This window comes from Ipomoea nil, unplaced genomic scaffold (assembly GCF_001879475.1).
Source record: "Ipomoea nil cultivar Tokyo-kokei standard unplaced genomic scaffold, Asagao_1.1 scaffold2360, whole genome shotgun sequence".
Taxonomy (NCBI): domain Eukaryota; kingdom Viridiplantae; phylum Streptophyta; class Magnoliopsida; order Solanales; family Convolvulaceae; genus Ipomoea; species Ipomoea nil.
In genome coordinates this window covers 1222801-1294186 of record NW_017618788.1, presented here as the reverse complement: position 1 = coordinate 1294186, position 71386 = coordinate 1222801, and the positions used below count along the sequence as shown (strand labels likewise).

The window sequence follows — 71386 nt, the reverse complement described above, 5'->3', positions numbered from 1 at the left end:
ATGGACGTCAACGGCATCGTCGTTCGGCGGATCCCGGTGGACACCGGGAGCAGCGTCAACGTGCTATATCTAGAAACCTTCACCAAAATGGGGCTGACTCGAGAACAGCTGAACCCCGTCAAAACTCCCCTCGCCGGCTTCACAGGGGACTCAGTGGAGGCGGAAGGGTCGATCACACTCCCAGTGGAGATTGGCACGTACCCGGACGTACAGAAACTCAGCATGAAATTTATTGTGGTAGACCTGGCCTGCTCGCATAACGCGATCCTTGGCCGACCGGGTCTTGAGGATTTAGGAGCCTTGATCTCAATTGAGCATCTCTGCCTGAAATTCCGCACACCGAATGGAGTAGGCACGATACGCTGTGACCGAAAGGTCGCCTGCGACTGCTATCTGCAGGCATGCAGAGGGATGGGCAAACGCGAGATGCAGATCCATGAGATCACTGAGAGGCCCCCGAAGAAGACGATACTACCTCGCCCAGAGCCTGCTGTCGAGTTGGAGGAAGTCGAGATCGACTCTGCATGGCCGGACCGACGGGTCCGAATTGGAGTCGGCCTCTCCGAGACATTGAAAAAAGAAATTGTAAAGGTGCTCCGGGAGCACCGGACGGTTTTCGCCTGGGGCCCAGAGGACATGCCTGGCGTCGACCGATCAATCATATCGCACAAACTCGCCGTAGATCCGGAGCACCGACCGGTCGTACAGAAGAAACGATACCTAGCCAACGACCTGAGGGAATTTGTGAAGAAGGAAGTTGGCATGCTACTAGCGGCCGGGCACGTCCGCGAGGTTAAGTACCCAGAATGGTTGGCCAATGTGGTCCTCGTACCCAAGCCCCCGGCGTGGCGAATGTGCGTGGACTACACCGACCTTAATAAGGCTTGTCCGAAAGACCCGTTTCCCCTACCTCGGATCGACCAGTTAGTCGATGAAACGGCCGGGTCGGCGCTACTGAGTTTCATGGACGCCTTCAGAGGGTACCATCAAATATTTATGCACCCGGCGGATGAGGAGAAGACCGCCTTCCTGACACCGGATGGAGTTTACTGTTACCGAGTCATGCCCTTCGGACTTAAAAATGCCGGGGCTACGTACACCCGAATGGTCGCCCGGTTGTTCCAACATCTGCTTGGGAAATCGATGGCTGCGTACGTCGACGATATGCTCGTCAAGAGCCGGGAGGAGGATAAGCATGCGGAGGAACTGGCCGACTGCTTCAAGGTAATGATGAAATACAACCTTCGGCTGAACCCCAAAAAGTGCGCGTTCGCCGTCCAAGGTGGCAAATTCTTGGGCTACATGGTCACCAAATGAGGCATCGAGCCTAATCCGGAAAAAGTACAGGCCATCATCGACATGCAGCCTCCTACAACCGTCAGGGACCTACAACGGCTGACTGGCCGATTGGCCGCCCTTAGCCGCTTCTTGAGCAAAGCGGCGGATAAGACCGTACCTTTCTTCGAAGCCATGAAGAAGAAGGAGGGATTCGCTTGGACTGCCGAATGCCAACAATCGTTCGAGGAGTTGAAACAGTACCTCTCAACACCCCCAGTGCTGTCTACCCCCCAGGTGGGCGAGCCTTTATTCTTGTACCTCGCCGCCTCAGCCAAAGCAGTGAGTTCGGTGTTGGTCCGAGAGGAGGACCGAGTCCAGCACCCGGTTTATTACGTAAGTCGCTCGCTGAAGGCCGCTGAGACGCGGTACACCGTTTTGGAAAAGATTGTGTATGCATTGGTAGTCACCGTGCGCAAGCTGGCACCCTATTTCCAAGCCCATACCGTTCGAGTTTTGACAGACCAGCCGCTCGGAAGCGTGCTAAGAAACCCCTTGTCCTCCGGCCGACTTGTAAAGTGGGCCGTAGAGTTGACTCAGTATGGGATTGAGTACCAACCCCGGCCTTCCATTAAGGGTCAAGCCTTGGCCGACTTCCTGGTCGAGTGCACAGCAAGTGAGGAAGAAAAAGAACACGCCTCGGAGAGCTGCCCAGGCGAGTGGTGGGAAATGCACGCGGACGGAGCGTCGAGTCGACAACACTGTGGAGGCGGTGTCATGCTCATCACTCCGGAAGGGTTCCGGCTATATTACGCTCTGAGATACCGGTTCTCGACATCAAATAATGAGGCCGAGTACGAAGCGGTATTAAACGGCCTCCGACTCGCCAAGGCCCTGGGAGTCGAGCGGCTGCGAATCAAGACTGACTCCAGACTGGTAGTCGGACAGATCTCGGGTACGTGTGAAACTAAGAATGCAAGGATGGTACTATACAAAGAGCGTGCCGTCGAGATGTTAAAAGGGTTCGGGGCTTACGAGATAGAGTACATACCCCGAGCGGACAACATGGAAGCTGACTTATTGTCCAAAATTGCCCTGGAAGGGGTACCGGACCACCTGATAAAAATTTGCCAGAAGGAGGAGCTGAATCGGCCGAGTGTTGAAGAGGCACCACTGGAAGTCCAGCGAGTAGATATCGAGGAATGGGATCGAGGGAAAAATCCCGAAATGTTCTAGATAGAGGACATCCGGCGATTCATAGAAAAAGGCGAGTTACCGGAAGACCCGGGAGTCGCTGCGAGAGTTCGGCAGAAAGCCCCTTCCTTCCAGATCATCGACGGACAGCTATACAAACAGTCGTTCGGAGGACCCTTACTAAAGTGCCTGCTTAGACCCGAGGCCAAGAAAATAATGGACGAAGCTCATAGAGGCATTTGTGCCGCGCACCAGGGCGCCCACACGCTTGCCCGGAAGTTAGTCGTTCAAGGGTATTATTGGCCGACCATGATGCGAGACTGCATCGAATTGATGTCCAGGTGCGGCGTCTGTCAAGCATTCGCCAGGAAAAACACCCGGCCGGCCACCTTTTATACACCGGTCACCACTGCTATCCCCTTCGCCAAGTGGGGAATAGACTTGTTGGGGCCATTGCCCGTCGCCCCGGGAGGTCTGAAGTTTTGTGTCGTGGCTATCGACTATTTCACCAAATGGGTCGAGGCAGAACCATTGGCTACCATCACTGAGTATCAATGTCGACGTTTTCTGTGGAAAAGGGTGATATGTCGCTTCGGCCTGCCCGAGCACATCGTCAGTGACAACGGGCGACAGTTTGACTGCCAGGCCTTCGCTGATTTCTGCCGCCGACACGGTATCAAGCATACCAAGGTCTCGGTGGCGTACCCACAAGCCAATGGGCAGGTCGAGAATGTGAATCGAACGTTGGTCGATGGGATCCGGAAGAAGCTCGAAGACGTTCGAGGAAGTTGGGCGGACGAGCTTGACCGAGTCCTATGGGCTTATCGCACTACCCAGCGGCGAGCGACGGGGGAGAGCCCATTCTCGCTCGCATACGGCTTCGAGGCCAAGGTTCCAGTCGAAGTAGTCGAGCCCACCCACCGGGTTCGCACCTACTCGGATGCAGCGAACGAAGAGAATTTGCGGATCGAGAAAAATTTCCTAGAAGAAAGGAGGGAAGCTGCAAGCGCACGGATGGTCAAGTACCAGCAGGCGGTGAAAAGATATCGCGACCGGAGGACTCGCCCGCGAACCTTCCAGGTTGGCGACCTCGTGTTACGCGATCGACAGGCCAGTCAGCCCACCGAAGGGGGCAAGTTTGCGGTTAAGTGGGAGGGGCCATACCGTATCGCCGAAGTGGTCCAAGCCGGAACCTATAAGTTAGAGACTATCGAAGGCAAGCTCATAGATCGCATATGGAATGTCACCCATTTGAAAAGGTTCTATCAGTAGAAAAGGATAGGCCGTGTACGTGCTCAAGGATTCCAAAAATCTAAATAAAGCACATGGGTTACAGTTAATCGTCCCAGGGACTCGGCGAGAAAGAGTTAGGAAACAAGGGCCCAGACCCTTAGTCGTTTCCGTGAAAAAGCCTACAGGAGTCGCCTCGACTGAGGGACTCGGCGAGTATTGAGAGAAACGACGGGGCATTGACCCTAAACTGTTTCTGAGATAGAAAAAGCCTAATGGGTCGCCTCGACCGAGGGACTCGGCAAGAAAAGATAGGAAACAAGGGCTCAGACCCTTAGACGTTTCTGAGAAAAAGCCTACAGGAGTCGCCTCGACGGAGGGACTCGGCGAGTATATATAGAAACAACGGGGCACTGACCCTAAATTGTTTCTGAGATAGAAAAAGCCTAATGGGTCGCCTCGACCGAGGGACTCAGCAAGAAAAGATAGGAAACAAGGGCCCAGACCCTTAGACGTTTCCGAGAAAAAGCCTACAGGAGTCGCCTCGACTGAGGGACTCGGCGAGTATTGAGAGAAACGACTGGGCACTGACCCTAAACTGTTTCTGAGATAGAAAAAGCCTAATGGGTCGCCTCGACCGAGGGACTCGACAAGAAAAGATAGGAAACAAGGGCTCAGACCCTTAGACGTTTCCGAGAAAAAGCCTACAGGAGTCGCCTCGACGGAGGGACTCGGCGAGTATATATAGAAACAACGGGGCACTGACCCTAAACCGTTTCTGAGAAAAGAAAAAGCCTAATGGGTCACCTCGACCGAGGGACTCGGCGAGAAAGAGTTAGGAAACAAGGGCCCAGACCCTTAGTCGTTTCCGTGAAAAAGCCAAAAGGAGTAGCCTCGACTGAGGGACTCGGAGAGTATATATAGAAACAACGGGGCACTGACCCTAAACTGTTTCTGAGATAGAAAAAGCCTAATGGGTCGCCTTGACCGAGGGACTCGGCGAGAAAAAGTTAGGAAACAAGGGCCCAGACCCTTAGTCGTTTCCGTGAAAAAGCCAAAAGGAGTCGCCTCGACTGAGGGACTCGGCGAGTATATATAGAAACAACGGGGCACTGACCCTAAACCGTTTCTGAGAAAAGAAAAAGCCTAATGGGTCACCTCGACCGAGGGACTCGGCGAGAAAGAGTTAGGAAACAAGGGCCCAGACCCTTAGTCGTTTCCATGAAAAAGCCAAAAGGAGTCGCCTCGACTGAGGGACTCGGCGAGTATATATAGAAACAACGGGGCACTGACCCTAAACCTTTCTGAGAAAAGAAAAAGCCTAATGGGTCACCTCGACCGAGGGACTCGGCGAGAAAAGTTAGGAAACAAGGGCCCAGACCCTTAGTCGTTTCCGTGAAAAAGCCAAAAGGAGTCTCCTCGACTGAGGGACTCGGCGAGTATTGAGAGAAACGACGGGGCACTGACCCTAAACTGTTTCTGAGATAGAAAAAGCCTAATGGGTCGCCTTGACCGAGGGACTCGGCAAGAAAAGATAGGAAACAAGGGCCCAGACCCTTAGACGTTTCCGAGAAAAGGCCTACAGGAGTCGCCTCGACTGAGGGACTCGGCGAGTATTGAGAGAAACGACGGGGCACTGACCCTAAACTGTTTCTGAGATAGAAAAAGCCTAATGGGTCGCCTTGACCGAGGGACTCGGCAAGAAAAGATAGGAAACAAGGGCTCAGACCCTTAGACGTTTCCGAGAAAAGGCCTACAGGAGTCGCCTCGACTGAGGGACTCGGTGAGTATTGAGAGAAACGACGGGGCACTGACCCTAAACTGTTTTTGAGATAGAAAAAGCCTAATGGGTCGCCTTGACCGAGGGACTCGGCAAGAAAAGATAGGAAACAAGGGCCTGGACCCTTATTCGTGCCTGCGGAAAAGCCTTGAAGAGTCGCCTCGACAGAAGGACTCGGTGAGCAGTTAAAAGAGACTAGGTTAAAGGGCAAAACGCTGAGCTCAAGATAATACGAAAAGGAAGAGAAAAAGGAGAATTTCATTAAAAAAGGCCCGAAAAGGAGGCCAGCCTTTACAAAAGGGGGCTATCCCCAAACAGAACAGCCCTAAACTACGGGGGAGGGGGTGTCGACATCAATCCCTTCGACTTGGGCCCCTGCCGTTGGTCCAGTTAGGGGAACAGAAGAAGGGTCCTCGGCCTGAAGAGAGGACTCGGCGAGCTCAGGAGGTGTCGCTGAAGGAAGAGTCGCCGGATCAGAGGCTGCCGGAAGAGCTGCCGGATCCCCAGTCGCCGACTGTCCTTCAGTCGCCGGAAGAGCATCGATCACGGGCTTGAGGCCCCAGCTCTCGGGAGTGAAAGAGGAGTCGCGGACCAGCAAGGCAGAATGTATCTCTGTCTGCGCCTCGCGAAAGCCGAGGCGATAGTCGCGCTCGCCCAAGTCCAGGAGGAACTCGTCACCGTCCGGTGTCGACAGCCACTCCTTAGCAATCTCCTTTTGGCGAGCCTCTATCGCCGCCTTCACCTCCGCCTCGAAGGCTGCCGACTTCTTGTACTCCTCAACAGAGGTCGCAGCAATCGTCGCCACCTTGTCTCGCTCCTCCTCCCACTGACGAGTAACCCTCAGCATCTCAGAGTTGTGCACCTCCACCACCTTGAGGTGCTTCGCCTGCTCTTCCAAAAAGGCCTCCTCCTTCTGACGTAGCTTGTTGGACAGATACCGCATGTCGGTCAAATAGTTCTGTAGCCGCTTACTCATCTCCATTTGGAAGGTGAGGTTCTGCGAAACGGTCACGAGTCAGGTAATGAAAGGAAAGGACGAAGGGAAGGTCAAGTGGGAAACACTTACGCGGTACGATTGGCGCAGTGAGGCCTCGAGGATGTACCCGTCCCCCAGAGCATGAGTCGCCTCTACGTCCTTAGGTAGAAGGACGTCAGCACACCACTTACGGACAGAGGAGGTGTCCATCCAGATCTGGGCATCCTCCTCTACCTCATGGCACAGCCGGATCCTTTTGGGAGCCGACTCGTCAGTTTGGACAGCCGGGCGCTTAGAGCCGGAACTCTCTGTCTGAGGAGGAGGTGGCTGTCGAGTGGGCGACACCACTGGTGACGGAGTCAGATCCACCACGTTTTGAGGAGGAGGAGGAGTCGGCCTGGGAGCCGGAGATGGTAGGGAGGAAGAGGCAGCAGCAGTACCGAAAGAGCGTTGGATCAGCCGACGCCTCATCTTTTCGGCTCTGTCTGCCATCTCGGGAGTCGGTTCAACCGCCTCGTCGGAGCTGGAGGAGTCGGAGTCGTATGGACCTGTAAAAAGGAAAGAGAAAGCATGAGGTGTTCCGAGTCGGGATATGGCGAGATAAGAAAAGAATGAGGGGTAACGAAGACTACCTACGGTAGCCGCACCCTCCGGTAGCAAGCCACGCTTAGCCATGGCCCGGACTCGGGACCAGTACTTGACGGAGTACGGCCCGAAGCCCTTCAAGAACTCGCCGCCCAAGACCGCATCATCGGAGGGAACGGCACGTCGAGGACAAGGCTTGAACAGAGCGGTCGGCCACAGGGTCGGAAAAGTAAAAGAAGAAAGGGCAGGGCGGACGAAGAAATAAAGGAGCTTCCAATCCTTGATGGAATCGGACAGCCCCTCGAAAAGCTGTCGCCCCTGGCGAGCGGCGACTTGAACGAAGCCCGGCGAGTGCGAGCCGACCTTGTTTACGGTAAAAAGATACCGGAACAGGTCGAGGTCCGGCTCGCACAACCACCAGTGGCAGAGATTGATGAAACAAGTAAGGAGTCGGTGAGAATTGGGCACTAATTGGCCCGGAACCAAGTTATAATGGCGGTAAAAAAGAGAGAGAAAAGGACATGGAGGAACTCGGAAGCCAAAGGCAACCGAGTGTAGGTGAATACCAACACAACCCTCGGGTGGGTCGTAAATTTGCCGGCCCTCCGGGGCAAGGACTACGGCCGAGGGCCCAAGAAGATACTGGGCCATCTCGAGATCCGCCGCAGTAGCGACGGACGGCGGCCCGGAGGGGCGGACGATTGGATCGAACTTGCCCCGCGGCCGTATAACGCCACCTGGTAGAGCCGCCACCGTCGTCAGAGGAGCGGGGCTCAGCGGAGTAACCGCCCCCGAAGAAGAGGGGGTCGGAGGAAGAGAAGATGTCGATGGAACGTCCGAGGGAAGTTCCATATGACGGAGGGAAGACGTCAATGGAACGTCCGCCGGAAGTTCCATACGACGAGGAGGAGAAGAGGAAGACGAAGAAGGAGAAGAAGAAGAGGGAGAGGTCGCCTCGGTGTTGTCAACCGAGTAACGACGAGAAGAAGAAGAATGTGAGGAAGAAAACATTACCTAGGTCAGGAAGGAAATTGGAGGAGGAACAGAGTGGCCGGAGAAGCTCGAAGTTGAAACTGAAAAGGAAGACTGGAGAAGAGAGTGGAAAGAGAGACGAAGTGGCTATTTGAAGGGTAGGAATTTCAAAGGGCGGCCACGTGCCACCTTCTCGTTGGAGGGGCTGGAGGTGACGAGACGTGAAGGGACGCCGCATTTAATGCCTCAAAAGGCGGGGCGACGGTTCAGGTCTAGGGTTAGCCCACAGACGGCGCGTTTGCCCTAGGCTAGGGTCGAACGTCACGTGACCCGGCCTGCTAAGCCGGAAGCCCGTAGTGGGCCATGGCCTCTAAGCCCACAAGATACGAGCTGGAAGCTTCTAGAAGCAACCCGGTAGAACCCGGCTCATCAAATGAAATCGGCCGAGCTCACGAAGAAATTCCGGTCGCGGGGTCGGCGATCAGATTCGGCGACTCCCTCGGCAGGAGGATCTCGCCATAGCGAGACTAGGGGTCAGTCTCATAGATCCGAGGTCGGGCGACAAAATAGTAAGAAATTGTGAGGTCAGATAGAAAAGCACACTGTTTATTCAAATCAATACGAAGATTACAAGGCCCAGAAATCGGCCGGTGCAAACTACAAGAGAAAAACAGAGTCATGGCTTGGCTTCCTTCTCTGTCGACGAGCGGGCAGCCGGAGGACCCTCTAGAAAGTATTGGGGGCGGAATGGTAGAGGACTCGGCTCAGGCTCTGGCATCTCGTCCAGATACACGGCCGGCTTCCCATCGTCAATCATTTGTAAAGGCCTCTCCAGAGCGCTCGGCGACATGGCAACACCAAAAAGCGGAGGAGCCTCCCACACCTCTTCCTCATCGGGAGCAGGATTCCCAACCTCTGGCCCGGGATCCTCCACCACAGGCTCCATCTCCACATCGATAGACTCCCTACACATCAGGTCCAGCATGTCCGGAGGCACCACGATGGGGTCTGAAGCCGAGTCGCTCACCAGATGACCTCCGTTAGCCAGCCTTTTCTGCCTCAACTGCTCCTGTCGAGCATGCTCCTTGTTGCGAATGGACCAGCGGCGATCACCATCCCTGTGACTCATAGCGCCGTGCTTTCGCAAAATGAAGTGTGTTGCGATTTGCATCAACTGTGAAGGGCCTTTATATAGCCCAGGGAAGGCGAATATCTAGGCGATAATTACGGAGGAGACTGGCATAACTGAGCCGGATTGGACGGATGATGAGAATCTTTGTTAGAGATTAGTTCCATCAGATCCGCCCGGGAAGAGCAAGATTCGCACGCCAACATAGAAAAGATTGGATTTACCCGAGCTATGGGGAATCTTGCAGGTGTCAGACTGAAAAGAACCTGACGATGTGACCGACTCCTTGACCAGTCGTCCGGATGGGTACGCAACAAAACACGACAAAACATAAGGCAAGACGAAAATAGCGCTTTTATTATTATTATGGAAAAGGAGGGTACAAGCAGCAAGGAGCTTATTACAAATAGGGAATACGAAAATGCTCCTAAAAGAAGATTCCTCCGAGCTATGACCGACCCCGGTACATAAGGTCACTCGCCAGGCGAGGAAGAGTCGCCCCCAAAGAATCCCCCCGATGGTCCAGGGGGAGAGGGGCAGAACGAGTCCCAGAAAGCTGGCATGAGCGGCGGCGCAATGGGTTCCTCATCATCCGGATACGCCTCCTGGTAGCGGGCGTAATCCTCGTCATCCATAAGGCCCGTGACCGGCCCGTCCAGGTCGTCCAGCGGGATGGAGAAAGTCATTTTGAAAGTCAATTGTTCAGGGACGGCCACCTCCACGAAGGATCCATCTTGAGAAGTCACCCTGGCGGTTGCTGGAGTCGGCGGACGAAGCAAAGGCGGTACGACTTCTCGCTGAGGTGGGGTCGGCGGCTGAGAAGCTGAGGAGGTGGCACCAGCAGGAGATCTCCGAGGAGCCGGACGAGAAGCTTTTTTCTTGCTTTCCCTCTCAGGTCGAGTCCGCCTAGAAGGCAGCGGACGCCGAGGAGACCCGAAGTCAATTCGCTTCCCTTTCAAGGGAGAGCGACCCATGATGAACTTGTGAAGATAAGAGAGAAGGAAGGAGGCCATTTATAGGTGCCAAGCCTAAATGAAAGAATCCCAACGGCTCCGCGAGATCCGGAGAGGATGGCTGATGATCCGGACGTTACAAGGGGCTATTTAGGGCACGGATACGGTAATTAAAGGAGGCGAGCGGTTGCTACTTTTCCAAACCCAGGGTGGAGGACCGGGTATGGAAAAGTGAGGGACTAGTTGATGGGGTAAGGACCCCGGCCCAAGAGATAGGGGCCCAAAGAAAATAGAAGTGGGCTAGCATCGAGAGGAGCCCAAAGAGCAGTTAGGCCGAGTCCAGGAGTCGGCCGAGGCCCAAGCCCAGGAAAGAACCCGGCTCGAGGAGCCGTTGAGGGCATTAAAGGGGTTCCTTTAAAAGAGAGCCGTTGAAGCATTGAAGACAGGACCTGGTCGAGCTGTTACAAGCCTAGGAGAGCCGTTGGTCGACCGAGTAATAGCGTCCAACGGCTCCATATCTTGATTAGCCTTGAAGTCGGCCATTAAGGGCCTTCAAGTCGGCAGAGGAGGAGCCACTATATAAAGGCTCCTCCATTCTTGTAAAAGGGAGACATTTTCGGACACCCAGAGAGGGGAGAATAACAAAGAATTTCCGAGCAGTAACATTATCTCTGAGTTAGACATATATATTATTGAGAGGTGTATCCTCCGACCAAAGGTTGTGTTGGACCTCCTTGGGCCCGAAAACCCTAAAACCATCACTTTGCATACATGGTTTTATATATATATATATATATATATATATATATATATATATATATATATATATATATATATATATATATAAAATTAATTAATTAATTATAATTTTTATCTATCAATAAATATATATTCAAATACATTATATATACATACATATACATACATATATACATACATAATCATTATTATTATTATTATTATTGTTGTTGTTGTTGTTGTTGTTGTTGGTTTTCACAGCCTCGATGGCCGTTCTGTAGGTGTAACACCCCGTGTTACGGCCTTCAAATTTGGATTAATTATTGAATTAATCCCGTTAACAAATAGTTAAAAAGGGATTTAATTTGGTTAGAATTCCCCCTAATTAATTAGTACGGTCCACCATGGATCGTGGACCCTCGTCTGTATTAAAGACTTTAAGCTGGATAAGAACAAGGAGTGTACACCTTCTACCATTCAGATTCTAATTAGGATTTCCTAACTCTATAAATAGGGGATTAGAAAGCAATTAGAACCCTCTCACCTCTCATAACTCTAATACACGAATTGCCTAAGAAACCTATCAAAAAAAGGGATTCCCCACCACCGAGCCTAGGGAGATCAATCAAAGGAGAATCTTAGAGAAGGACCATTGTAGCCAAGGGAAAATTGATTAAGGCTAAGAGGTAACCCATGTCTTAAAAAACCTATTTTCCTTGTTATCTTTTATTGATTGACTCTGTTGAACGATTGAATGTATGATTTTTTTTATTCGTGCTTGGTTAGAGCTTGTCTTTAGAGATTTTTAGTATGAATTATTGTTATTCTTGATAATCTTGGTAGCCCTGTGTGTCTTGGTATGTTCTGGTATTTAATTATGTTTGGAGCTTGTCCCTCGAGTTTATATTGTAAATCTTATGGTTGTGATGTTCTTGGTGCTCTTGGGTGGGTTTATGCATGCTCGGGTGTTGAATCAAGGTTAGGGCTTGTTTTAGGGTTTTGCGTATAGATTTCTTGTTAATGTTGCGGTTCTTGATGCTCGTGGACCTTTATGTGTTTAATCTCGAGTCTTGGCATGTTTAGGGATTGTGTTTAGGGTATAATCGTGGTGTTTCTTGGTTTGATTCTTGTTGTTCGAGTCCATATTGTTGTTGATATGTTTTGGGATGTGTTTAATCCCGAAATGTAAAAATGCCGGATTACATTATCGTACCAGTGGGGGGTCGGTGGGGGGACGAACCCCCACCTGACCACCCGCCGGTACCGTCCACCGTACCAGCGAGTGGATGACCACCCGCCGTGTATCCACTGGTGGGCCGCCCGCCGGCAGGTGGTTGATCACTCGCCGTACCACCCGCTAGTACGGCGGGGCGGGGTGCTGTTTTACCCCGTTTGTGGTTTCTCCCGTGCCCCATTGTGTCCCGATTGGTGTTTACGAGTTGTGTGTCATGGTTATTGTTGAGGTTTGTTTGTTTGTTGTTGTTGAGAATTGATTACCGTTGCTGATTGAGTGTTGTTGGTTGTGGTTATCGCGGTGCACTGGTTGTTGTGATGGTTTTGTCCATGAAGAGAAATGTGATGTGATTGGTGGGAACGTTTTGTTGGCGGTTAGCATAGACCACCCTTGATTTTCTTGCTAAAGGCATGGATCAAGTTATAAGCGCTGCGGTGCCATGTCTGTAACACCCCGTGTTACGATCCCTAAAACCAATTAATCATTTAACCAATTACCCAAAAGAAAGAATTAAATCACAATAATTAATTAGGAAAGGCCCACCATAGTCCACGGGCCCTTATCCCTAAACCCAATCCTTAGTCCCAAAAGGAATAGAGTTAGCAAACCTATAATAATTAGGCCTAAGTAAGACTCTTAGATATATAAATAGGGAACATAAGGAGGCACCTAGAATCCCCACCACAATAATCCCTCACCACACAAGAAGTTCCAAGAATTCCCCTAGGAGAAATCAAGAAAGAAGAAAGCTTCAAGAAAGACCCTTCATAGCCAAGGAATTAATTAAGGCTAAGAGGTAACCCATGTCTCAACAAAACCTATTTTCATAGCTATGATTCCCCTCTTAGGATTTCCCCATATTATTGTGTATTGATGATTTGTGATATTATTATTGATGATTGGTGGGATGATTCCATGGGTGATCTTGATGATGAGAGGTTCTTGATAATTATGGTGTTCTTGACGATTATATAACGTTCTTGATAATTATATGGTGTTCTTGATGTTCTTAATGATTATATGAGGTTCTTGATAGTTATATGATATTCCTACCGAATCTTGATTTTGGAAGATGAATTGTGTTCTTGTTGATTTAAAAATAATTAGAACCCTAGGTATATCGTGGAATTCGTATGGTATTATTCTGGGTATATTGGGTGGGAATTCGCATGATTGGGTGTTGATTATGTTTAGAAAAGCATGATAGGTTATATGCCATATGTTTCTTGATCTTTGATCCGTTAATTGTCTACGTGTGTTATCAATTGCGTTTGAAAGTGTCTAAGCATGGTTTCGGGTTCCACAAAGGTTCCCGGGGCGTTTTTGGTGAAAAAGAGTCAGTGGGGGGTAGGTGGGGGTAGGGGACCCGCCACCTACCCGCTTCCCGGAACAGTGCCGCCGGCGGGCAGTCGGCGGGTGATCCCTCACCCACCGGCTACCCGCTGGTTTGTACCCAATTTGGAATTTTGGCTTCCCCGTTTGATGTTCCCCCGATCCCCGTGGTGTCCCAACGGACTCCGTCTATCGTGCCTATGTCTAGTTTGATATGTCGGGTACCGTTCGTAGGTTGTATGAGTCTTATATATTGCATGCTAGTTGAATTGGTATCCCATTGACCTAGGTGAAAGAAGTATGAACCCCTTAGAATTATTCTTAGTATGTGAAGGATCACGCATAGGTTTTGTTATACGTTTTCTCCCCCTTCCCAATGTGTTAATGTGGGTTGCATGTGCTTGCTATGTGTTATGTGTGCATGATACCCCAATTCGGTTGCGATCGTATTGGTCATTCCTGAGCTGCGGTTCAGAAGCTGGCTGCGGTCAGATTTACACTCTCGGGTTGCGGTCCACCGTTTGGTTGCGATCAAACGTTTCTACATGAGCTGCGGTTCATATTTCCTGGCTGCGGTCAGATGACATACTCTTGGGCTGCGGTCCACTGTTTGGTTGCTATCAAACTATGATGAGCTGCGGTTCATCGGTCGGTTGCGATCGACCCCTCCGTGTTGCGATACGGGGCAGGGTGTTGCGGGGCCATGTCAGAGCTATATGTGCTGACCCTCATGTATGGGCATGCGATTGGTCCTGTGGCGCCAACAAAGTGTGCTATGTGATGAGGTACAGATGAGTTGTTGTTATGAGTACCTTGGGGATGTGACTATGGGTTTTATACTGGGAATCGTATATGTTGGATTATGATTATTAATTGTGCTTATCTTACCTGTCTTGCCTGTTGTAAACTGTATATGCTTGGTATAACTGCTGTCTGTGCTTAGCCCTATCTGTTGAGTCGATCCCTGTTTTAAAAGCTAAAGTCTCGTAGGATATATCTTCATGCTTCAAATTGGTTTTCGTATATCTATATATATGTCAATATGTATTGTATTTCAACGCGTTGGAGTGGGTTACCAGCATCTCTCGCTGAACAGATATATTTGGCTTTTAGGCACAGACGAGTAGATCACTGGAGCGCGTTAGAAGCTTGAGGCGTAGCTTAGATAGTTTTCCCTTTTCGGCCTGCGTGCCATGATTTAGTATTGATACTGATTGAGGTTTTAGAATTTAGCCTGTGCACCCGAGTTCTCTAGCTCGGGTGTGGCATAGCACCCCGTACTCTTTGTATCGTAATTTGGGATTTAATGAGATTCTATCTTTATTATATAAGTTTTAAAAGTCTTGAAAATCGGGGGTGTTACAATGTCTTTGTGATATAGGCATAGCCCCTTGATTATTGTGCTATAGGCATAGCCCCTTGATTATTGTGCTATAGGCACAAATCATGTGGTAATGGTACTACGGTGCTATCAGATCGGTGGATTTGTTGGCTGTATGCCGGTGGGGGGCATGCGTGCTCCGGAGGGATAAGGGAGACTTTATAAGGGTGGCTTAGAGGTACATGTTGGAACTGAAATAAGGATGGAGAGGAGTAAATGTTGGAACTTGGTATAAGGTTGGATGATGGTTGTATTCTCTATTGACTACTTGATGTTGTTGTTCATCGTTGGACCCCTTTGTTACCGTTGGTTGTTATTATTGAGTGTTAGGAATATATTGTAATAGATTTTGATATGCCAAATTGTATTTTAGAATCCCCAAGTTTTATTTGTCAAGTCTAGGCGTGTCATAGACCATGAAAGGAAAATTAACAAATATAGAAAAAGGGAAAAATACGAAGAAGAAGAAGAAGGAGATGTATGCATATGATGTGTATACTTAAATAAACCCACACGCCCCAACTCAAGAAGAAGTCATACTGATGATCTCATACGAAAAAAAGAGAAGCAAACGAGATTGCATGAAGTTATCTTGAAGATCAAGCATCTATGAAAAGAAAGAAGTACATCAAGGAGAATGCTACAATGACTAATAATTCGTACAGGCGAGATGGATGAAAGCTTGATGTATAAACAAGACCTAAGGTTTGAGGTTTGAAACTCATTCTTTACAATTTTATAAGGCAAAATTAAAAAAGCCAAAATCAGCTCAAAAGTGGTTTCGAAACTAAAGAAGAGATGAAGTTGGAGCAGAGGACTATTAGAGATGCAGTTTGTTGAGCGATTTCGAAACTAAAGAAGAGATGAAGTTGGAGCAGAGGACTATTAGAGATGCAGTTTGCAAGTCAGACGAAAACGTGTGGTTGATGAAGTAAGAGATGCAGTTTGCAAGTCAGACGAAGAGAAAAGAGAAGTGGAAGTAAGAGATGCAGTTTGCAAGTCAAACGAAGAGAAAAGAGAAGAGGTGTGGTTGATGAAGTAAGAGATGCAGTTTGCAAGTCAGACAAAGAGATGCAGTTTGCAAGTCAGACGAAGAGAAAAGAGAAGAGGTGTGGTTGATGAAGTAAGAGATGCAGTTTGCAAGTCAGACAAAGAGAAAAGAGAGATGAAGTAAGAGATTAAGAGATGCAGTGTGGATGAAGTAAGAGATGCAGTGTGGTTGATGAAGTAAGAGATGCAGTTTGCAAGTCAGACGAAGAGAGATGCAGTTTGCAAGTGTGGTGAAGTAAGAGATGCAGTTTGCAAGTCAGACGAAGAGGTGTGGTTGATGAAGTAAGAGATGCAGTTTGCAAGTCAGACGAAGAGAGAAGAGAGATTAAGTAAGAGATGCAGTGTGGTTGATGAAGTAAGAGATGAAGTTTGCAAGTCAGACGAAGAGAGAAGAGAGATGAAGTTTCATCAAACTATATAATAGTAAGAGAGATGAAGTTTCATCAAACTATATATAGTAAGAGCTGAAGTTTCATCAAACTATATATAGTAAGAGCTGAAGTTATAGATGAAGTTTCACCAGTATGAGACACAGATCAAAAGATCTCATTGGCCGAACACAAACAACTTCATCAGTATCTACTTGATCTCATTGACCGAACATAAACAACTTCATCATCAGTAGCTACTTGATATCATTGGCCGAACACAAATAACTTCATCAGAAGCTATACTGAGAGATTAAAATAATCAGAAGATGAAAGTCCCAGAAGGCATGATCTACATAGAATTTTTTTAAGAGCCCTTCACGTGAAGACAAGATCTACATCAGAAATAGTTTAAGAGTCTCTTCACATGGACCAAAAGCTAAGCAATGGCGGAAATATCTCAAATGTCAGATATATTATTTTTTAATAAGATCTTTTGAAAAAGCTACAGATCCTCTGCAAAAGGCTACAAGAATTCAAATTTGAGATCTACAATTCAAATTTGATATTGTCTTTTTCCAACGGATAAATTCTCAAAATCAGCTATAAAGATTGAAGCAGATCAAAGCACTTCCAAAGAGCTAAAAACGTGAGATCATACGAATCAAATCTGCTTGAAAAAGCCTACAAGAAAAATATTCGAAGCAGCAGTGTTGGAGGCACTGAGCGTGATTAGTGTGGGCTTAGTGATCAAAGCACTAGATCACGGAAATTCATTGTATCTAGGAACCAAGAAGTGGTGGATATAGTGAATTTCTCTTGGACGATAAGAGCAAGTGGAGTAGGGGGATTACATCACCTCCGAACCACTATAAATTGCCTTGTGTCATTTACTGCTCTTTATTCTCTTATCACGTGATATACTTGACACAATCACACAACTCATATTTATTTATTTATTCCGATGCGTACAAGACTCTTAACAATCTAGTTAAGAGTTTTGGTTTCTCTATCGCCTCAACAATTGTTGTATTCGCGAAAATGGTTTAAAAGTCTATTCACCCCCCCCCCCCCTCTAGACTTTTACCACACCCCCTTTGGGACAATTGGTATCGGAGAAACTATCTATTTGGGTCAATTTGTTTCGAAGCAAGTTGCCTATTTGGGTCAACCTTGTTTCTGACTGCTAAACAGATCCATTTTACCAGTGTGTGATTGGATTATATTATTCTTTTCTCACGAGAAGATGAATAAAGATTTAGCACAAAATTTATTATTCTCACTTGATAAATTTGATGATTGGAAAGTTTGTATGCAGGTTCATTTATCGGCCTTACACGATGAAATGTGGGAAGTCATTTCTAATGGACCGATTGAAATATTGAAAGTCAACACAGCATTTCTTCTATCATCCGATGCTCAAGAATATGTACCAAAGCCAAAACCGGAATGGTCATCAGACGATAGAAAAAGAAATAATCTTGACAACATTGCCAAAGATATTCTATTCAAAACCGTTGATGATACAATATTCCCAAAAATTCGAAAATGCACAACCACGAAAAAAATTTGGGATACTCTCATCAAGATCGGTGAAGGCGATGAACAAGAGAAAGACAACAAGCTCACGATAGCCATGAAGAAGTTCGAAGACTTCAAGATGCTATCAAATGAAAGCATAGTTGACAGGGAAGCAAGAATGATCAAAATTCTTGGAGAGATTAATGATCTTGGCAAAGAGATTGGCCAAAAAGAAATTAATCTCAAGATCCTACGAGGCTTGCCATCCACATGGGATATGAAGGTTACGGCTATGCGAGATCACTGAGATCTAAGAACGTTGTCAACTGACAAATTCTTTAGTGATCTTAAAGCATATGAGTTCGAAATGAAGGCCAAAAATGATGAAGATTATGAAGTTCGAAATCCAGCTCTAATGTCAGAACAACCGTCTACCTCCAGGTCAGTAGATAATATTGATTTTATGACTGATGAACAGGAAATTCATGCGAAAAGGAGATAACAAATATTCATCATGAAGAAATCAAAAATTTTCTTGTGGAAATCAAAATGGCGCATGGAAGCCGAATGAAGAAAAAGTTGAAGAAATGAACGATCTATGCTACAACTGCCGCAAACCCGGACATTTTAAACTAAATTGTCCGCATCCGATCGTTAGCAAATATCAAGGCAAAAACGTTGAATCTACACCGAATAAATTCGACAACAAAGATCGAAGATTCAAACGTGACAAAAGAAAGGCTCTCAGGAGCAATGAGCCAAATGAAAATGATGAGTCCGACGAATCATCATCAAGCGATGAAAGTTCAAGTTCAGAAAATGATAGGGTGCTAGTATGCAAATCAAATGAGTTGAGTACAAGTGAAGATTGTCTTATGGCTCTTGGAGCAGAGGAAGAAGAGGTAACATCAAATTCTTTTACTTCAGTTAGTTCTTCCTTTTTTCGTGAATCTATTGGCAATATAATGCGAGATTGGCAAGAGATCTTGGCCACTCATTCTCAACTCTCGAGGAGCGCAATAATATTCTAATTCTTGAAAAAGAAGAGATGAATAAAAAATTGCAAGATGTTTTACTTGAAGTGAGTAACTTGAAGAGTAAAAATATTTGCCTTCAAGAAGAGTGTAAAGCTAGAGAGGTTAGAGAACATAATCTAAGAGCTACCATTGCTACGTTTACTAATTCGTCCAAGATCATGGATAAAATGGTAAACATGCAAAAGCCATCAGGAGATAAGACCGGACTTAGTTATGACTCCACATGTTCTCAAACCCCTCCAAAACTGACTAATCTTACTGCTACTTTAAATAATAAAGTGCAAGTGGTAAAATTTGTGAAAAGTCAGGATAGCACAATGAAACGAGGACTTGGCTATCAACCAAATGCAAAAATGAATACTGCTAGGCCGAACAACGTTAATTACATAGCTAAACATTCAAAATTCATTAAGTACAAAAGATATGCCAATGAGTTAAGTGCAAAAAGACCTCATAGGAAAGAGGGAAGTTTTCCAAGGATTGGGGCTGGGAGATTTTATCCCACTCAACAGGATTGGTTGTACAAACCTTGTTTTTATGCTTTTTATAGACCAAAGCAACAATCCTTTTCCCAGGTGCCAAAATACAAAAATGATTTTCAAAACCGGGCACCAAAAGTATTTTCTAGAGTCAATTTTGATTATCAAGTCTCAAATGGTTACAAACCACCTTATTTTAATTCAATAAGATCTAAGTGGGTTTGGCTACCAAAAATCACTAATAACAAAGGACCCAAGCAAGAATGGGTACCTAAAAATAATTAATCTTTTTTGTAGGATGTTTGGTACATCGATAGTGGCTGCTCCCGCTACATGACGAGAAATAAATCATATCTAGTGAATTTGAAGAAAATCGATGGACCAAAAGTGATCTTTGGAGAAAAGCAAAATTATGAAATTACCAACGGAGTTGGTACGATTGAAAGAAATGGAATAAAAATTGAAGATGTATCGTACGTGGAAGGATTGAAGTTCAACTTGCTGAGTACTAGTCAATTTTGTGATAAAGACTCTTGTGGAATTTTCCAAAGATAAGTGCCTAATAAAAAATGAGACAACAAAGGAAATAGTACTCATTGGAGCAAGGAAGAAAAATATGTACGTGGTTGATTGGAGCACAAGCAAAGAGTCTGTATGCTTAATGGCCAGAAATTCAAATGATGCAAATTGGGAATGGCATAGGAAGCTCAACCATCTAAACTTCAAGATAATCAATCAACTTGCAAAGAAAAATCTTGTTGAAGGTTAACCAAATATTGTCTTCAAGAAGGATCAAGTGTGCGAGGCATGCCAACAAGGAAAACAAATTAAATCGTCGTTCAAATCAAAGACGCACGAGTCAACGTCAAGACCGCTAAGCTTGCTACGTATGGACTTATTTGGACCGGTTGATCCAATAAGTGTAAGTGGTAAGAAATATATACTCGTTGTTGTTGATGATTTTTCCAGGTACACTTGGATCGTGTTTATCAAGAAGAAAAGCGAAGTTGAGCAAGTGCTACCAAAGCTATTGAAGCAACTCCAAAATGAGAAGGATATGAAAATATCAAAAATCTGAATCGATCGTGGAACCGAGTTCGTGAATAGCATGACTCAATCATTTTGCGATGCACAAGGAATTTCTCATCAATTATCTGCCGCAAGAACGCCACAACAAAATGGCGTAGCCGAAAGAAGAAACCAGACGCTTAAAGAAGGCGCATGAGTGATGATTAGTACATCCGGTCTCCCGAAAAGATATTGGGCGGAAGCTATCAGCACTGCTTGCTACACACAAAATAGAAGCATGATCCACAAGCAGTACAAGAAGATGCCATATGAATTATACAAAGGGAGAAAACCAAATATTAATTATTTTCATATTTTTAGATGCAAATGTTTTATTCATATTAATGATAAATTGCATCTAAAAGCTTTTGATGAGCGTGCAGATGAAGTAATTTTTTCTATGATATTTGACTACCAGCAAAGCATTCAGAATATTAAACAAAAGAACAATGGTTGTTGAAGAGTCCATACACATGGTGTTTGATGAAAAATCGCACGTCAAAAATGTTGCACTGGACGTGGAAGACATGTAAAATGGTAACAAGTGTCAAATTGATTTTAATGATACTGATGATAAGTGTGAAGATTATATTTTGCAGGGGTTAGATGAGCTGAAAACCAATTCTCTAGAAAATCTCATCTCTCATCCAGAAAGTGCATGTGGCACAATTAATTATAATATTAATAGAGATGAGGTTGGAGATCCAATTAGAGATGAGGTTGGAGATCTAGTTGGAGATCAAGTTGGAGACCAAGGAATTAATGCTGAAATTCGAACCAACACCTCCAGTTCTTAACCAGCGAACCCATCCAGTATCATGCACCCATTTGAACCATATTTAAGATGTCTCAAAAATCACCCTCCAGATTTAGTCATTGGAAATGTACGCGACGGTGTAAAGACAAGATCCTCAACCATGGAAGCATTGTTCACGTGCTATTTATCTCAAATCGAACCAAAGGAAGTAGACGAAGCATTAAACGATCCAAGTTAGATTGACGTCATGCAAGAGGAGCTTGATCAATTCAAAAGGAATGACGTTTTGGAACTTGTTCCAAGACCAAGTGTTCATAATGTTGTAGGAACAAAATGGGTTTTTCGGAACAAAGCAAACGAAGACGGCGTAATTGTTAGGAATAAAGCAAGGTTCGTTGCAAAGGGATATTCGCAAGAGGAAGGAATAGATTTTGATGAAACCTTTGCACCCGTAGCAAGACTTGAAACAATAAGAATTTTTCTAGCTTATGCCGTGCACAAGGACTTCACCGTCTACCAAATGGACGTCAAGAGTGCATTCTTGAACGGATTACTTGAAGAAGAAGTTTATGTCGAACAACCCCCAGGTTTTGAGGTAAAAGGCGAAGGTGACAAAGTCTACAAACTTAAAAAAGAATTGTATGGGTTAAAACAAGCACCAAGAGCTTGGTATGATACCTTGTCAATGTTCTTGATAAGCTGTGGATTCACCAAAGGCCAAGTTGACAAAATCTCTTTAGAATTCAAGATGGTGAACATATTTTATTAGTGCAAATATATGTTGATGATATTATATTTTGAAGCACTAACAATTCTTTGTGTGAGAAGTTTTCAAAGCTTATGCAGAAAAGATTTGAAATGAGCATTATGGGTGAACTAAATTACTTCTTGGGCTTACAAGTTAAACAAATTAAAGAAGGAATTTTCATCAATCAAGCCAAGTACACCCGCGACTTGATCAAGAAGTTTGTCCTTGATCGAAAATCATCAATCAAGATTCAAATGAGTACATCATTAAGGCTAGACAAAGACGAAGATGGAAAAGATGTCGATCAAACGAAATATAGAGGAATGATTGGTTCACTTCTATATCTCACTACAAGTTGGCCAGACATATCTTATGCCGTGGGAGTGTGTGCGAGATTCCAAGCAAATCCTAAAGAAAGCCACCTCACCGCAACAAAGAAGATCATAAGATACCTAAAGGGAACGGTCAATGTAGGATTATGGTATCCTAAAGGTATAGATCTTACTCTAACAGGTTTTTTAGATGCGGATTTTGCAGGTTGTAAAATGGACAGAAAAAGCACTTCCGGGACATGCCAATTCTTGGGGGGAAGGTTTGTTTCTTGGTTTAGCAAAAAGCAAAATTCCATCGCAACTAGTACCGCCGAGGCCGAATACATTGCTGTAGGGAGTTGTTGTGCGCAAATATTGTGGATGAAGCAACAATTGAAGGATTATGGAGTAAATTGTGACGACGTTAGTATTTATTGTGATAATACTAGTGCAATCGCAATCACTAACAATCCGGTGCTTCACTCAAGAACCAAACATATCGACATTCGACATCACTTCATAAGGGATCATGTTGAAAAGAAAGATCTAAAAATTGATTATATCCCTACGGAGAATCAAGTTGCAGACATTCTCACAAAGCCTTTATGCGAAACGAGATATGCTACATTAAGTATCACTAGACTTAATTTCCTTATTTTAATTGATACATTTTCTCAATTTAATTTATTTAGCACTTTTTGTTCATGTTTTTAGTTGAAAATTACGTGAATAATTTTGCAATATATGTTATCTATTTGTTTATATAGTTGCATGTGTTATTTTACGTATAATTATGTGCCATGCAAAATTAATTTGATAAATGTTCAATTTTTCAGAAATATTGAGTTTTATCGCATGATAGTTTAATTTGTTACTTGCGATGCGAGTAAATTTTCATATATGTGTATTAATATTCATGAATGATTTATTTACGTGCCTAATTGCTCTTAAACTGATTTAAATTATTTGTGGCATGATAAATATTTGTTACGTGAATTGCGTTTGCTATATGTGTTTAATTATTATTTGTTTTAGAAATTGCCATACGAAAAATATTTTCAAAATTGGTATCATGTTATTTTTGGTTTCTAAAATTTGTTTTTGGGAAGAAGTTACGAAATTTATTTATTTACCAAAATTTTTGTGATTTATATATATATTACCGTGTGTGCGTGTATATATATAAATATATATAAATGTGATTGTTTCCTAATTGTTTTTGGTAACTGAATCCCAAAAGACATTTGATACCACCGAAGTGTTTATTTTTTTTCAATCGTGTGGTTGATATTTATTTAAAGAAAATTCAATTTCTGAAAGATGGAGATATTTTATCTATTATTTAATTTTGTGAGAGAACTAACCTGTCAATTCGAGAATCCTCTTCCTAAACCGATTCTCCAACTTAGCCTCCTATTAAATCTCCTCTCTCCAAATCAAATTTTAAACCTCCTCTCCTACTCAATCTCCACCTTATGTGTCCCTTTAGAAATCAATTACGTGCTTAAAAGTTTTCTAAAAAATTGTGAGCATTAAATGCTGCTGTTTAGTAATGATTGCATTCTCTCTCTCCTGACTCATCCTCACTAAAAAGACACATCTATCCTTAAAGAGTCACTTTTGGAACCCTTACACAAAAGGACTTAAATGTCCATACCCTCTCTCTCTCGTCCAACCGAGAAAAATCCCCTAAAACCCTCTCTCATACAAAACTCTTCATCTTCCATACCAAAAGAAAATCTCAGATCACTCAAAAAGCCTAAAATTCTCTCTCAACCGAATCAAGCATCATCCATGTTGATCACAATGGCGCAAACAGAACAACCCAAGGATCTAACCGTGCTTGTGAAACAACTCACGGTGTGAATGGTTCTCAACGAAGAATATTTCATGAATGGAGCTCAAGACAAAGTTCTAGCAGCAAAGATCGTTCAAGCATTGAAGAACTGTGGACTTTATGATTTTCTCACCTACAAGTATTCTGGAGCCTTTGAAGAAGATGTAGTAGAATTTTACCTACATGCAAACGTGAAGAATGACCGAATTCTATCCACTGTTGGCGGAACACAAGTTGAAATTTCCGAAGAAGACATCTAAAATTGTTTCAAATTTTCAAATTCTCAAATCTTGGTGGATACTCATCATTATGATCTTCAAAGTTTCTGGGATGAAATTCGAGGTCCAAGCACAACAATAATATCAAATACATGCGATAAGAAAAGACTTTTGAAGCCTAAATATGAGATGCTAGTGGATGTAATTTACAAAGCCCTAGACAACAAATTGGGAACTTTGGATAATTACTCTTATCCATATATCCGCTTGATGAATGGAATTATGAGTGGAATCAAATTCAATTGGGCGAACTATATTTTCACCAAAATTATAGGATTTATTCTCGCCGCAAAGCCAACTGGAAGACCACTCGAAGAAGATCAATTTCTTCAAGGTGTAGGCTATGGACTTGCCATTGGAGAAATTTTGAGGAAGAAGAGAATACCTTTGAGAAAACACAAAAGTGTTGGAATCTATAGGTATCTATTCAGGATGTTTTCACCAGACAATGGGAAGAAGAGTCAAAAGAAAAAGGCATCCAAAGAAGGAACTTCTGCAAGCACAAAAACACCTCAATCAAAAGGATCTCAAATCAGAAGCAACAGGGCTACCTCAACTGCAAGAAATTTTATGGGGTCTAGTAACCCGACCATCAGAGAACAAGAAGCCATGAGCACAGTCATGCCAATAATACCGTTCCAAGGAGTGATTGAGAATGAAGCTCAGACTGTTTGTCATCCGGGATTGCCAACCGAACCCGTTGATGACACAACATGGATGGAATTAGCAGGAGTTGAAGTGCGAGTCTCCAACGAATTGCAAAGAAGAATTTCGAGCCAATCAACAGGTGAATCAAGTGCCAGACCGGTAGTATTCAACACTATCCAAGATGATCCAAAATTGATGAACGAGAAGGTCAGAGTTCAAGTATGAAAAAATTGGTGAATTGAGAAATATCACTCTCTCATCCATAAAGCCTCCTCGGTATTGATAGAGGGTGAAGAATTTGTCTTGGAGTGGTGTAGAACAGATTCTATACTTGAGGCACTCAACATGAATGTAGATCAAGTTTACAGATCAAAACTTGAAGAAAAGGCTGCAAGAGGAAAAGTTGTTGCAACTGTGGCCAAAGAGAACGTAACTCAAATTTCACCGGCTCAATTGGAAAAGATCAATGAAGCTCAGTTACAAATTGCTTTGAAAAGATCTACTATGGACACTCATCATAATCCAGGTGAACCTTCTCTCAATATTGCTAATGAATTTCTTGATGCATTAAGAGAAAGGAATGAAGAAGGAGAAAATATTTCACCTGTGTGTGCACCCGTGTCATATAATGTTGGTAATGACCAAACTACTGCTGTGATGGTAATCTAAATTTGGTCAATATCCCTGTCACTGAAGCCGAAAGATAGACAAATATTGAAATAAATAATGACCAAATTTTGAGGAATATTGATGGTCCACAAGCTGAATTGAATGTCTCTGCCAGAGATGTTGTTGACATGGTCAGAGAAGATGTTGGAGATGAGATCAGAGAAGAGATAGGAGAACAAGTAAGAGAAGAAGTTTTGAATGAGAATAGAGAATTAATTTGGGGGGGGGGGGGGGGGGAACAATTAATTGAAGTTGCAGTACAAAATGTCTCTGTCAAAACTACTGCAAACTTTCAATCCCCACTAGAAGACAGACCATTGTCTGAGCAACCCATTCTCTCAAATCCAAGTTTCTCCCAAGATATTAAAAATTATCAAGGAGAAGAAGAAGTCAATACAGATGGAGATAACCTTGAAAAAGAAGCCAATTGTCAAGAAAATACCACTATGGCCGAATCTTCATAAGGAAGAAGCTTACAACTTGTGGAAACTCCAGTTCTAGCAGATTCAAGAAGGAAGTTTCTCAGATCCCTACATAATCTAAACTGGACGACACAACACCGGCCTGAAGAAGATGAAGATGACCTTTTGACAACTTTGTTTGCCAAAGTATCCGAATCTGGAGATACAATTTGCCACAAGATCGGAACTACTTTGAGAGATCAAGGACATTTGGCGACGCAGGAATTTGACAACTCGAGGTCAAATTTCATGAAAATCTTTGAAAAGCACACATCCTTGGAGTCCAAGATCGAAGGAACAGAAAAGCGTTTGAAAAATAACATCACTGCCAGTTTTGTTGAAGTGATAAAAAATTTGAAGAAAGAAAATGAGGAAGCCGAGAAGATCAATTATGAACGCCACATGAGGCAACTGAAAGCCATACAAGATCAAGAACGAAGAATCAATCAACTTGAAGTTGAGCTATCCTCCATGACTCAGAAGTTAGAAACTTTGCAGAATACTTCTGACGTAGCCAATGAAGGAATCAAGATTGTGAAAGCCAACCAAGACCGAGGTACCCGTGTCCTTAATTTTCTTGCTGATAAAGCCAAGGGGGAGGGGGGGGGGGGGTAAAATATCTCAGTCATATGGCGGCTCAACAACAAGAATATTTTATTGGGCAACCACAAGCAACACCACCAAGTGGCTAAGGCCGAGGCCGTGGACGCCAAGCATCTCCAGGTGGTTTGGGTTTTGCTCAATTTTCTAATTCTGGTTTAGGTGCAGGTTCTTCTAAAGGAAAGATGGAAGATTGGTTCAATTGCTCCAAAACCGAAATACCATATACCGTATGGACCAAAAAAAACGCACCTGCTATGATCAAGAAGCAATCCCCAGCCGAAGTAGCTCACCTGGTGAATGAAAAGAATAACGAAGAACAGAGAAAGAGAAAGAAGATGGATATGTGGTTTGAATTGCAAAAACTCACTAGAACCACAGGAAATTCTCTAGGCCACGATAGAAGTTTCAATGAATGCATTGAATGGATTGATGCCGGAGTTCTACTGGGAACAACTCTGAAAGAAGCATATGAAAATTACCTCGCCGGACAAGTCAACAAAGAATTCTTTTGTGAATGTATCAAGAAAGACGTGTACAAGATGAGGGAACACATCAAAGATGTCCTGAAGAACGAAAGAAGTGATAAGAGGCAAAAGAGGTAATATGATTTTCGAAACTTTTGTTTTGTAAAACTACTGTTTCGAAATTATCAAGTATTTTCCCTTATTATGATAATACAAGTTATGTTAATTTCCTAAAGTGGTATATATTTCTTTTTTGATATCTTAACTTGTATTTAGAATGTGAATTAAAAGACAAACATGTAAAACGCATAACAAAAGAGAAAAATGACTAGAATTAAATATGCAAATGCGTATTAGGAACTTGTCTAAAATTAATTCACGAGTCAATTTATTTTCCTACAATATATTTGTTAAACTCATCATGGCATTGTCAAATAAAATTGAGCAAAAATTATTTTTCAAAATACTTAAAGCCAATGACTGAGTATAGGATTTTGGCATTATCAAAAGGGGGGAAATTGTTAGGAATATATTGTAATAGATTTTGATATGCCAAATTGTATTTTAGAATCCCCAAGTTTTATTTGTTAAGTCTAGGCGTGTCATTGACCATGAAAGGAAAATTAACAAATATAGAAAAAGGGAAAAATACGAAGAAGAAGAAGAAGGAGATGTATGCATATGATATGTATACTTAAATAAGCCCACACGCCTCAACTCAAGAAGAAGTCGTACTGATGATCTCATACAAAGAAAAGAGAAGCAAACGAGATTGCATGAAGTTATCTTGAAGATCAAGCATCTATGGAAAGCAAGAAGTACATCAAGGAGAATGCTATAATGACTAATAATTTGTACAGGCAAGATGGATGAAAGCTTGATGTATAAACCCCAAGGTGTAAGGCTCGAAACGCACTCTAGGTTTCGAAAGAGATTCGAAAAAACTAAAGAAGAGATGAAGTGGTAAATAATGGAGATGAAGTACGAAAAAACTAAAGAAGAGATGAAGTGGTAAATAATGGAGACGAAGTAAGAGAGGTTTCGAAAGTAATTCGAAAAAAAATAAAGAAGAGATGAAGTGGTAAATAGTGGAGACGAAGTAAGAGATGCGGAAGAGATGCGGTTGGAGATATGAGGTTTCGAAAGTAAGAGATTCGAAAAAACTAAAGAAGAGATGAAGTGGTAATAATAGAGACAAAGTAAGAGAGGTGTTTCGAAAGTAATTCGAAAAAACTAAAGAAGAGATGAAGTGGTAAATAATGGAGACGAAGTAAGAGATGCGAAAAAACTAAAGAAGAGATGAAGTGGTAAATAATGGAGACGAAGTAAGAGAGGTTTCGAAAGTAATTCGAAAAAACTAAAGAAGAGATGAAGTGGTAAATAATGGAGACGAAGTAAGAGATGCGGTAAAACTAAAGAAGAGATGAAGTGGTAAATAATGGAGACGAAGTAAGAGATGCGGTTGGAGATGAAGTAGTTTGCAAGTCAAGAGCTGAAGTTAGAGATGAAGTGATAAATAATGGAGACGAAGTAAGAGATGCGGTTGGAGATGAAGTAGTTTGCAAGTCAAGAGCTGAAGTTAGAGATGAAGTTTCATCAAACTATATATAGTAACAGTTGAAGTTAGAGATGAAGTTTTCAATATAGTAAGAGTTGAAGTTAGAGATGAAGTTTTCAATCAAGGATTGAATTCTCACCACCAGTATGAGACCCAGATCTGGAGACGAAGTAAGAGATGCGATTGGAGATGAAGTAGTTTGCAAGTCAAGAGCAGATGAAGTTTTCAATCAAGGATTGAATTCTCACCACCAGTATGAGACCCAGATCAAGAGATCTCATTGGTCGAACACAAACAACTTCATCAGTAGCCATACAGAGAGATTAAAATACTCAGAAGATAAAAGTCCCAAAAGGCATGATCTACATCAGAACTTCATCAGTAGCCATACTGAGAGATCAAAATACTCAGAAGATGAAAGTCCCTGAAGCCATGATCCACATTAGAATTATTTTAAGAGCCCTTCACGTGAAGACAAGATCTACATCAGAAATATTTTAAGAGTCTCTTCACATGGACCAAGAGCTAAGCAATGGCCGAAATATCTCAAATATCAGAGATATTATTTTTTAATAAGATCTTCTAAGGAAGCTACAGATCCTCTGCAAAAGGCTACAAGAATTCAAATTTGAGATCGATAATTCAAATTTGAGATTGTCTTTTTCCAACGGACAAATTCTCAAAATCAGCTATAAAAGGATGAAGATTGAAGCAGATCAAAACACTTCCAAAGAGCTAAAAACGTGAGATCATACGAATCCAATCTGCTTGAAAAAGCTTACAAGAAAAATATTCAAGTGAGATAAACACTCAGAGCTCAAAGTGAAAATATTCAAGAGTGTTTGAAACCTTCATCATTGAGAGACTTGCTGCATATTGAAGATCCATTCAAGAAGTCTCAAAGTTGGAAGCTAGTGAAACTTGTTTTTCTACAAACAAGTGATATTCCTACTGGAGTGTAGGAAGGGAGGAAAGTAGCACGGAGTTGTGAAATCCTGGATTATCACACGGAGTTGTGTGATCCGGAGCAATAGTGTCGGAGGCACTGGGCGTGATTAGTGCGGGCTTTGTGATCAAAGCACTAGATCACAGGATATGTCGAAGATGGAGGGAATGTAACACGGAGTTGTGAAATCCTGGATTGTTACACGGAGCTGTAAGATCTGAAGCAGCAGTGTCGGAGGCACTGGGCGTGATTGGTGCGGGCTTGGTGATCAAAGCACTAGATCACTGGATACGTCGACCGGATCGTGGAAGACGGGGGGAAAGTAGCACGTTGCTGTGAAATCCTGTGAAAGTAGCACAGAGTTGCGAAATCCGAAGCAGCAGTGTTAGAAGCACTATGCGTGATTAGTGTGGGCTTAGTTATCAAAGCACTCGATCACGGAAATTCATTGTATCTAGGAACCAAGTAGTGGTGGATATAGTGAATTGCTCTTGGACGATAAAAACAAGTGGAGTAGGGGGATTACATCACCTCAGAACCACTATAAATTGCCTTGTGTCATTTACTGCTTTATTTACTTACTGCTCTTTATTCTCTTATCACGTGATATACTTGACACAATCATACAACTCGTATTTATTTATTCCGCTGCGTACAAGAATCTAACAATCTAGTTAAGAGTTTTGGTTTCTCTATCGCCTCAACAATTGTTGTATTCGTGAAAACAGTTTAAAAGTCTATTCACCCCCCCCCCCTCTAGACTTTGACCACACCCCCTTTGGGACCAACATTGAGCTTTGTTATTATCTTATCATGCGTGATTAGGATGCCTGCTAGTGTCTTTGGAAGAAAAGGAAAGTTAAGCCCTCGATTCATAGGGCCATACGACATAGTCGAGAGGATTGGGATGGTAGTTTATCGTTTAACCCTACCCATGGAGTTGGAAAAGGTACAATGTTACACCTTGAGTTAGATGTAATTCTATGATTCTGTTCTTAGATATGTTTTGGGACCGAGTGTAGGTACACGATGTGTTCCACGTCACACAGCTGAAGAAGTATATCCCGGACATTTTTCATGTGATCTAACCGGAAGAAGTGGAGCTCGATAAGTCCCTCATGTACGAGGAAAGACCAATTCGGATCCTCGATCACAAGACCAGGGATACGCGAAGAAAGAAAGTGAAGCTAGTCAAAGTCTTGTGGTCTAACCAGTTGTCTGAGGAGGCCACTTGGGAGACCGAGGAGGAGATGAGGAGTCATTATCCAGCCCTCTTTGATCAAGGTAACTAGTGAAGCTCTTAAGTTTAGTTATAGATTTGTTGGTGCAGTTGTTTAGATTTTAGATAAGATAGATAAGAACTCAGAGATTCCTAAATATTTCCAAAATGTTCCAACAGAAAATCCAACCTTGTGATTTTATCACCTTTTCTTTCGAGAACTTGATCTACCCGTTTCTTCTTAGTTTCTGGACGAAACTTCTTTTAAGGGGGATAGAGTGTAACAACCAAAAATTTCATTTTATAAATCCGGTATTAAGAAATCCCAAAATAGCCTTTTTCACTCCATTAAAAATTTTTGCGATCAATCGGTGTTTGAATAAAATATTTTCGTCACATTTTAAATTAATTCGACACCAAAAATGGATTCTATTCGAAAATTCCTAAGTTTTCGGGTACTACGCGTACCAAGATTTAAATCGAGAAATTATTCTTAGTGAGACCGGGAGAATTCAAAAAGATTTTAAACAATTGTTCATCCAAATAGCTTTTTGAGAAAATTCACATTCAACCCTAAAGTATTTAAAGATAGCATTTCTAGCCTATGGTGCATGTTGCATGGTGGACCACTAGACATCCAAAATCAATTTCCTGATTCATCTTCTAGCTTATGAAATTACTCCCTTGCCCTCAACCAATCATTGATGATCAACCTAGGGTTTTGAACCATATATAAATCACATTATTCCATCTTGATTCCCCAATCTCTTTCTTTGCCTCTCCCCACCATTTATCTGCCAAGAAAAAGAGGAGAAACAACATCACAGTAAGCTCATTTCATCCTTCAATCCTAGCCTTCATTTCTCTTCTAGTTTCTTTAATCTTTGAGGTTCTAGGCTAAGGTTGTATGGTGTGTTTGGGAAGTATAGGTGGTGAAGGAGGCTCAAGCTAGATAGAGAGGAAGAAGAGATCCAAGCTAGAAGAAAGACTACAAGAGGTATAACCCCATGGATTCCTCTTCAAAATTGGCTCTATGAAGCCTTAGTTTTGAGTAGAAATGAGTAGAAACTATGAGTTTTTGATGTGTTCATGCTTAGAAGTGATTTAGTATTTGTTTGTGAGTTGTTGAGATTGTTTTGGACTTGTTTGGATTGGATTTTACAGATGAAAAACTATCTGGTGCACAACACAGTGTGCACCAGATAAGATGGACGGCCCTAGCCGCGGCCCATCAGGAGGGCCACCGGCTAGAGCCGTAGTGGCACGGGACTAGGGCACGACCCTAGAGGAGGGCCGTTGCCTTGTCCCGGTGAAGTAACGGTGTGTGGGGGGCGGACCATGAGGAGTCCCGCCCCAAGCCCCTGACTTTGATTCTGAAAAGAATCTGTGCAGTGGTCAGGCCCTTGTGGCTCAGCTACGTGTCGTTTCGGACCGAGTGTTATGGGCCCTTGTGGCTCGGCTCTTCGGGACCGTCTCGACGCACGTTTTGGCTTTAATTTCGTTGAATTTGGATTAAAAACGATGTTATGAAGGATTTTGTGTAGAATTGCTACACAGAGTATATATTTGCTAAGTTACTGTGTATGAGAAATATTTGACTATGTGATCTTATGATGTTTTTGTGTTGAGTAAAGAAGCATGATCAATTGAGAATATGATTTATTATGAAAGCATGACTAGTTTGAGATATTTGATCCATGAGAAATGAAGCATATGTTGTTGCTAGAATGTATAGAATATGCTATGTTGCAAACCAAGCATGATATTATGTTCTTAAGTACTTCATGATACCTTATACATGATTTAGGAGCATGATATAGCGCATTTTGGCATTTCACACATGTCATCTTTCAAAATGCATAAGGGGCCAACGTGAGCCCAAGTAATATTTTCAAAAACCATAAGCATGTGGTATATCATTCTTTGATGCATTGAGAAGTAGTAGAATTGTTGTATGCATGAGATTGATGCATGAGAGATATATTTATGTATTATCTATATCGGTGAAGTTTTGGAGGATACCTGTAACACCCCGTGTTACGACCCCTAAAACCAATTAATCATTTAATCAATTACCCAAAAGAAAGAATTAAATTCCGGTAATTAATTAGGAAAAGGCCCACCATAGTCCATGGGCCCTTATCCCTAAAAACAATCCCCTAATCCTAGAAGGAATAGAATTAGCAAGCCCATAGTATTTAGACCCTAATTGGGACTCTTAGGTATGTAAATAGGGGGGCATAGGAGGCACCTACAACCCACACCACAATAATCTCTCACCACACAAGAAGTTCCAAGAACTCCCCTAGGAGAAATCAAGAAAGAAGGAATCTTAAAGAAAGACCCTTCATAGCCAAGGAATTAATTAAGGCTAAGAGGTAACCCATGTCTCAACAAAACCTATTTTCCTTGCTATAATTATCTTCTTTGGCTTCCTCTCTACACTTGTGTCTTGATGAATCGTTTATGATATTGATGATATGATCTTGATGATTGTGAGATAATTTTATGTGTGATCTTGATGATCTTGATGATGATAAGAGGTTCTTGATGATTATGTGATATTCTTGATGAATCTTGACGTTTCTTGATGTTAAAAGACGAACTATGATTTTGATGATTTAAATATGATTAGAGCCCTAGGTCAAATTGGGGATTTCGTATTGTGTTATTCTTGATATAATTGGGTGGGACATTTCGCATGTTTAGGTGTTGATTATGTTTAGAAATCATGATAGGATGTGTGCTATATGATTCTTGCTTTTGATCCGTTTATTGTCTACATGGTGTCATCAATTGCGTTTAAAAGCGTCTGAGCATGGTTTCGGGTTCCACAACGGATCCCAGGACATTTACTTTGATAAAGAGTCTCCTACCCGTTGCTCGAAAAAGACGCCGCCGGCAGCGGGCAGCCGGCGGGCAAGAGACTGCCCGCCGGGCACCCGCTGCCCGGAGGCTTGTCGCCGGCGGGTGGTCCTCTACCCACCGGCTACCCGCTGGAATTTGCCCAACTTGGGTATTCGGCTTCCCCGTTTGATGTTTCACCGACCCTCGTGGTGTCCCAACGGACTTCATTTATCGTGCCTAAAGTCTAGTTCGATGTTTCGGGTACCATTTGTAGGATCAACGAGTCTTATATATATATATATATATATATATATATATATATATATATATATATATATATATATATATATATATATATATATATATATATATATCGCATGCTAGTTGAATTGGTATCCCGTTAGCCTAGGTGAAAGAAGTATGAACCCCTTAGGATTATTCCTAGAATGTGGATGACCACGCATAGTTTCATTATACGTTTTCTCCCCTTTCCCAATGTGTTAATATGGGTTGCATGTGCTTGCTATGTGTTATGTGTGCATGATACCCCAATTTGGTTGCGATCAAATTGGTTATTCCTGAGCTGCGGTTCAGAAGCTAGCTGCGGTCAGAATTACACTCTTGGGCTGCGGTCTACCGTTTGGTTGCGATCAAACGTTTTACATGAGCTGCGGTTCATATTCCTGGCTGCGGTAAGATAATCACTCTTGGGTTGCGGTCCACTGTTTGGTTGCGATCAAACATTTTGATGAGCTGCGGTTCATCGGTCGGTTGCGATCGACCCCTTCGTATTGCGATACGAGGCAGGGTGCTGCGGGGCCGTGTCAGAGCTATATGCGCTGACCCTCATGTATGGGCATGCGATTGGTCCTGTGGCGCCACAAAAGTATGCTTGTGTGATGAGATAAAAATTGAATGATGACATGAATGAGATGAAGTGGATTTATGACCATTGGACACATGCTAGTATCTTTATATGCTTGGTTATAACTGTTAAATGTGCTTATCCCTATCTGTCGAGTCTATTATTGTTTTTAAAACTAGTGTCTCTTAAGTATATATCTTCCTGCTTCAAAATGATTTTCGTATATCTATATATATCTATCTATAATGTATTTCAACGCGTTGGAGTGGGTTACCGGCATCTTTCGCTGAACAGATATATTTGGCTTTCAGGCACAGACGAGTAGATCCCAGAGCGCGCTAGAAGATTGTGGATTAGATAGATAGTCTTTCCTTTCGGCCTGCGTGCCATAATGATGTATTAAGGATATTAGTTAGTTTAGCCTGTGCATCTGAGTTCTCCAGCTCAGATGTGGCATAGCACCCCGTACACTTGTGACTAGTATTACTCTGTTTGGGATTTTATGAGAAATTGCCTTTATTATATAAGCTTTAAAAGTTTCAAAATTTCTGGGTGTTATTGTGATACCCCGTTATTTTTTATAATATTATGTTGATTTAATACCCTCCGAAATTAATTTGAATGATCCAAAATTATGTTAGCCTACTATTAAATTATTTTATTATATATTATGTGACCCAAAAATATTTTTTAAATTATTTAATTAATATATTTTTCAATGATATATACTTATCTTATAAATAAACATATATTATTTATGCAAACATATGATATATATGTTAATGTGTTACGGATATACATATATATTAAATATGTTAGTACACACTGTTTTGCTATATATAATAAGTATGTAATCTAATCCTCCTCATAATCATCCTAATCCCATTTAATATGTTTCTTTCTGTTACACAACTCTAATCCCATATATACCTATAATCCTAATCTTGCTATAACTCTAATCTGATTATGTATTTTTCTTATCCTAAATATTTTCCTCTATCAATTCTCACCGATCTTCTTCTCGCCAAATAGAAGAAATGATAAAAACAAATTAAACGTTAGTCTCCTCCTTCATCGACATAGTCCGGTCCTCCATCATCATCATCATCATCAATTATAGCTCGCAGACGAGGGTCGATGAGTATAGGTGTTTCGGATGTGCGCTGAGTATTTCAACTTTTAATTAGCCCGGGTAAGATTTATGTTCACTAAAATCCTTTTACCCCAAATCAAAAATTGATTTTTCTAATTGTTTATGTGATTCATGATTTTGAAAAAAAATTGATGATATTTAGTGTTGTAAGTTATTTGGTTATATTATGTGGATAGATATATGAGTTTACTCGGTTTAGATGTGTTGAAAACCCTGCATATGTGATATGGTGATTTTTTTTGGTGATTAAAAAGGGAAAATTTTTACTCAATCTGATTATTGCCTGTGAAAATTCTGACTGGCGCAGCTGGAAAGAAAAATTCGTGAAAAATACTTCCTAAACTTGTTTTTGCTTGAATGTTTTTATGGAGAACCTAGACTTGTTATAATTGATGTTTGTAAAAAGTTTGGGTTAAAAATATGTTTCGATATTTCCAGAAAAATTTCGTAAAGTGGAGGCAGTGTGCTGCCAGTTCAATTTCTGTCTGGCCAGTGTTGGGAAATAATTCTGGAAAAAATACTTTTAGAACTTGGATTGATTTGAAACTTTTTGTGTATAATCTAGACTCATTGTACCGTGTATCTGGAAAATTTCATCTGAAAATGTGTTACCAATATATTTCTATAAATTTTGCAATTCAGGTCATACCTTCTGAAAATTTCTGACAGTTCCTTATTTGAGGTGTTGAGAATTTGTTTGCTTGAGAAATATCAGTAATGTTGTCAATTTTATAAAGATTGAAGATAAAGGAAATTTATTCTTAAGACTTGTGTAGTATCCTGTTGTGAAATTCTGGATACTTGGGTTATGACCCAGTTTGTTGTGGAGTGAGCGGTTGAATATACCGACTCACTAGGGAGCTTAAAAACTCTCTGTTGTTTTGTGGAGTGAGCAGTAGAAACATATCCTGTCTCACTAGGACATTTAGTCCTGTTGTTTTGAGGAGTGGTTAGCCGGAGTCTACCACTTGGGTATTTACCCTGTTGAGTAGTAGTCAGTAGAAACGTATCCTGACTACTAGGACTAGTTACTACCCATTGGGCTTGGAAACCCATTGGGGGTGTGCACACTTAAGGTATTAGTTCTGTTCCACTTATATGGGATTTTTGCGTAGTGTTCAGTTGAGTGAGTACTGTTCACTAGGGCTTATAGAATAAGACCCTGCCCATCATTTGGTTGGTTTATATGGGATTTTTGAGTAGTGTTCAGTAAAGAGAATTACTGTTCACTAGGGCTTAAGTAATTAAAACCCTGCCCATTATTTGAGATTGAATGGGATTTGTGTAGTGTTCAGTATGGTGATTACTGTTCACTAGGGCTTAATGAAACAAGACCCTGCCCATTGCATTGAGATTGGTGTTTCTCCATGATGGAAAAAAAAAATATAATACTTTTGAAAGGTTCCTAAAATATCCATTGTGAGACTACTGATTTGTTATTTAAAAATTATGAGTATTGTTGGGAAATTATGGTTGTTGGAAATTCTGAGTATTTCATATTTGAGTTATGTTCTATATGATTATGCTCTATTGATAATAAAAGATTAAATGTTTAAAGGGTGTATGCTATATGCCAATTATCTGCTCCTATGTGCTATGTTCAAATATGTTTTACGGGGTGAAGTAGATCTTACAAGCTTAATGCTGAATTTGTGTGTTTCCTTGTGCTCTGTTCTTTAACTCGGGTTGCAGGTGTTTTGCATGAGCATTGGATAAGAGAGCGAGCGAACCACCTAGAGAGTTTATTATTTATTAGTTAGTCAGTTGGATTGTTAGTTGTTCTTGTACTAGTTCATACTTGAGTTGTTTTAGTTGTTGTAAATTTAGCCTTAGCATTTGGGTATAGAGAAATACCTGAGCGTGGCGGTAGCACTCTCCTTTTCTTTTAGTTTTATTTTCGCTTCCGCAGTTACATTCGTTTTCAAAAAAAAAAATTGTATGTATTTTCGACAGTTAATGTAGTTTAAGAAATGAGGGTGTTACAAATTGGTATCAAAGCCTAAGTTTGACCCTAGGATAAGACCTTGGAGACCGGACTTTGAGACATTAGGCTTGAACTCTAGATATTTAAGTACGTAGGAGTCAGGAGACTTAAGACGTTTGGTGAGATTGTGAGTATACCCACCATCACATATCCCCCCTCACTCTTGTTTAAATTAAAAGAACTTCCCCTCCACTTATCGCACCAAGGTAAGGGTACAAAACTCTAACTCGACATTACTATAAACATTGGCCCAGTAAAACGGCAGCATGGCACCAAACAGAAGACAATCAAGGACTCCGGAACCCGCCACACACGATCCCTTGCCTCAATCCTTACAGCAACTAACACAAGTCGCCCAGACACTAAGCGACGTAGCTCTCCGCAACAACAGACCCCCACCACCTCCATCAAGCACGATCTCAGAAGTCGCCCGACAAGTTTCAAATCATCGACCACCCACGTTCTCAGGAGAAGAAGATCCCGTAATCCTTGAGGAATGGATCCGAACCTTCGACAAGATTCTAGGGTTAGTAGAATGCCCAGAAGAACGTCGTGTAGAGATAGCCTCATTCTATTTCGGACACGAGGCCGACCTCTAGTGGATCCACGAGGGGCCCACTTACAGACAGGAACCAGGGTTCGACTGGGAAAACCTCAAAACACGACTACGAGAACGATTCTATCCAACACACGTAAAAGCATCCATGCACGAAGAGTTCCTCCACTTGAAACAAGGAATGACTACCGTCATGGAATACCATAAACGGTTCCTCAAGCTAGCACGCTTCGCACCAGAACTAGTCCCCACTGAGGCAACCAAAATAGAAAGGTTTGTATCGGGTCTCAACTTCGAAGCCCGAAAAGCACTAGTAGTAAGCAGACCCCGGACCCTCAACGAGGCTTACTCCAGTGCCGCAAATCTCTATCGGATCCAATTACTGCAACGTGGGGTTCAGGAACAGATTCGAAAAAGGAACACAGGAGGTGGAGCACCACCTATAAAAAGAACGAGAAACGACGCCAACACAAGACCAAGCAATCCCGTTGGCCAGAGGCCACCCCTAGGAAACAACGAAACTAACACAAGGAGCTTCCCTTGCCCAAAATGCAACAAAAACCATAGAGGCAAAGATTGCATTGGCAACCACTGGCGATGCTTCAACTGCGGGGAAGAAGGGCACAAGGCCTTCCAATGCACTCACCCCAGAAATCACGCCCCCACAACCATGGGCCAACACGGGGGCACGAATCATCAAGGAAACTACGGTGCCCCCGGAAAGGTGTTTATCACAAGCCGCACCCAGGCCGAACTCGAGAACGAAAACAACCTCGAGGAAGGAGACATGGCTCCAGGGGACGAGGACTACGCAAACCCACCAGAAGAAAACCAAGGAGATGAATTCTGTTTAGGATAACTGGCAAATCCCTTGTATCCACCCTCGTAGTAGAATTACTTGCTTAGATTAGCTACTTCGGAATTATTATAAATAAAGAGCTAAATCAAAATTAATTTTAGCATAAGGGAAAAAGACTAGATTATGCACGTCAACAACAAAAGGGGGACAAACCAAGTCTTCTAACACTAGAAGACAAAAGAAGGAAAAAGACAAGGATCACACAATAAAGAAGACTAGTTTTACCAATAAGAATTGAACCCTTAACCTTCCACTTATAAAACCAAGACCTTAACTACTAGGCTATGAGTGTTTCTCACAAACTCAAGGGAACACTCCCTTCTTAAACCCCTACAAATCCCTAGAACCCACAAAATCCCCAAATCAAAAACCCTTCTTCTTCTTCCACATTCCCTCTCTCTCACTCTCCCTCTCCCTCTCCCTCTCCCTCTCCCTCTCCCTCTCGCCTCTCCGCCGACCCAACACCACCCAACACCCCAACAACCATCCCGCCAGTCGCTGTCACCAACAGAGTCGCCGACGGCCACCCAGGCGACACCCCACCACACGCCACAGTCGCCGCCCGGACGCAGCCCGCGACGCCGCTACCGCCCGTCGCTCGACCGGACGCACCCCACTGCCACACACACCGCCGCTGCCCGACTCCACCGAAGGCCACAGCCACCTCGCTGAGCCGTCGCCAGAACCAAGCCACGCCGCCACCCCCTTTTGCCGTCGAGAGAACCGTGTCGCCGGAGTCACGCCGGAAGTTCGTCAGAACACACCACCTAGACAAAAACCCAAAATGCCGAAAAAGCCCCTCGGAACCCGCACCCCGGAATGGAGCAACGCCGACTACACCGTGATCGGAGGTAAAGCTTTCGAACCCGACCAATTCTCTCCGGAGTTGGTCGACATGCTTAACTTCCAAGGGCTCTTGGATACGTATCTCACCATTAAAGGGGATACATACCCCGAATTGGTGAAAGAGTTCTATCATCACTTGGTGGCTGTCAAGCGAGGTGATAAATTGGAAATCACCGCTAAAGTCCGAGGCAAGGAAATCATACTTTCCGAAGGCCGCTTGGCCAAGCTCTTGAGACTGACCACCACAGGTGTGTCAGACTACGACCGAAAGGGGTGGATTGGTACCCAAAACCTGGGGTACAAGGACTGCCTCGGGTACCTACTTGGAAAGGGAGAAGGCTTCACCTCGGCCACTCGGCCAAATAGGAAATGGCTAACCGCAGAACAAAAGATACTAGTCATGATTGTAACTGATAGCCCGTTGCCTACAAATAACAAGAGCAAGGATGTGGGAAGTTTGGAGTGCACTTTTGCTTACCTTCTAAAACACAAAATCAAGTTCAACCTACCGGCCCTTATGTTAAAACACATGGAGTTTTGCAAGACTAGCAACCGACTTAGTCTACCTTACGGAATGATCCTGAGTTGGATCATGGAGAAGAAAGGAGTAGACCTGAGCCACACAGAGGTCAAGCCCGCAAGCGATATTGTTTTCAATGCCTAGAACCTCCGTCGCAACGATATCTACTACACCGAAGGGGGACAATATATCACCCTCGAGGAGATTTGCCTTAAACCCGAGGAGGAGCGGAGAGAATTGGTTGACTGATTGGACATCTCCAACAAAAAGCTTAAACGGGCAATGCAAGATTGTGGGGGACTAGAGGGAAGTGAGGAACAGGAAGAGGATAGCGAGCCTAACCCACCGGCACCCGCACGATCAAGAGGAAACCCAAGGGGACAAAATGAAGAATCCATCAATGAGCGCATCCTCGCACAGCTCACCCGACAAAACCAAATCATGGACAAAGGGTTCTCGTCCTTAATCCACGCGACACGCGCTTTAGATCAGAGGGTGGCAGCAATCGAGACCATCCTGGGCACTCGCGGGGCATCCAGTACAGGAGCAGGAAACCAAAGTAGACCCGAACTTTCCAATCACCACGTCACCAGAAATCCAGTCTACCCCAGCAAGGACAACACGTGGGGCCACGTTCCTAACCAGGAAGCGAAAATACGGAATGTCCAGGGGTGAAAGAATGGATTAACGCGAGTGTAACACCCCGTGTTACGACCCCTAAAACCAATTAATCATTTAATCAATTACCCAAAAGAAAGAATTAAATTCCGGTAATTAATTAGGAAAAGGCCCACCATAGTCCATGGGCCCTTATCCCTAAAACCAATCCCCTACTCCTAGAAGGAATAGAATTAGCAAGCCCATTTTATTTAGACCATAATTGGGACTCTTAGGTATATAGATAGGGGGGGGGGGGGGGCATAGGAGGCACCTACAACCCACACCACAATAATCTTTCACCACACAAGAAGTTCCAAGAACTCCCCTAGGAGAAATCAAGAAAGAAGGAATCTTAAAGAAAGACCCTTCATAGCCAAGGAATTAATTAAGGCTAAGAGGTAACCCATGTCTAAACAAAACCTATTTTCCTTGCTATAATTATCTTCTTTGGCTTCCTCTCTACACTTGTGTCTTGATGAATCGTTTATGATATTGATGATCTGATCTTGATGATTGTGAGATGATTTTATGTGTGATCTTGATGATGATAATAGGTTCTTGATGATTATGTGATATTCTTGATGAATCTTGACGTTTCTTGATGTTAAAAGACGAACTATGATTTTGATGATTTAAATATGATTAGAGCCCTAGGTCAAATTGGGGATTTCGTATTGTGTTATTCTTGATATAATTGGGTGGGACTTTTCGCATGTTCGGGTGTTGATTATGTTTAGAAATAATGATATGATGTGTGCTATATGATTCTTGCTTTTGATCCGTTAATTGTCTACATGGTGTCATCAATTGCGTTTAAAAGCGTCTGAGCATGGTTTCGGGTTCCACAACAGATCCCGGGACGTTTACTTTGATAAAGAGTCAGTGGGGGGTAGGTGGGGGTAGGGGGACCCGCCACCTACTCGCTGCCCGAAAAGGACGCCGTCGGCAGCGGGCAGCCGTCGGGTGGTCCTCCACCCACCGGCTACCTGCTAGAATTTGCCCAACTTGGGTCTTCGGCTTCCCCGTTAGATGTTTCCCCGACCCTCGTGGTGTTCCAACGGACTCCGTTTATCGTGCCTAAAGTCTAGTTTGTTGTTTCGGGTTCCATTCATAGGATAAACGAGTCTTATATATATATATATATATATATATATATATATATATATATATATATATATATATCGCATGCTGGTTGAATTGGTATCCCATTGGCCTAGGTGAAAGAAGTATGGACCCCTTAGTATTATTCCTAGTATGTGGATGACCACGCATAGGTTTCATTATACGTTTTCTCCCCTTTCCCAATGTGTTAATATGGGTTGCATGTGCTTGCTATGTGTTATGTGTGCATGATACCCCAATTTGGTTGCGATCAAATTGGTTATTCCTGAGCTGCGGTTCAGAAGCTGGCTGCGGTCAGAATTACACCCTTGGGCTGCGGTCCACCGTTTGGTTGCGATCAAACGTTTTACATGAGCTGCGGTTCATATTCCTGGCTGCGGTAAGATAATCACTCTTGGGTTGCGGTCCACTGTTTGGTTGCGATCAAACATTATGATGAGCTGCGGTTCATCGGTCGGTTGCGATCGACCCCTTCGTAATGCGATACGAGGCAGGGTGCTGCGGGGCCGTGTTAGAGCTATATGCGCTGACCCTCATGTATGGGCATGCGATTGGTCCTGTGGCGCCACCAAAGTATGCTTGTGTGATGAGATAAGAATTGAATTATGACGTGAATGAGATGAAGTGGATTTATGACCATAGGACACATGCTAGTATCTTTATATGCTTGGTTATAACTGTTAAATGTGCTTATCCCTATCTGTCGAGTCTATTCCTGGTTTTAAAACTAGTGTCTCTTAAGTATACATCTTCCTGCTTCAAAATGATTTTCGTATATCTATATTTATCTATCTATAATATATTTCAACGCGTTGGAGTGGGTTACCGGCATCTTTCGCTGAACAGATATATTTGGCTTTCAGGCACAGACGAGTAGATCCCAGAGCGCGCTAGAAGATCGTGGATTAGATAGATAGTCTTTCCTTTCGGCCTGCGTGCCATAATGATGTATTGAGGATATTAGTTAGTTTAGCCTGTGCATCTGAGTTCTCCAGCTCAGATGTGGCATAACACCTCGTACACTTGTGACTAGTATTACTCTGTTTGGGATTTTATGAGAAATTGCCTTTATTATATAAGCTTTAAAAGTTTCAAAATTTCGGGGTGTTACAATACCGTTTGGACTATGTCCTCTCATGAGATATTTATGGATATTGCGGTCCCAGTATATGTAACGCGGCGTATTCCCACGTTACGAGGTTGGAAACTTCCCGCCAGGCTTGGAATCCTGGTTAGGGGGTGTGCACACTAATAGTTCGATACCTGATTCCACAGAGTTGAACCAAGAGATTGGTTCCGTAGACGGTAGGAGATATTGAGTTGGATTTATGCCGTTCCCGATGGGGTAATTCACGCTTCAGTGAAACCTTAAGCCGTCTACGAGTATAAGAGAAAGAAAGAGAGTCAACAGAGACTCAAGAAAGAGAGTCAACAGAGACTCAAGAAAGAGAGTCAATAAAGACTCAAGAGAAAGAAAGAGAGTCAAGAGAGACTCAAGAAAGTAAGAAAGAGACCTCCACAGAAAGTACTCTATTTTATAAAAGAGTGTATGAGTATTTATATATATAATGCACGAGATTGCATATGAGCATGACTATATTATTGCACTAGATTGCATAAGAGTATGATTATAATGTTGCACGAGATGGCATATGAACATGAGTATATTATTGCACTAGATTGCATAAAAGTATGTTTATAGTGTTATACGAGATTGCATGTGAGTAGAGCATCGTATGAGATTTTATAACGAGAAGTTTGACTTAAGATATTCCTTTGAGCATGTTTATCTTATTGTACTAGAAGCTCTACTTATCAAGTTATGCGATGAGAATGTGAAAGCATGAGAACACTTGTTATAGCATGATCCTATCTGTAAGCATGATTTGCTTGATAAGTTATTTGAGAAGCTTATATGTTGATGAATCTATGTGAACGAGCTTATACATATATGAGCATGCCAGCTGATATTATAGGATGCAAGCATCTAGAAAGAATGTGATAGATCTAAAGATGATTTGAGATGAGCTTATTGGTATATGAAATCAAATGTTTTCAAAGTAAATTCTAGAATGCTTTACAGGGTTGAGTGTGGTTATACTTAGCTTCGTGCTAACGGGTGTTTTTCTTATTTGTCTATGTGTTGCTTGCAAAACCCCTTTCAGGTGGGCCCAGTAGTGTGAAGAAGTCGAGTTAGATTAGTCTCGTAGATAGAGATATCTAAACTCTAGTTTGACTAATGTTTATGTATGGATTTTAGACTTTTGACTTTATGTTTGAGGATTGATGTAGACTATATGGGGTGACGTATTTCCCCCTTATATTTTTAGTTTTATGATGGATGCTAGACTTTTACTTTATTTCTAGTTTTACCCCTTTAGCCTGTGCAATCACCACGGAGTGGTGGTTGTGGCGGTGACACTCCCACTACTTATCTTTTAGTTTTCCGCTGCTTAGTGATGTTAATGACTGTTTAGAGTTGTATTTAAGAGTTAGAAAAGTGGGGTGTTACACTCTTTCTCACTACTCCTCCCACATCACTCTTCCACTCATATGAAGGGTCCATTCCATCACTCTCCCTCTCAACAAGAAGACTCCATCTTACACCACAAGAATGCTTCATTTTCTATGTATCAAAATAGCTTTATTCCTACGCAAATATGTACAGGCTATCCTACAAATTAAAGCAATTATAGTGAAATTCTTGGCTACTTATCTTTACACCTTTAGTTTTCTGGTGAATCCACCAACTACCGGTTGCGTTGGACCTCCGTGGGCTACCCAAAAGTCTTAAAACCAACAGTATGATCAGTGTACATGGTTTTCTGAAGATGTTCTTTGTATTGTTTTATTACATAGAAGAAAAGAGAGGATTTTGAGTGGTTTTTAACATCATTTTAATGTCAATTATACATATTTATTGACGGGGGAACAAAAATAGTCATGTGACAATAACGTTAGTACCTACTTGGATGTGCCCAAAAAAAGGACTAAAAGTGGGATGACAAATATAAATGAGTTAATTACCGAAATGGTCCCTTGACTCTAGTGAAATTACTAAGTTGGTCCATGACTCTAGGGATCCCTAAATTTTAAAAATCTTAACCAATTTGGTCCCCCGTTTGTTTATCCATTAGACGTCTGTTTACTCAGGCGAAATTGGTAATTTTGCTATAGTCAAGGGACCATTTCGGTAATTAACTCCTTAGTTTAATAAGAGAGGAAATGACGCGATGACCGAAATGTTCCCTTGACTATAGCAAAATTACCAATTTTGTCCTGAGTAAACAAATGTTTGATCGTTAAACAAACGGAAGACTAAATTGGTTAAAAATTTTAAAGTTGAGGGACTTTTTTTTGAATGCTACTAGCTCTATTACAATGTAGTATCTGTTCATATACTTTCTCAACCTACTGAAACACAAAGAGCTAACCCACTGAGGCTTGAACTCACAACCTTCCAAATGGAAGTCCAACCCGGGTACCATTAGACCACATAGTCTTGGTAAAGTTGAGGGACTTAATTAGGCAAAAAAAAAAAAACAAAAAAACAAAAAAAAAAAAAAAAGTCAATGACCAAATTGGTAATTTTGCTATAGACAAGGACCATTTCGGTGATTAACTCTATATAAATCTAGGAGCAAAAGAGGAATAGGAATTAACACTTAGAACAAAATAGACCAAAATGTCTTGTATTTTAAAGCCATTTAAATAATGTTGTTGATGGAGAACAAAAAAAAGTCATGTCACAATAATACTAGAACCAAAGCAGATGTTTTAAAAAACTAGGTCTAAAAGTGAAATGATACCTATAAATTTAGAACAAAAAATTGAATTAATTTAACTAATTCTTTTTTATTTTTAATTTTTTTTCACTCTTTCCAGCTAGGTCGGACATTAAACCCAAAGTTGGGTTTAGTAGTGGTGTGGCTCTTACTTCTCTTAGGGGCCATATAGAATCACCGGACTTGACTCGGTCATCCGTATCACACACGCAGTCGCACACTATAAATGTCGTTGACCCTCAACGACTGCTGGGTTTCCACTAAAACATGTAAGCATTTGATCGAATAATAATAATTAAAATTAAAGATTAATAATCGATGGAAAGTGTTTCTCTCCTCCTCCTCCTATCCTGGCTTCTGTTATTAGGAGTTTCCAATCCAAACAGTTCCCATGCAACCGACGACATCATTAACTCCACTCAAATCCTTAAAGATGGAGACACCATCAGTTCCTCCGGAGGACGCTTTGAACTCGGATTTTTCAAACTCGGGAGTCCCTCGAAACAATATGTTGGCATACGGTACAAACAGGTCCCTGCTAAGACCGTAGTATGGGTTGCCAACAGAAATGTTCCAATCGCTAATGCATCGCAGGTTGTCCTGAAAGTAACTAAGCCAGGCCTGCTCCTTCTTCTTAATAATACCGCCATTTTATGGTCTAGTAACTCGTCGGGGAGACCAGTGGAAGACCCCGTAGCTCAGTTATTGGATTCTGGAAATCTTGTCGTGAGAGATGCGGCGGACGAAAACCCAGATAATTTCCTCTGGCAGAGCTTCGATTATCCGGCGCAGACGTACTTGCCGGGCGTGAGGATGGGCAAGAATTTAGTTACCGGCGAAGAGGTGTACGTGTCGGCGTGGAGGAGCGACGACGATCCTTCGTCAGGAGAAATCACGATGCACTGTGATCCCTCCGGATACCCACAGACCGTCATCAGAAACGGTTCCACCGTGATTTACCGGACGGGGCCGTGGAACGGACTCCGGTGGAGCGGAGTTCCTTTTTTATCAAGAAATCCCATCTACACATACGATTTAGTCTTGGATAAGGACGCAGTCTGGGTTGCATATCAGCTTCCAAGAAACTCAGTTTACATCCATTTGACCCTGTCCCCTGCGGGTGTTTTACAGAGGGAGATGTGGGTGGAACAAGCAGGAAAATGGTATCCTCGGCCTGGGCCAATGATCGAAACGCTAGTAGTGCCTTTAGATGTGTGTGATTCATATGGAATATGCGGCCCAAATGGACTCTGCAACATTGATGACTCCCCAACTTGTACTTGTTTGGACAAGTTTTTGGCTAAATACCAAGGGCCGTGGGACATGGGTCACTGGTCGGAAGGGTGTGTTCGAAGAACGCCATTGAATTGCAGTGAAGGCACAGACGGGTTTCTTAAGTATTCTGGGATTAAGTTGCCGGATACGAGAAACTCGTGGTTTAACAGGACGATGACACTTGAAGAGTGCGAGCAAGTTTGCCGGAGGAACTGTTCTTGCACGGCGTATTCAGTTCTGGATATTAGCAGTGATCCAGGAAGTGGGTGTTTGCTTTGGTTTGGAGATTTGATGGATACTAGATCGCTTTCTGAGAAAGGGCAGGACATATTCATCCGAATGGCTGCTTCTGAGTTGGCAGGTTGGGTTTTATATATTTACTATTATTTTCTATGCGGGATGTTCAAAAATATATGCCAAATATTTATATTTTTAAAATTAATTATCAAATTCTTACTAAATTTTTTTTAAACTCTTACTAATTAAAATATATACGAAATTAAATTTATTTATTTTATTAATATAGTATTTACAGGGCGTTTAGTTGGAGAGCGGGAATTACGTGGAAAGGAATTGTAATTTTATGGGAGATGAATTACTGGGAATAAAGTGGGATTTTAAATTCCAGTGTTTGGTTTACAGGAATAGAATTACTGAGAATTTAATTCCAATGTTTGGTATACATGGAAATTGAAAGGGAATAAGTAGTATAAAGTCAAAAATGTTCATTGTTATGTTGTTGTTAGGCATTAATTTTAGGTTAAAAAAAGATAATTTTGACTCATCACTATCTTTTTTTCTTCCTAAAATTCCAGGGGGGGGGGGGGGGGGGACATGGGATTTTAATTCCATGAAAACGGGGGAATTGCAATTCCTTTCAACCAAACAAGTGAATTTTGTGGCCTTTGGAATTAGGTGGGAGTTAAGTGGGAAGGGAATTTAAATTCCCTTCAACCAAATGCTCTGTTAATGTCTACAAATATTATTATCATTAAAATATAAAAGAAAATATATGATGGATGCATGTGCATAGTAACAATAATGGAAAAGATAACGGAAGTTATAACGATAGGAGTATTTTTGTCCAAAAAATTATATAGTACAACTTTAAAAGCGCAATGTACAAAATCAATAACACTAAAATATAAACATAATTAGGGATATAACTTTAATTGGGACTTTATTACGTATTTAGATTATTTCACCACAAACACTTTTACCATTTTTTGACCTTAAGTTTCATGGATTTACTTTTTTTTTTTTTTTTGAAGAGTCATGGATTTACTAAATAGTCCTCCATCAAATAAGTCTTACCATTGAATTTATTATGGTTAACCTCATGAGTAAATCTATAAATTTTTAAATGATATGCAAATCTCGTACAAGTGAGAGACAACGTAACAATTGCCAATATCATTCAACAGTGATAAATAGAGACTATAGTCTAAATATAGTCGTAATAATATGTAAGAACTCTTGAAATTTGGCAAAATCATAAAAGTTAAAGACAAAATGTGCCAAAATTATTTGTCAAGAGCTAAATTTGATTAGAACTACCAAAATTAATGATTAAACCATAATTTTGATGATACTCAAATACAAAATGTCTTTTAAGAAATTATCAATAAACATTATTTTGAATATTATTTTCCTTTTCAAAAATCACTGTTGAGAATAATCATATTTCTGATCACAAAAAGTTATTGAAAATCGTCAAGGGTTTCATCTAGGTATTTGTGGATGGATGCAGTTTTTTATGGAGTCTCATCAAACTCAAAGGTAAAGAGAAGAAACATCCTTATAGGGAGCTTATCATCAGCATTTGGACTTACTTTGCTAGCACTAGGCTTGGGTTTTTATATGTGGAAAATGAAGGGGAAGGAAAATAAGGAGATGAAATCAAAACAAGATTTTGAGTTGCCACTCTTTAACTTATCTACTATCACAAGGGGTACAAATAATTTCTCATTCAACAACAAGATCGGAGAAGGTGGATTTGGACCTGTCTACAAGGTAATCATTATGCAAGTTGAACTAGTAATTTAATTACAAATAGATGAGATTCCATCCCAACTAAAAATTTAAAATGATAATGAGACTATATTTAACACCCCCTTACAATTCCAAATTGAAAGATGTGTTTATGTATCAAATAAAAGATTAAGATGATAGTAAAGCTACATATTTTCGTTTTATATATTATATGCTCAACAATTACAAATAGTATGTTATTCACTAATTAATTGTCAAAGCTTTGAATATAATAAATAGGGTGTGCTAGAAGATGGAATGGAAGTAGCAGTGAAACGACTCTCAAAGACTTCTATGCAAGGGCTTGAGGAGTTCAAGAATGAAGTTATTTATATTGCAAAGCTTCAGCATCGAAATTTTGTAAAGCTTCTAGGTTGCTGCATTCAAGGGGAAGAAATGATGCTAGTCTACGAATACATGACCAACAAAAGCCTTGATGCATTTATATTTGGTTTGTTTTAATTAATTAATCTCCAACTCCATGGCTTTCAACAATATATTGCATCAATTTTAATGTGTGTTTTTTGGTAGATTCAATAAAGAGTAAATTACTTGATTGGCCTATGCGCTTCAACATTATCAATGGCATTGCTCGTGGGCTATTATATCTTCACCAAGATTCTCAACTAAGGATTATTCATAGAGATCTCAAAGCCAGTAATGTGTTGCTTGATATGGATATGAATCCAAAGATATCAGACTTCGGCTTAGCCAGGAGTGTCGGTGGGAATGAGAATGGGGCAAACACAAGACATGTGGTTGGAACATAGTAAGTTCTTTTACTTTCACCTTAGCATATTGGTATTATTGCTAGCTTGTGCTTGACGCTAGTTTCTTTAATTGTGTGATGTAGTGGCTATATGTCTCCAGAATATGCAATAGATGGAATTTTCTCAGTTAAATCAGATGTGTTTAGTTTTGGAGTTCTTGTGCTTGAGATTATCAGTGGTAAGAGAAATCGAGGATTTTCCCATCCAGATCATCACCTTAATCTTCTTGGCCATGTAGGTGTTGATTTCCATCATACACAAATTGTCCAAAGCTATTGATTATTATAAATTAATATTCAAAAGTCTAATATAATTTGTCATCAAACTTGACAGACATGGATGCTTTATAAGAAAGACAAATCAATAGAGTTACTGGATCAACATTTAGCTGATTCATGCGACACATCACAAATTATACGATCAATTCACATAGGTTTGTTATGTGTGCAACAATGTGCTGAAGATAGACCAAATATGTCTTCCGTCCTGATGATGTTGACAAATGAAAATTTGTTATTATCTGAAGCTAAAGAGCCTGGTTTTTTCACTAAAAGAAAGATGGCAACTTCAGAATATTCTTCTTCTAGCACTCAAGAAGAGATTTCAATAAATGAAGTCTCATTTTCACTCATAGATCCCCGTTGAGTTGGAATTGAACCTATTATTGAGAGAACAACCTATATTAAGGAGTTATGCACAATAGTTATGAAGGAGTTATTGCACTTATTAAGGAAACCATTGCATTTATTATAAAGCTTATTTTACTTATTATACCAGATTTATTAGCCATTGGCCAAATAAATACTGAGCCCTTGTGACAGGTAATGGACACACTCAAATCTTATACTAAGAACGTAACTATCAATAATACAATTGTTTACTCCTTGCTTACTATATTCTGGTAACATTCTTATCGCCATTGGTGTTATCGGTGAGAGTTGAGATAAACTCTCAAGTAGGCTGTCTGATACATTCATCTTTTTCAATAACGAGCTTGAACAATTACACAATTTGGATAAAAAAACTCCCATGGTTCCTGTAATGTGAACCCCAATGGAAACACTAGCTACCACACCCTAGCCGAGAAAGTCAAGTGATCTTCATGACCAACTCGACAACAATTGTGGTATAGCCGTATTAGGTAGCAAGGGCCTAAAGCACCAATTCTGCTTGCGGACTTACAGGCAAGTGTCTAGCCCATTCAATAGGCAGCAACAACATTGACCCACTTAGTGGCAAGGATGCAAAATCTTGTTCCACCGCCACTAGCCTAGGATGAAGTTGAGGTGATGCCACCACAACAAGAGAGAACCCAACAGCGAGAAACAACACATGCAATGAGAAACCACTTGGAAACTTGACCCGCTCTAGGGGAACAAAGGTTGAGGACAAAGGCTGAAAGGCAGGAATTGCAAGTGGAAAGAGGCTAGAATATACCTCAATCTCTTGTAAGCATACTCATCCCTAAGCCTCTTGTATGATGTGCACACTCCTCATAAAGAGTCAATACAAATTCCACTTCCAACAAGACATCAATACATAGTCAATTCTACCTTTATCAATTCATATACAATCACAAGAGAATATAATCAAATTCACAAGATAATTCTAGCCAATCATGTCTAGATTGAAAGGCAACAACAATTGAGCATAATATTGGAGATGGATGATGAAATTAAAGAGAGAAAATGCAGGATTTATACTTAGCTCAAATGTAATTCACAATCAATCCACAACATTAGCCCAATCAAGCAAGAATAAGATCAAAGATTGAAGAAGGGTTGTCAATCTCTCTTGAACCCTAGAAATATCTTCTCTCTCAATTGGAGAGAATTTGGAAGTTGGCCTAGAAGTGAGTGAAAGTAAATCTAAGCTAATGGAATGGAAAATGAGGAAAATGAGCTTGCCTCCCTAAACAATCCCGCCAATCTCTCTTTTATAGTCGCGATCGGGAGCCACCACGAACCCTATACGATCGTGTACGGTTCGTGGCCGTCTTCATTTAATTCTTCAGCGACCACGATCATGACCACACCGTGTAACTGTTGGCCTCCTCTTGTAAGAAGGCTGCAAGATCGTGCATAGCTCATGCAACTCCCAGACTTCATGTTTTTCTCCACTTTGCCCTTTTCTTGCTTCCAATTGACTTGAAACCACTCAAATGTCTTACAAGTGTTCCAATGTTAGTCCTAAAATGCAGCCTTTATGCAAATAAAGTAATTAAGCACACAATTCAACCCAAAAGGATTTATACAAGGCAATAAAGATCGCTAAAACACCCCCCACAAAATAAGGCATGATTGGCATTCAACACTGTGCGACCATATCTCGATCGGTTGGTAACGTTTTGGTTGTAGTAGCTGCTTCATTTCCGACTTCCTATTGAATAGATGCATCAGCTTCTCGAATGGTTGGACATGGAACTTCTTGAAGCTCAACTACTCATTTAGTAGATTGTCCCTCAGTAAGTGACTATTCCGTTGACTTCTTTGCTGGTTTCTCACTCACCTTCTTTTTCTTTAACAACTTGTCAGCCTTACCCTTAAACTTCTTAGGTAAGGGAGCCTTGGGTGTGGCACCCGGTATTTTTCTGCACTTGGTACGTGCCCAGTACGTGCGTACGAGGCTCGTACAAGATTATATATATATTTGTATATATTTGAGTGTGATAGGGAGAACAAATTATTTTGGTATAAAAATTATATATATATATATATATATATATATATATATATATATAGAGAGAGAGAGAGAGAGAAGGGATCAAGTGCATTTGTTGCTTCCTGTGCGGATGTGCGGTGGATTAATGTGCGTGAGGTTTATACTGAATGTGCGTGAGATTTGTACTCAATGTGCCTGCGATTTGTACTTAATGTGCGTCATGTTAATATGCGTGAGTTTTGTACTTAATGTGCCTGAGTATTGTGTTTAATGTGCGTGAGATTTGTGCTTAATGTGCGTGCTATTTCAGAATTACGAGCTCAGAAGGAAGCAGAACAGAAACTCATGCATATTAACGTCCAAGCTTCTTGTTACTTCTTCCTTCAATTTGGCCATGGATTCTGGATTATCAGCTACCTTCAGTGCAGTTGAATGTTTATATAAATGATGCATGCACAGTAGCTAAGTGTAGATTTCTGTTGTATTATTCCCATAATTTTTAACCACCATAGCTCGCCTCCGCATCATCATCATTAGGGAGGGGGCAAATGGCTACTGGGGATGGGGAAGAAGCTGACATCAATATTTTCTGCTGCATTTTACACATTCACGCACATTAAGTACAAATCTCAGGCACATTAAGCACAACACTCACACACATTGAGTACAAATCTCACGCACATTAATCCACCGCACATCCGCACGGGAAGCATTCACCGCACGGGATATGTATATATATATATATATATATATATATATATATATATATATATATATATATATATATATATAGAGAGAGAGAGAGAGAGAGAGAGAGAGAGAGAGAGAGTTAAAGGCTAGAATTTTGAAGAGTTGTAAACCATGGTTGACATGAATTTTTATGGATAAAATATCATGGTGTGGAAAGGAAATCTTTTATTTATTTAATTCATTTTGGGCATAGAGGATTTATACCTAGATTTTTCTTGTGAGTTTGGCCTCTTATGATTTGGTTATATGGTGGTGGAAATCCATAATTTAGTTATATTATTGATACATGCAAGAGTGGGCTAGATCGTTAATCCCATTATTGATTATGGATGTGGAGTCTACTTTACATACCGGTGTGGGCCGTGTAGTTAATCCCACAGACTCTTCGAGTTCGTTCTACTCATTGGTGTTGGTCTCCAATTGTTGGTACGCATACTTAAAGAATTGATCTCGGACCAACTGTGTGGGTCTCCGGTTGGTTTTTGGTCACTAGGGCCGAAGTAATGGCTCTTGCTGGGTATTTATCTTCTTCTTGGACAAAATGGTTAAAGATGGTTAAGTATGAAAATTATTTTGTGGTGGAATATTATACGTATTATGTACTATAAAATATTATTTTTGTTTGAGTTATAAACTTATGCTTTATAAAACCCTATTTTGGTTTGAGATTTATATTTATATGGTTATGGTTATTGATATGGGAAAAAGAAAGGAAATTTAATGTGATATTTTGTATGCAAGTAAAAATGACTATCTGTGAATAATGTGTTTCATACTATTAATTGCTTCATACGTGTTATATGTTGTTAGCAGAGTAATTTATTGTATGTTATCATGTGTAGTATATATATTATAATAATGTAGTGTTGAGTAATGACCTGACATGATAATGTGTTTGCATACTTAGCATGACTGGTTTCATATCATGCATGTACAAATAAAAATAATGAGAAGAATAAAAATGTTTTAAGGGGTTATATTATGTGCCAGTTATTTGCTCTTGTGTGTTATGTGATATGCGCGAATTGTTTTACAATGTGGAGTAAGACTTTATGCTGCATTTGTTCCCTCCTTAGTTCTTTTGCAAGTGTTGTTGCTTGACATTTGGAGCATGAGAGCGATTCGCATTTCTATTATTGAGCTTTGGAGTTTTATTTTTCTTAGAAAATATAGATGTTGTTTTAGACAATTTATTACTTCATTGTACTAGCATTAGTTATGGGTTGTTTCTTGTAGTGTTGTTTTTAGCCTATGCGTTTCGGTATAAGTGATTAGAGTTAATACCATCTGAGGTCCTCCGAGTATAGTAGTTTTGCCACGTTTAGTCCTAAACTTTCAAAGTGACCATCTGTAGTCCTTCGACTTTCAAATTTAACCATTCGTGGTCCAAGTTAACCACCCATGGTCCTTCAACTATTAAATTTTAACCATCCATGGTCCTTTCAAGAGGACCACGTCTGGTTAAGTTTCGAAACTTGAAGGAATATATGTGGTTAACTTGGACCACGAATGGTTAAATTTGAAAGTCGAAGGACCAAGATGGTCAATTTGAAAGTTTAGGACTAAACGTGGAAAAATCACTATACTCGGAGGACTTAGATGGTATTAACTCTAAGTGATTATCTAAACATGGTGGTAACATCTTTTTTTCCTTTTGTTTTCCTTTGCTTCCGCAACGTTAGTGAATTTTTCAAATGAATAAAGAAATTTGCATAAACTATTTTGATTTTGAAATTTCGGGTGTTACACTTATGATTTTGAATGCAAAACCCCTTATTTTTATAAAGTAAAAAAATGTACCTATTTTACGGGGCAGAGTTCCGTTTTCTAACACTAGAGCCTAGATAGATTATAAGCTTACGCAGCAAAATAAACAGGAAGGATCCTAGAAATTAAGGTAAAACTAGAATCCATAACCGCTAACGGGGAATGTTACCCCCACAACTACCCATCCTCGGGTAATTGCTACAACTAATACCACAAGATAACATTCGCATGCTTAAGAAAATAAATGGAATTCTACAACCCTGATATCTAAGCATTAAACATGTCCAAAAAGTTCTATGGGGATCCAACAACATCCATCTTTTATCAATCTATAACATGAAGGGCATCTAAAGGACTTAGCTAACAAAACAGTACTACCGAGGTTCAAGCCTCTACTATCGCTCTCAACATGCATCAGCAAAACCTGAAAAGGGTTTACTTGAAAACACAAGGAAAAGCAACAAGTTAGCATAAATGCTAAGTATAAACCACTCAACCCTATAAAGTAAGTATAAATATAGATTTGGAAAATAGATAATTTTGTCAATAGCTACTGCTCTAAATATGTCAAAGACAAGTCTGCATATAGGAGTTAAAGAAGGATCCTTGAAGTCACACTCAAATGCTATAAAGCCATTATGAATAGAGGAAAATCGAAATGTTAGATTACAATTTGGCATATCTATGATTGATTCGAATTCACCTCCACATAATCCATCTTTCATAGATATGTATGATCGTGTTCATATAGATGAAAAATGGTTCTTCCTCTATAAAGTTTCTCAAAAATATTACCTGTTGCCCGATGAAGACGAACCATACCGTACTTGTAAAAGTAAAAAGTTTATAACCAAAGTGATGTTTCTATGTGTTGTTGCCCGCCCACGATTTAATTCAGGAAGAAATGAAATGTTTGATGGAAAATTGGAATATTCCCATTTATTTGTAAGGAAGCAGCTAAGCGTAGAAGTAAAAATCGAGAAGCCGGAACATTGGTAACTAAGCCAATTGAATCAGTAAATAAAGAAGTTACTAGGAAATGGTTGATTGATTATGCATTTCCTGCAATACGGGAAAAATGGCCACTTAGTATTTCAAAGTTTATATATATTCAACAAGACAATGCAAGGCCACATATTAGTGTAAATGATGCTGAATTTCTTGAGGTTGCCCAAAAAGTGGCTTTAACGTTCGCTTAACATGGCAACCTCCAAACAGCCCGGACGTGAATGTGCTAGATGTTAGTTTTTTTAGAGCTATTCACTCTATGCAATATCAAGAAGCCCCACTTAATGTTGATTAACTTGTTGTTGCTACTTAAAAAGCTTTTGATGATATATCAACAGAAAGTCTTAGTAATGCATTTTTGACTCTACAACTATGCATGGTTGAAGTCATGAAAAAGTTTGGGGGGAAGAATTACAAGATTCCGCATATAAATAAGCAAAAGTTGGAACGAGAAGGTCGACTACCTACTACTCTTGTGATCCAAAAGTTTTAAACACTGTTGTAAAAATCGGCCTAGGCAGCACCTAGGCGCTAGACGCCCCTATGCCGTTCCGCTTTCACTATTAGGCACCCAAAAATCGCCCAGGCGCGTAGGCGGCCGGCTTGGCGGCGAAATCGGCCAACTCGGCCGAGTCGATCGATTTTTTTCGATTTTGACCAATTTAGTCTAATGTCGTCTGGTCCAGCCGTCCATAGACTAGTTTGATACTTTGAATCTTTGGATGATTGAAGTATTTTAGAAATTTTATTTTTTAATATTATTTTGATGTTATGACTTATGAATTATCATTATTTCATTTATTTGGATGTGTTATTTGATTGAATGTTGAAAACAACCTCATTAAAAAAGTCAAACTGCAAGTCTCCCACTATTTTTTTGGCGTCCGCCTAGCGCCACCTAGATTCCGCCTAGGCACTAGGCGCTGCCCGGGCGCCTGACTAGTGCTTAACGCCTACTGCAACCATGGTTTTAAATGAAGAGATTTCAAGCCTTCAACATTATATTAATGTTGGATGTATATTTTGTAATTTGTGGTTATCATTGCAAAGGTAAGGATTAGTATATATAGTTTGATGTACATTCTGTAGTCAATGCTTTATTTTGTGCTTAGTACTGTATTTTGTGCTTTTTTCTAAGCCAATGGAATAACATAATGTAGTGGTCATGGAACTATGGTTGCTTTGAATAAGTTAGTACTGTATGACTTGTTGGTTGTAGATCTTTGAAGAAGTTGCTTTGATTAATAACTTAGTAGTATTTGACACTATAATATTGCAAGTTGTAGACTTTGAAGAAGTTACAAGTCTTATCCATTTCGTTGTGCTTTTTTCTCTTACATTATAACAGATCACTAAGGGGATGTGGTTATCAAAGTTTTGCATAGATCCTGCAGGAAATACTCCATTTTTAAATCTTCATAATTAATCAAAAGTCAAATTTTGGTTTTCGGTCGGTTATGTCGATTATCGAAAATTCGAATGTCATAACTCATTTGAAATCGATTCGAATAATCAAAATTTTGAATGTCCATAACTGATTTACGAAGCATCAAATAATGAAAAATTTTTGAACGCAAATTTCCCAAGTGAACTGGGAGACATATTTATGGAGTATTTAACTTACCAGTAAGTGCTGGTCAGTTACAATCAATAAACGATAACTATTTTAAAATCTTTATAATTAATCAAAAATCAAAGTTTGGATTTCGGTCAGTTATGTCGTTTACCGAAAAATCGAATGTCATAACCCATTTAAAATTGAAATTTTGAATGTCCATAATTGATTTATCAAATAACGGAAAATTTTTGAACGCAAATTTCCAAGTGAACCGTGAGTCAGAGTGGTTAGATGAGGTAGCTACTAATGTCTGTTTAATTAACTAATTTCCATGAGATAGTGGTACCTCCACAAGGGAATACATATCCGGTCTGAGATCTAGCATTATGCGGATCAGACATAAAACTAGCATCCGCATATCCCACTAATATGTTGTCTTGGTCTCTTTTAAATAGAAGCCCAAGATCCTTTATACATTGTAAATATCTGAGGATATGTTTTATGTCATTCCAATGCCTTCTGGTTGGAGTTGCACTAAATTGAGCTAGCATGTTTACTGAAAATGCAATATCAGGTCTAGTGCAATTGGCAAGATATAGAAGTGCTCCTATGGCACTTAAGTAAGGTGCTTCTGGTCCTAGAATATCATCATTATCCTCTTTAGGTCTGTACGGGTCCGTATCAACTTCAAGTGAACGGACTACCTTTGGAGTACTAAGTGGATGAGACTTATCCATATAGAATTTCTCTAATAACTTGTCTATGTATTTGGATTGGTGTATGAATATTCCTTCAAGGAGGTGCTCAATATGCAGACCGAGACAAAACTTTATTTTTCCCAAGTCTTTAATCTCGAATTCCTCCTTTAAACACAAGCATGCCCTCTTGACATCCTTGCATGTCCCTATAATGTTTATATAATCTACATAGATGGATATAATACAAAAACCATAAGTTGATTTTCTGGTAAAGATGCAAGGACTAATATCTTTATTTTCATACCCTTGTTTTAAGAGGAATTCACTCAACCGACAAAACCACATTTTTCCTGATTGTTTTAAGTCATACAATGACTTTTGTAGTTTTACGCAGAACATATTTTTATTTGTCTTTCCTTTACATAAAGGATTTTGAATGCCCTTAGGTACTTTCATATATATATGTCAACGTCTAGTGACCCATATAAATATGCGGTCATAACATTCATTAATTGTATTTCTGGATTCATTTTTACTACCAGCGATATTAGATAACGGAACAATGTGCCATCTAAGACAGGAGAGTGAGTTTGTTCAAAATCTATTCTGGGTTTCTGTGAGAACCCTTGAGCTACAAGTCTCGCGTTGTATCTGACCACCTCATTCTGTTCATTCCCCTTTCGTACAAATACCCATTTGGACCCTACTGGGATCACTCCTTTACGGTTAAGTATAGGAGGACTAAACACTTTTCTTTTATTTATCGAGTGAGCTCAACCTCAATTGCTTCTTTCCATTTTGACCAATCAGAGTGCTTCCGACACTCTACTATAGTTTTTGGTTCTGGATCCAGATTATTGAAAGAAATGCGAAGAGCAATTGTAGCGGTGAATTTGTGACACCCCGAAAATCTTGTCCTTTAAATAGGATTAATTGGATAATTAATCCTAAGTCATCCTTGTGGACTTTCTTATCAATTTCCCAAATTGATAGTCGGAGGACTTAAATTGACCAACTCCTTGGTCAATTGATTTAAGTCAAAAAAAGGGGGACATTTAGCTTTAATGGTTGTACCTAACTCTTTGGGGTCTTCCTAAACTTTTCTAGGGAAAGTAAGGGCATTACGATCTTTTCCCACTTGTTTGGTCTTGAAGCCTTACCCTATCAAGCCTAAATCTCATTTCCCCCACTTTGGCAAGAAAACTTTTCTCTACCTTCTCTCTAAGAAAACTTGGCTTCTTCCCCAAGCCAAGAAGAATCTCCTTCATCCTTGCTAGGAATCATTCCAAGATTCCACCTTTCTATCTCCCAAGCTTAAGGAAGGGTAAGATCTAGGATTATTTGGTGTTTTTAATTAGCTTTACCTAGTCTTTATCTAAAATTAGTGTTTTCTTTGTGGTTTTGGTTGTGTAAGAAGACTTGGTTGAAGATGAGCTTCAAGGAGAAGCTTAGGATGGTAGAAAGGAAGAGTTTCTTGGTCTTCAAAGGTAACCCATGTTATACAAAACCTATTTTCTACTTGCTATTGATGATTCTTGATGTTGTGAGTGATTTAATGCATGATCTTGTGATAATGCATGTTTAGAGCTTGTATCTAGGTTTCTTAAGTGCTATCTTTTGATCTATTCTTGGGTTCAAGTCATTTCCTTGTTGTATGTGAGATTTGGGGTGTTTTGGACTTGAACTTGGCCTTGTTGATGAAATTCCCCGCATGGAACTTTGGTGTGTAGGTATGTTCCCCGCGGGCGGAACGGTGGGCAGATGTCCACCCGCCGCCCCACCCGCGGTTGGAAGATTGTACTCGGCGGGCAGAGCCGCGGGTAGGTACCCACCCGCGGGGTACACAGGTGGGGTCGTGACGGGTGTTGTTTTCCCGTGGTTCCACCCTTTGGTTTGTGATGTTTTGGCCTCCCTTTGTTGGATTGTTGAGCTTTTGTGTGTCTCCTTGATGTTTCGTATGTCTAGAACGATGTCCTAAGTATCTATGTTAGGATTTGGTGTCTTGAATCCTGCTAGTAGTCCAACTTTGGGATTCGTTGGATTTATGTGAGTCTTTGAGGTTCGTTGGAACCATTTTGGTTTACCCGTTTGATGAGCATGCTAGATATGATGTAGTTGATGCTAGTATGTGTTGTTTGTCTATTCCTTTGAGGATTGGCAACTTGTGTTGCCAAACATGTTGATATTGGATCGAAGTCCATTGTTGTTGTTGAGTATCGTTTCATGTCTATCATTGAAACCTCTTGATTGATTTCTATGATGTGATCTTGTACATTTGATGTACCCGTCGTTGATACTTGATTGGGCTATTGATGAGCCTCAATCCTCTTGATGATGACTATGTGTGACTATGAATGAGATTGGTGGTATTGTGACTTGGGCTTTGCTCATGAGTTCGGCGGTATGTGACTGTGATATTTAATGGTACCCTCGTGTATTGAGAGTTCGGCGATATTGTTTGGCGGCAATTTGGCGGGGGACGACGGTCCCAGGCGGAATAAGGTTGGACTTTGAAGTACAGGGTGGCACTTGGAGGTATAGGTTGGAACTGAGATAAGGTCGGGGGTAGCCATAAGGGTGGAACAGGGCATAAGGTTGGAACTTGATACTTGTCATTATCCGATTTGTTGTCTTCATTGCTTATGAGCATGTCTATCGGGAACTCTACCTTGATTATGGTAGGTTGCGTCTATTGTTGAGTGTGTTGCTTGTTGTCCTTATTGACTTGTGGATTGTTATTGATGGTTGGTCTTTGTTGGGAGTGTTATGTTGTGTCTCTTGATGTTCCCTCTCTTGGTTTTAAAATGATATATACTATATTCCTCTGTCTCAAATGGTTTTATTATATCTATATATTATGTACTTAACGCGTATTGGTGGTTTACCAGCATCTCTCGCTGACGGGTGTTATCCCTATGTTTTTACAGGTTATGAGTAGCTTTTGGATAGCGCGCTGATTGCTGTAATTTGGGGCAAACAAATAATACCCGGAGTATTCGGGTTGTCGAACCACAGAGAGGTGGTGTACTAATCACTAGCTACTAGGTTACTCATATGAAACTAGTCCGAACAAAACTTGAAGGTTGATTGATTGCATAAAATAACAAGCAGAATAAAATAAGTAGCAAGGTTTTGTAGACAATAGAGCAAAATAGGATTCTTGGGATCACAATGTTTAATCACCTAGTGCCAATTAACGTTTGTAATATTTGGTTTGGAATTAAGATTTGTATGGGAATGCAAGGTGGAATCGAATTACTCCCGTAATCTCTATTCCTAGTGAATTTCCACTCTCATGGCTTAAACACCCAATAAGATCAAAGATCAGCATTCAATTATTCCTAATTACTACCATCTCCCGATGAGCAACAATCTAGAATAAATTTCCCCTAATAAGTTCCCATTTCCCAAGGACCAACCATTAGGTGCAATCGTGTGTGCCCTAATTTATGCCCCAACTCCCATTGGTGACACAAATATGACTATGAAGCTAGTAATTTAGGCCTTTAATTACCAACAACAACAGGTTAAAAACAGGATTGCAACACAAATCATAAAACCAAACATAAATATATTAAGAAATTAACGAACTAGGCACATAGGTTCATAAACAAATTCACCCAAAAATCCCTAAGGAATTTAGCCGAGCATGGCTAAATTATACATAGCAAATATAAATAAAGAGTCACAAACCATCAAAAGAGTACAAGAATTGACCAAGCGATTCTCCCGAATCTCCGTGGCTTCCTCCTTGCTTCCAAAGATAACTTGAGCCTCTTGATTTCTCTCTTTCTTGTCTACAAAGAACTCTGAAAATCTCTTGGTGTCTTCTTAGGGTTGAGGAAGGAGGGATTTTATAGTGGGTACAAAGTTGAGATGAAATAGGAATCTTGTACCAAATTGGACTCAAATTCTAATTCCTATATTTAAATAAAGAAATTGCCGTCTTTAATGATATTTAGAATTTGGAAGATTCCTTGAATTGCTAACTTTTAATATGGAGATATGAGCCTTGAAATCCGTGCAATTGATATTAGGAAAAGAAATCTCGCGCTTGTATTGAATTTTGCCCAGCTGCGCCACTTTAGGCGTCTGTTTTTATCCCAGAAATAGACGCATATTCTCTCGACGCGTCGAGAATTTTCTCCACGCGTCGAGACTTCCTGTGCGCGAATTAGTTAGCTACTGGAAAATTTCGACGCGTCGAGTCCACTGGGCCCCGAACTCGTCCAAAATTGCTCAAAACTCATCCTTGAACTTCCCTTGCTCATATCTTTGACCTAAAATGGTTCAAAAACACTAACAAACACCGTAAAACATTCAAAACAAGTGTGAACCATAATTAAATGATAATAGCAAGGAAAATATGTATTAAATAAGCAAAATTAAAGAACTTAAATACTGAGATGATTCAAAATAACTATAATAACAAGCAAAGATGTGATAACATCACCCCCTCACACTTAAGCTTTTGCTTGTCCCCAAGTAAAACTAAGGAATAAAATCACAAGTCAAAACATACAAATTACTCATGCTCTCTCTTGCACAACCTTTCAAACCACCAACCCACTTGCTACAAAACAACAAGCTTCAAGAATCAAATTAGTTTGGCACATAAGAGACCCATTTCCAAGCCAATAACCAAGCACCAAGAATTTAAAGTATGTGAGGATCAAGTGTGGACAAATACTCAGTTGAGATTATGCAAGACACGGCTCATGAATGAGATCCCAAAGGCTTGCCCTTCATACTCCCCTAGATCAAATCTAAGAATTCATGCTAAGATCAAATAGGTCTTTATTTAGCTTGTAATGGGGCTTCGGGTGATAGCTAACAAAGAAGTGGGATGGAAAAATTAATCAAAAAGAGAGAATGTCACAATTTATCTAAATTTTTCAAATTTTGGAAGAGATGAGATAATCATAATTTCAAGGAGCAAATTTCTTTTAAGAACTTAGCAACTCTTTGGTAAAGTGGGGATCCAAACTCAAAAACTTTCAATCTTTTTTTTTTTTTTTTTTTTTTTTTTTTTTCATTCTTTTCTTTGTCTTTGGACTTCTTTTGGATATAGCAAGATAATTTTAATCCAAACTTTCATGACCTCCACACTTGAACATTTGTAACACTAGCTGCTTCTTTTTTTTTTTTTTTTGTAGCACAACTCCATAAAAACTCTTCTTACAGAAAAGATAAAGATAAAAGTTTCATTCTCTCAAGGGTGGAAGGGAAATATTTGGCCACGGGCTAAGGGTTATAATAATGGGATAAATCAAAGAAAAACAATCACAAAGAGGGGATAAGTACTTAGCACTTATTTGAACAAACAAAAGGCACAATGGGGAAACGAAGGATAAAAATATATATATATATATAGGGACAGGTTTAAAGGCTATGGCTAAACAATAATGGCCTAAATCACTTCAAAACATGCAAAACTTAGACATCACTTAGGGAGTAATGAGGCAAGTTCTAGCAAAAACACCCATGACCGGAATCTCACATAAGCCTTCACTAGCAATGCAAAACACAAGATCAAGGATTAATCCAATTATTAAGTGGTTAACAAAGCTATTGGCAAGGGAATAGATCAAATATGTGTTACACCTCAAATCATCCATCACAAATTGAGATGCAGCAAGCACCACTAAAACAAACCACAAACCAACAAGAGAGAGTAATTGTAACTGCATGCTAAGACAAGTAACTTATTCACCAAAAATAGCATATGAGTCATCCAAGCAAAAGCAAAAATTTTTAAAATTTAGAAATATCCCCAAATTAATGATTCCTCCCCCTCACACTTAAAACTTTGCATCATCCCTGATGCAAAAGAAAAGTAGAACAAGAGAAAAGAGAAAACTAAAAAGCAATAAAATAATCCCGAACTAGCAAGCAATAAAACTAAATAAAATGAATCTAGAAAGCAATAAAATTAAACTAGAAAGCAATAAATATGAAAGAAATAAAAGATAACATGAGGTGCCTCCCATGAAGCGCTAAGTTTAACGTCGCTAGCTCGACCTAACCTGGTTATGGAGTGCTCATCCTGATTGATCCGCGAGTTTGATCTCATCACCCCATAGACTCTTCAAATGCAAATACTCATCATGTGACACCTTGAGAGTAGGATCGATGTGCAAGATTGACTTGCACTCAATGATTTTTGGCTCATCAAGAACATTAAATTCCACCTTTTCCTCCCCAAAGTCAAAAATCATGGACCCTTTCCTTGCATCAATCATTGCTCCAATAGTGGCTAGGAAGGGTCTCCCCAAAATGAGTGGAACGTCTAAGTTCCTTTGGACATCTATCACAATAAAATCACAAGGAACAAAATACTTGTCCACACGAACTGGGACATCTTCAAGGATTCCAATAGGCTTTACGATGGATCTGTCCGCCATTTCTAAGGTGAATTGGATTGGTTTTGGTTTTCCCAACCCTAACCCTTGACAAAGAGTAAGAGGCATAACACTCACACTAGCTCCTAAATCACAAAGGGATCCCTTTAAAGGTCGGCCTCCAATCACACAAGGAATTGTGAACTTCCCCGGATCTCTATGCTTAGGTATATTCCTCCCAATTCCCGGGTCAACGCTTGATACTCTTGTGCCCCAGCTACCATCTCTCGTTCCCCATACTTCTTTTTCTTAGCTAGAATCTCTTTCAAAAATTTTCCATAAGAGGGAACTTGTGAAAGCAAATCAAGTAAGGGAACTGAAACTTTCAAACTCTCAACAATCTCCAAAAACTTTTTCCACCTACTTTCTTTTGTTGTTTCAAGTTTTTGAGGAAAAGGCAATGGGGGTACATACCTTCTCACAGGTTTCTCTACTTCCTTTTGAACTTGTGGATTATTTTGCACAACAATTGGCTCATCTTCTATACCACCAAGTATCTCTTCAATCTTCTCCTCAACTGTCTTTTTAGGAATTGATGCTTTGATTGGAAGAGGTGGCTCTTCAAGTATTTTGCCACTCCTTGTAACAATTGCATTTACATGCTCCCTTGGATTTTCAGGCATAGCTGGCAACTTCCCTGTGACTTTAGTACTTGATATAGAAGGTTGATTTGCTAATTGCCTTTCAACCAGATTTTGGCGAGCTTCCATTTTATCCATCCTTTCTGTAATCTCTAACTGACATTTAATCAATTTTTCCAACAAAGCGTCCGTATTCGATTGTGGTGGGGCCTCTGAAACGGGAAATTTAGATTGAACTTGAGTACCTTGATAACCCAGAGGACCTCTATTAACAAAGTGTTGAGGGTTGGCAGCTCCCACTGGGTTGCTCCACGAAAAACCGGGATGGTTTCTTGAATTATTAGGATGGTAAGTCCCTTGAGGTTGGTAAGACAGTTGATGAGGCCTATTATATCCCAACATATTAACTTGCTCCATAGAGGTTTGGGAATTGAACTCGTCGATACAATCCCCTGAATTGTGATTTTGGCTGGTGATTTGGGCAAGTTTTTGAACCAAGGAGACCACGTTATCCAACTTTGTTGACAAATCGGCTAACTGCCCCGCATCATGAATTCCTCCTACCAGCTTTTGTGGAGACCTCTCCGTGTACCAAGTAGATCCATTCATAGCAATTTTCTCCAATAGTTCCTCGGCTTGTGTTGGCTCTAGAATCGTGAACAAACCACCTGAAGAAGCATCCACCAAAATCCTAGAATTATCCAGCAATCCTTCATAGAAAGACATCATCAAATCCCAACTCTGAAATCCATGGTGTGGACATTGCCTCTTCAATTCCTTAAATCTCTCCCAAGACTCAGTGAGGGACTCAGTTGCCAGTTGTTTAAAGTTTTGAATTGCCCTTCTCATCCGTTGAGTTTTGGAGATAGGATAGAACTTCTTCAAAAATTCTCCATGTAATTTGTCCCAAGTGTCAAAATGGTTATCTGGATGTGAGGATAACAAATCTTCAGCCCTGTCCTTCAGTGTAAAGGGAAAAAGCCTAAGTCTGACAGCATCTTGAGTGACTCCATTTATCTTGAAAGTGCCACAAAGTCGTAGGAACTTGGTGGCGTGAGCATTGGGATCTTCCGTGGGCATCCCTCCAAATCGATCTGCCGCAGCCATGCTGAGTATGGCCGGATTGATCGCAAAGTTATTGGCCTCCACATTTGGAATATTGATGCTACCATGCTCCTCAACATCCGGAGCAAGGTAGTCAGACATTGATCTCCCTCCAGCTTGGTTTTCTTGTACCTGTGCCATCCTAGTTTGTTTCCTAAGAAACTTGGCTCTTTTCTCAATCTCAAGATTCAAAGGTAATAATCCTTCTTTCCCACGAGATCGTGTATGCATAAAAAGCCAAGTTCTTAGATTCAAAGCAAAATCACACTCAAGAACAAGAAACTTGTTATGGATTAGCAAATAAAAAAAAAATAAATAAATAAATAAAAATGGACTAGACTCCTAAAGTAAGACTTTCACTAATGTCAGTACGTAACGCCACCTCCCCGGCAACGGCGCCAATTTGATTGCTGTAATTTGGGGCAAACAAATAATACCCGGAGTATTCGGGTTGTCGAACCACAGAGAGGTGGTGTACTAATCACTAGCTACTAGGTTACTCATATGAAACTAGTCCGAACAAAACTTGAAGGTTGATTGATTGCATAAAATAACAAGCAGAATAAAATAAGTAGCAAGGTTTTGTAGACAATAGAGCAAAATAGGATTCTTGGGATCACAATGTTTAATCACCTAGTACCAATTAACGTTTGTAATATTTGGTTTGGAATTAAGATTTGTATGGGAATGCAAGGTGGAATCGAATTACTCCCGTAATCTCTATTCCTAGTGAATTTCCACTCTCATGGCTTAAACACCCAATAAGATCAAAGATCAGCATTCAATTATTCCTAATTACTACCATCTCCCGATGAGCAACAATCTAGAATAAATTTCCCCTAATAAGTTCCCCTTTCCCAAGGACCAACCATTAGGTGCAATCGTGTGTGCCCTAATTTATGCCCCAACTCCCATTGGTGACACAAATATGACTATGAAGCTAGTAATTTAGGCCTTTAATTACCAACAACAACAGGTTAAAAACAGGATTGCAACACAAATCATAAAACCAAACATAAATATATTAAGAAATTAACGAACTAGGCACATAGGTTCATAAACAAATTCACCCAAAAATCCCTAAGGAATTTAGCCGAGCATGGCTAAATTATACATAGCAAATATAAATAAAGAGTCACAAACCATCAAAAGAGTACAAGAATTGACCAAGCGATTCTCCCGAATCTCCGTGGCTTCCTCCTTGCTTCCAAAGATAACTTGAGCCTCTTGATTTCTCTCTTTCTTGTCTACAAAGAACTCTGAAAATCTCTTGGTGTCTTCTTAGGGTTGAGGAAGGAGGGATTTTATAGTGGGTACAAAGTTGAGATGAAATAGGAATCTTGTACCAAATTGGACTCAAATTCTAATTCCTATATTTAAATAAAGAAATTGCCGTCTTTAATGATATTTAGAATTTGGAAGATTCCTTGAATTGCTAACTTTTAATATGGAGATATGAGCCTTGAAATCCGTGCAATTGATATTAGGAAAAGAAATCTCGCGCTTGTATTGAATTTTGCCCAGCTGCGCCACTTTAGGCGTCTGTTTTTATCCCAGAAATAGACGCCTATTCTCTCGACGCGTCGAGAATTTTCTCCACGCGTCGAGACTTCCTGTGCGCGAATTAGTTAGCTACTGGAAAATTTCGACGCGTCGAGTCCACTGGGCCCCGAACTCGTCCAAAATTGCTCAAAACTCATCCTTGAACTTCCCTTGCTCATATCTTTGACCTAAAATGGTTCAAAAACACTAACAAACACCGTAAAACATTCAAAACAAGTGTGAACCATAATTAAATGATAATAGCAAGGAAAATATGTATTAAATAAGCAAAATTAAAGAACTTAAATACTGAGATGATTCAAAATAACTATAATAAGAAGCAAAGATGTGATAACATCACGCGCTAGTGGACCCTAGATAGTGTAGCTCTTCTTGTTTTCCTTTGCTTAGACTTGTTTAGACTTATGGCATGTGTCCCTTCTTTCCTATGACGTTGTTGATGAGATTTTGGTTTAGACTTAGCCTGTGCACCTATATTGAGATAGGTGCGGCATAGCACCTCCGTATTTAGTCTTTGCTTCCGCTTTATCTTAATGGATGATTAGCTTGTTTTTCCTTTATTTTAAGCTTTTAAATTTTGGTAAAATCGGGGGTGTTACGGAATTGGTCATCGACGACTGTTACATTTCTATTATAATTTTCTCTTGTTTCAATAAATTTTATGGCAGATTCTATATTTACTTCGACCAAGTCTTTCTCATTTGCTATTATGTCTTGATGAAGGTGTTCTGTATTCCTAGTGTTAGATTTATTTGTAGCACGTGCATTTACACTGGGCTTTTCGTCTTCAGGACGATTTTGGAGTAACTGTGATTGTGTATTGTTTTTAGTTTTTCGTGGATTTAAATCTCTTGCACCAACTGGTCTTCCACGCTTCTAGCGTTGGGTAATGTCGGTGTTAGTATTTGGTCCTTTGGGGACAATTATTCTTGATGGAGCATTTTCTGCATGAATATAGAACCTAGTTAATCCTTTATAGTCTGTAAACGCATCTGGCAGATTATTTGCTAGTTTTTGCAAATTTATTATTTTCTGAAATTCAAGTTCAGTTTGATTAGTACGTGGGTCAAGATATTAAAGATCTTTTTCATCCCATGAAATTTCATGGCATTTTTTCAAAGCTGGGCTTTTCTCTCTTCCTAATGATGGAAAATGATCTTCATCAAAATGCAGTCAGCAAACCGTGCAGTAAACTGATCTGTTGTCTGGCTCATTAATAGGTACAATTTGTAGAGGGGAATAATCGTGATATGCAGTTGGCTTGAGTTGTATCAAATCAGCAGCATGCAACACTGCGTGTCCCCAACAAGTAACTGGTAGACTAGACCGTTGCAGTAATGGTCTAGCTATTAGCTTAATTCTTTTGATAAGGGATTCAGCTAAACCATTCTGGGTATAAACATATGGTACAGGATGTTCCACCTTAATCCCCATGACCATACAATAATTGTCAAAAGCTGACGAGGTGAATTCACCAGCATTATTCATTCACCAGCATTATTCATTCTTACGTTCTTAATAGGATAATCGGGAAATTGGGCATTCAACCTAATGATTTGGCTCATAAATTTTGCGAATGCCATATTTCGAGTGGACATCAGGCACACATGTGTCCATCGGGTGGAAACATCAATAAGGACCATGAAATATCGAAATGGCCCGGAGGAATAATGAATTGGTCCACAAATATCTAACCAACATTATAAGTTTAATTTAAAAAAAAAAAAAAAAAAAGTGAGCAAAAAATGTTGGTTCCCTTAGGAACCAACGTTATATGCTTATTTATTTTATTTTATTTTTAAAAAATAAGAATTATATACACATAATGTTTTTATATACTAGCATTCTAAATTCAAACACTTACAATTTTTTTTCTTAGCTTCCATAGCATGTCATCGCAACGCCCGAGGCTGTTACAGAGGAAGCCGTTGGGGTGGTGGTGGTTAGTTAAAGAGGAAATAGTGACGGAGGTGGTTGCTGACGGAAGCAGTGGCGGCATTACGGAAGAAGCCGATAGCAAGGTATTTCGCTCCTCTCTCCTCTCTCCTCTCTGACTCATTTTTTTTTCTTGTTGCCCAAATTATGCTGTCATTCATTTTCCAAGAGTTCAAAGGAGAAAAGTGAGGAAGTACATATAATGATTCAAGAATATACAGATTCACAAGAATATAGAAGAAAAACATTGTTCTTTTGTTGTAATATTTGCATCAGGATGAAGGAGCAAGACGTGTTGGCGAAGATGAAACGGCACGGTTACCAGCCTTTGCAGTCACCAGACTGGAAGGATGAAGAAGACATTGAAAGGAAAATAGAAATAAAAAGGGAGAAGGAAGAGAAACCAGCGTAAAAGAGAAGGGAGATGAAACGATGAAGAAAAGATGAAGATGGGAGGAAGGAGACACGGGAGATGATCGGAGACAGACCTAAAGCTGATCGAGGACTGATCGGAAGCTCGCCGGAGACTTGGATGGAGATTAGAGAGGGCTCTTCATCGGAAAACAGTGAAAAGTGAAAGTAAAAAATGAGGGGTGAAAGGGGGGTATTTTTAGGATGAGGAGGCCAAGGAGATGGCTACACATAGTAGAAGATTGGACGGTGAGAATGGGGGAATCGACGGTTGCAGTGAAGTGAAGCGTACACGAGAAGCCAAAGGGATTTGAAAATTTTAAAGGTCAAGAAACTGATCGGAAAAGTTTGATGATTGGAGTTTCGCTAGACGACTGTGTGAGGGGGTCAGAAGGAAGAAGTGTGATGAAGGTTGGCTAGAGGACTGTAAAAGGACTCGGCGCTCAGTCAACTACACCTTCTTGTAAAAGGAGTCGGGAAAAGATGTTAGTTAGGGTTGAGGTTGGCTAGAGGCTTGTAAAAGGAGTCGGTGCCCAGTCAACTTCGCATCTTTGTAAAAGGAGTGTGAAAAAGATCCAAGTGGCTATGGCTGGATGCCTGTAAAAGGAGTCAGCGCCCAGTCAACTGCGCCTCCTTGTAAATGGAGTCGGAAAAGATACTAGTTAGGGTTGAGGTTGGCTGGAGGCTTGTAAAAGGATTCGACGTTCAGTCAAGCTCGCCACCTTGTAAAAGGAGTGTGCAAAAGATCCAAGTGGTTAAGGTTGGCTGGAGGCCTATAAAAGGAGTTGGCGCTTAGTCAACCGCGCCTCCTTGTAAAAGGAGTCGGGAAAAGATGGCAATTGGTGTTAAGGTTGGTTGGAGGCTTGTAAGAGGAG

At 40.9% G+C, this 71386-nt stretch overlaps 1 protein-coding gene and 1 long non-coding RNA gene across 2 annotated transcripts; both read left to right on the top strand.

Annotated features, from left to right (window-relative positions):
• The first annotated feature begins 14435 nt into the window (after positions 1-14435).
• LOC109152058 lies at positions 14436-37539 on the top strand. The gene is made up of 4 exons (XR_002049336.1): positions 14436-14447; positions 22023-22028; positions 25624-25634; positions 37470-37539. It is a non-coding gene; the product is annotated as an uncharacterized LOC109152058 (long non-coding RNA).
• Positions 37540-45822: 8283 nt separating this feature from the next.
• On the top strand, positions 45823-50970 carry LOC109152020 (G-type lectin S-receptor-like serine/threonine-protein kinase At4g27290). Its single transcript, XM_019299605.1, has 6 exons — positions 45823-47634; positions 49024-49286; positions 49545-49755; positions 49836-50073; positions 50158-50308; positions 50408-50970. The coding sequence occupies exons 1-6, from the start codon at positions 46317-46319 to the stop codon at positions 50717-50719; spliced, it is 2493 nt and encodes an 830-aa protein (XP_019155150.1). The 5' UTR covers positions 45823-46316; the 3' UTR covers positions 50720-50970.
• The last annotated feature ends 20416 nt before the right edge of the window (positions 50971-71386 follow it).

Coding starts and splice junctions, on each gene's coding strand:
- LOC109152020 (XM_019299605.1), top strand. CDS start 46,317: ATGGAAAGTGTTTCTCTCCTCCTCCTCCTATCCTGGCTTCTGTTATTA. Junction 49,287..49,544: donor GATTTGGACCTGTCTACAAG/GTAATCATTATG, acceptor TATAATAAATAG/GGTGTGCTAGAAGATGGAAT. Junction 50,074..50,157: donor AGACATGTGGTTGGAACATA/GTAAGTTCTTTT, acceptor TGTGTGATGTAG/TGGCTATATGTCTCCAGAAT.